The following is a 64,263-nucleotide window of genomic DNA, read 5'->3' on the forward strand; positions in this document are numbered from 1 at the left end:
AACATTCTTGCATGGTGTCATCCAATGGGTTTTGATGTGTGTGAGTGGGAAAGCGAGGTGGTGGGTCTTTGGTGTGTGTCTCTCTGCCTCCCTGTTCATCATTCTTTACTCTCTCTTTTTTTTGGTGTGTGTGTGTGTGGGATAAAGTTGAGCTTATGACCAAAAGGACAGGGGTGGTCATCACACCTATCCTTGATTCCCTGTAGATGAGGAATGGTAATTAATGGCTGCTTCTGTACCCCTTTTTTTTTCCCTTTCTTTTCAGTTTGATCAATTGAATGGCAATCATAACTGCACTGGCTGTACCGGGCTGCTGGTTGGTTAAAATTCACTCTGCTTCCGTAATTATTTTAGTTTATGTTTGTTTCCTTCGAGTTTGCTGTTTGAATTATTTGTTGATGTTAGAAATTTGGAGATGAGATGAAAGCTCGGTTTCTTCACTTGCTAATTTGAGGTCGGATTTGGTAATAAGTAAGACGAGCTTCTCTAAATTTATATAGATTGCACTTCATTAAAGCAACCTGCTCCGAAAATTGGATCAATTTTCTCTTCAAGAACTGACGGTTTAGGCTGACCTCGGTGCTTGTACTGATCTCCCATGTGACGCTCTTACGATCTAAAATACTTGTATTTTATTTGCATCTTCTAAAATCTTTGGTTTAGCATTAGGAGATGTCTATATGGTATTAGACATCTAAGTCCCGTCTAAATGTTGCAAGAGATTATGATCAATCGAAAGAACTAAAATCTAGTTTCTTATTTTCTTAAATATGTCAAAATTATTAATGAGGTTGGGACACTTTATTCAGATTGTTGATTATTGTGGTTGAAGACCATAAGATGATGTTTATTACTTGCAAAATTGGCACTCCACATTAATACCTGGGTGTGTAAGGGCACACTGATGGGCTACCTTGAAAACCAAGTTTATTGAAGCCACACCAGTCAAGCTAGGCAATATTATCATCTTTCGATAGCCTTTTGCATTTTCCTTGATCAAAGCAGTCAATGTTAGCTAATAAGAATTGAGTTGCTTTGATGGCCGAACTACTTTAGTCCAAGATAGGAATCCGCTATTTGAAATAGGAGAATAACTAGTTGGGGCAGATAAAATTAATCAAACAAAATAAATTCACTAGTGGTTTGTCAAACTGTGTCGATGAGCTATATTTACATATTAAATAAATTTAAAAATAAAATTTATGATTTTATAAAGGGTTTGAATTATTTTTTTAATATATGACTAATTCTAATGATGAATTTTTAGTGATGGGTTTTGTTGGAAAAATATTGGACATCACAACTTTGAGCCAAACCAACCTCCTTGACCTCATACATGAATCGAGAAAAACAATCTGGCCCTAGCCGAGCAATCGAGGTAAGCGACTTCAGCCGCAGCTGAAGAGCCAATCAGTCGAGGAGCCTCCAGCCAAGGAAAACAATCAACACGTATCGACAAGGACTAGAAGTTCTAACAACCGATAGCTTAAGCAGCCCACAGTGTGGCAACACTACGGCCTAGGCTCCACCGGTGCTGCACGCCGCCCACGCAGACTGGCTCCCACATCGCGACAGTACTATTCGCCGTTATCTAGTTATTATTGCACGCTATTTCAGGTCAGGTAATGATAAAATGGGCTCTACTATATAAAAGAGGTAGCTCGAGGGACCTAAGGTACATGATTTTAATGCACACCCACACATCATTACCCTCGAAGCCGACATCCTGCGAAAACCTCTTCCTTTCACATTGTTGCCTCTCTATCCTAACTTAGCCATTAGAGGGTCCCCGCCGAGCGGACTTTGTGCAGACCACCTTCAGATGAGATCCCCCTTTGCACCTCGACCAGCCTGCTCAGCTTGTCTTCAGCCGACCTCAGGGTCGTCTGAGCTGTACTCCGACCTCAGCTCAAATTTAGCAACAATAAATTAACGCTAGATGAAGGGTCAAGCCCCTAACAACTTCATTATCCATCGAAGGAAGAGACAACCAAAATGAAGTCATGAAGAGCCCGCGATGCATCGCACGCTTCGCAACACCACGTTCTGACCTCCTGAAGGTTGTTGCAGAGCCCGAACCCTGCTAATCCGCCATGCATGTGGACAATGAGCAGTTCAACCTGCTAATTCAGCAGGTGTAGGCACTGACTGCAGTGATCTAAAGCCTGCAACAAGCAACGACGTGACCAGAGCCGGTCCAGCCGAAATACAGTCACCCTAGCCACCACTCTCAATCGCCAGCACATGGCATGCGACTGGCCAACCACAACTCTAAAACTGGAACTCAGAGCGGTCCCCCCAGAGTTGGCGTATCTAGCAGAGTAATCCTGGTCGGGATGGAAAACAACATGCTTCAAGCCCCCATTTCGGCGAGGATTTCGCTCTAAGCCTTTTGCCTCCTCGCCCTATGGAGTCCCCATCCTGGTGGGATGCCGACCTCGATCAAAGAATCAAGAAAATGGGCTAGTAAATTCAGGCCATCAGAGGACAAGCTCCGAGGACAAACAACGACCTCAATTTTATCTCAGAGCCCTCCTTCACCAGGCGGATCATGGAAGAACTGATTCCACTCAATTCAAGATGCTCTAGATGAGGCCGTATGACGACACCTCGGATCCCCTGGAGCACCTTGAGAGTTTTAAGTCTTCATGATTTGCACAGAGCCACCGACGTCATGCTTTGCAAGGCTCCTAGCAACCCTTCGCAAGGTGGCTCGATTCTGCTTCTTCGGGCTTCAGCCCAATTCCATCCACTCCTTCAAGCAGCTCGCCCGCCTCTTCGTAACTTCGTAACACCCTTCATCTCCAGCCGAAGATGGCGTTGCGGCTCGAATGTGCTGCTTTACATCAAACAGAGGAAGAAAGAGTCCCTCATAAACTATATTGGTTGCTTCAATGCAGCGGCACTAGAGATTCGTGACCAAGTTCAATCGGTCGTAATGTTGGCAATGAAGAGCAGCCTACGGCCGTTGCGCTTCCTTTTTCTTCTTGGAGAAGCATTTTCTAGCGGACTTCGCCAAAATGCTGGCACAAGCGAATAAGTACACCAACGCGAAGGAGGCCATGGCCTCTCACTGCAAGTTTGCTGGCAAAAGACGCCCCCCCTAGAGGAGTCAAGAGGGAGCGCGAAGAGCAAAGGGAGCCGAGAAAGAACTAAGAGTCCTCGAAAGTTCGAGAGGTACACCCTCCACCCCGAGGACCCAAATTCTCATGGAGATCGAGGATCGAGGCTACTTGCACCCTCTGCCTCAAATGAAGTGCCGAGCAACCCAAAGAGACCAGAAGAACTATTGTTGCTTCCACCGGGACCACGACCATAACACCGAAGAGTGCATCCAGCTCAAGGATGAAATCAAGGCACTCGTTCGACACGTGCGGCTAGACTGGTATGTGCGCTATCGGCAGGATCAAGAAGCGCCTGCTTCAGCCTCCAATCCACTGCCTCCAGAGCCGATCGACAACCGTCCGATCACTAGAGTGATCAACACAATTGCTAGCAGCCTCACCTACGTCCTAGGCACCTCGGACAGCTGAGCTCCATAGGAGGCTGAAGCTACCTCGAAGCGACAATGCACGGGCGGCTTTATCACATTCTCTAACGTCGACCTAGGAGGAGTTCAGACTCCTCATAATGATACTATAGTTATTTATCTTACTATCACAACATATGATGTAAAGAGAATACTTATTGATAATGGAAGCTTGGCTGATGCATTATTTTATGATGCTTTCCAAAAAATGAGACTGCCTGCCAAACAGCTTCAAAAGGTTAATGCTCGTCTGGTTGGATTCTTGGGATACTCGGTTCTCATAGGAGTGATCAATCTTTCGGTCACCGCGAGTCAAAAACCCCGAAATAACACTTTGCAGCTAGACTTCCTTATGGTCTTTTAGTCATTTGACATTTAGGACAAACAAATTGTCTTTTATTAACAACCAAAATCTTATTTGCTGAAAGAACTGCAGTAACAATGGGAAATGAGGCATGTCCAAGCCTCTGATGCCAATCAGAATGAGAAAGACGAGTACCAACAAAGGCTAAACCGGAGATTTGTTGAAGTGGTGGCAAGAAGTAGTATAAGCCATCCCGAAGATAGCCTTTATGCTGGATGTTCTCCGAGTAGTCCTTGATCAAGAAAATAAAAATCATGAAACTCCAAGTAAACATGATTGTCACGGGCAAATTTTGCAACAGATATAAAAAAATTTTGATTTCAGAGACAACAAGAATTTGATTGAGGACAAAAGATTTAGAAGGTGTTTGTAGGTTAACTATACTAGTGTGAGAAATATCCAAACCTGATCCATTCCCCACTTGAATTTGATCGGATCCACCATACTCATCACTACGTATGTTGAGATTACTAATGTCGTTTGTCAGGTGGTGGGTAGCTCCTGAGTCGAGATGCCAAGCAGAGTCTGTGTTCTATTGGTTGTAAGCAACCATAGCTTGACCATTCTGGATAGAGGCTGGAGGTAGTTGATGTCGAATCTGTGAAAGCACTTGTGGACTGTGTGTCCTGGTTTCTCATATAACCGACTCCAAAGAGATGATCGATCAGAATTGGAATTGGAATTATAAATTGGAGGGTTACCTCTACTATGGCTTCGGTCTTGATTATTACGGCCTCGGCTGCGATAGTTATTGGTGGGATTGCCACGACCTCTCACGTGATGTGCTGACTGTTGTCGTTGTGCAGTATTGGCACTAGCACTAGGAATAGTGATCGGCTAAGTGTTATGAATAATACAAGCTTCTGCTGTGAGAAGAAGAGCATACAGTTCTTCAAGAGGTACAGAGTCTAAGCGTGCTATAACCATAGCAACAAGAGAATCATACTCTGGGCCAAGCCTAGCAAGAACATAAGCGACAATGTCGTCATTGGAAATGGCTTGCCCTACAATAGCTAACTCATCGGCGAGCTTTTTGATATGCATGAAGAAATCACTAGCAGTCATATTGCCTTTGCGAGCTGTTGCCAATTGAGAGCGAACTTGTGCTGCCTTTGCACAAGACTAAGAGGCGAAGCATGCCTCCAACGCAAACTAGATATCGCAAGAGGTTTCTGATCGATACACCTAGGCTAGAACCTTATATGTCAAAGGGGAGTTGATAATGCTAAGAATCAAGTTATCCTACGTGGACCACTTTGCATATAAAGGATTGAGAGTTTGGGTGCCATCTACAGCAACAAGTTCTTGAGGTGCTTTCACAGATCCATCAATGTACCTGATGACACCTTGATCTTTCAAATATAGAACCATCTGCGCCCTCCATATGGGGTAATTGATTCTTATGAGTTTGGAGATATTGATGCTGGAAGGGTGGAATACTGGGTATTCTGTGATTGAGTTGTTAGAGGAGACGTCAGAAGACATTCTGGTTTTGGGATTAATGTTGGTTTGTAGGTAGCTCTGATACCATGTAGAAGTTTACGATAGGATATGGCTGAAGGTTCTTTTCCCTTGAGAGATTTGTGTTACATGATGGTGTGTTATATAGAGAGAGGACTGACATCAACTTCTAGAGATACTCAGCATAAACAGAGTATGAGTTTTGAATATGTCTTCTGTTCTTCAAATATGCATCTGTTACTAAATAGTTGGAGAGGTCCTAGAATTAGGGGTGGCAATCGGGTCGGGTCGGGTCATGAACGAATCGGGTCACATGCAGGTCGGGTCAGAAAACTATAAATTTAAATCCGACCTGTTTACTAAATAGATTAGAAATTACAACCTGAACCTATCATGTTTAATAAACAGGTTACCCGATCCGATCTGTTTAACCTGTTTAATAAACAGGTAACCTGTTTGCCCAACCCGACTCGACCTGTTTACCCAGTCCGACCCGTTTAACATGTTTAGACTTGTTTAACCTGCCCAACCCAACCTATTTAACCTGCCCAACCCGACCTGTTCAGACCTGTTTAGACCTATTTAACCTGTTTAGACCTGTTTAACCCGCCCAATAATTAAACGAGTTAAACGGTTTAAACAGGTCAGACATCTAAAATCCGTATCCGACCCAATTAATAAACAGGTTAAACGGGTCGATCTGTTTACGACCCGAACCTGTTTAGGCCAAATCCAAACCTGTTTATGGTGGGTCGAACACGGGTCGGGTTGGCGGGTCCGGTCATATTTTTCCACCCCTACCTAGAATCTTGGATCTCCTCTTCTTCTGCTTGTTCTTGGTAGATTCAATAATTGCTGCTGCTGTTTTGGTGCAGTCAAGCATGGTTCCTTCAATAGATTCCACTCAATTCAAGATGCTCCAGGTGGAGCCGTACAACGGCACCTCGGATCCCCTAGAGCACCTTGAGAGTTTTAAGCATCTCATGATTTGCACAGAGCCACCGACGTCATACTTTGCAAGGCTCCTAGCAACCCTTCGTAAGGTGGCTTGGTTCTGCTTCTCCAGGCTTCAGCCCGATTCCATCTACTCCTTCGAGCAGCTCGCCCGCCTCTTCGTAACTTTGTAACACACTTTATCTCCACCCGACCTCATTGAAGGCTTGGCGTGCCACCCGACCTCTTCAAGTTGAAAATGGCCCAAACAGAAGGTCGGTCCCTGCGCCGAAAGCTCGACTTGCCAACGGACCTCCCTAGGTCTAAGTAGAAGACAGAGCCCACTTGGAATTTCTCTTGGACCTCAGTCTAGAGATGCCTCCGAGACCATAGTCCGAAGATGAGCAAGACCGAGCTCACTCGAAATTCCTCGGAAGCCAAACTTTGGTAAGACCGATTGCGGAGCCCAAGACAAGCCAAAGCTCCACAGGAAGAAGAGTCCGGCGCAACGACCCAAACTCAAACAAAGAAATAACACGACAACAAGTAAAAGCTGAAGTTATGTACTTTGAAAAAAAAAAATTTACTTTCATTATCTTTTAGTACATACATTGATCTCAAGAGAAGTCGAGCAAAAAGAGCTACAAAAGAAGGTCAAAGCTTGGAGCGATGATCTGAACATAGACAAAAGGAAACAAACAACAAGAACAAGAGCTGAAGTTAGGTACTTTGAAAAATTTTATACTTTCATTAGTTCTAATTTTTTACACTGACCTCCGCAGAGGCCGAACAAAAAAAAATATACATTAAGCTTGGTTTACCTGAGCGAGAAGAAAGACGAACAAAAAATATATATAGTGAGGTGGGACTTCACTCCTCGCCCTCATCGTCGCTGCCGCCGAGGTACCCAATTCTTCTTCGGTTGAAAAGAAGAGTTCCCAACCCGACCTTGCAAGATGTAGATCTTCGGAAAGACCCTCGATGGTAGAACCATCGCCCTGGGGTTCGAGTTCTCATACACGATCCATGACGTCAAGGTGAAGATCCAGGACAAGGAGGCCATCACCTCGGATCGACCCTTTGGCCCACCTTGGTGCCTTCGCCGTCACCGCCGATCTCACCATCTTTATTGAAGTCGGGGTCGTCTCCTCCGCCCCTGTAGCACCCACCCCCACCTTCGCCGCCCCCATCACCTTTGTCGCCAACTTTGTCTCCTCTGTCGCCACTATCAGCGTCGCTGCCTTCACTACCATCATCATTGTCCGGGCCTGAGAAGTCTATCACTGAAAAGAGTTGCTAAGCTCGAGCTCGGCATTCCCCAACCTCAATAGTAGCCTCGGCAATATGGGCCGAGGACTCCCCCGTCGACTTTTTTCTTTGAGAGGCCTCACCCGCAACGACTGTGACCAATCTCTTCTTCATCTTTCTCCTCTCGCGAATCAGCGTGAGATTGGTATTCATAGCGGCAAGAGTTGCAAACTAAAGATAAAGTCAGCCCACAACATCAAGGTGAAAGGATAGAGAAAATTCAGGAGGAGCTTCCCTTGAGGGTCGGCCGGGCTCAGACCGATGTTGATCAACATCTCCTCAGACAACAACTCCTATAGGGCAAAAATCTTTGAACGAAACTTTAGGAACTTGTCCAAGGCCCCTTGATCGTCACCAAACAACCTCAGAGGCCAATTTAGATCCCTCCAGGGCATTCTCCATATGGTTTCAAACTATCATGGTTGCTCGAAAAAAATAAAGAAAAACCTCTCTTTCCATCCGTGGATGGAGGAGGGAGTGTCTCGGATCAATTGGTGGTCTTTCTAAAGAAAGAAGTACCACCAGTTGCTTTCCGAGGATTCCTCTTCAGAGTGAAGCACCCCGAAAGAGGAAAATCTAGACCCACATATTCTAGAGGAGACAAAGGGACAGAAAGCCGACGAGGACCTGCTAGGAGTTCGGCACCAGTTGGGTCGGAATGAGGTTATTAGTCCTCATCAACTAAACAAAGAAAGGCTGAAGAGGCAGTCTCATCTCGGCCCTCAGAGTTTCTTCACACAGGCCGAGCTGAGAAGGAGAAGGACTAGTCATCCATACGTTGGGGCCAATGAGCTCAAAGGTGAACTCAGAGGAAACAAAATGCTGAGCTAGGATGAGGTCCACTTCCTCTGGAGTAAGAATAAATACCTCATAATATGAGCCTGACCTTAAGTCTGCGATTTTAACACACACCCACGCATCATCACCCTCGGAGCCTACATCCCTCCTGCACTTCAGCCAGCTTGCTTAGCTAGTCTCCAACCGACCTCAGGGCCATTTAAGCTGCGCTCAGACCTCGGCTCGGACTCAGCGACATTAGGTTTGATAGTGTTATATCCTTTTCTCAGGGATTAACTCTAAGTTATTGTATGTTATGGAGAGAGTTGCAATTAATCATGCTATCACACAAAAGGATACATCTCATAATATTCTAATATTAGGAGTTTCGTTGTAATAATACTTTCCTAGGTCCCTTACAACTATAGATATGTAGGTCATGTAAGTTGATTATTCGTACACTTATACCCCTTTGATTTGTATTCCATATCTAGCCTACTAGCACACTCCCACATGCCCTGCACGTGATTTTGCATATTCCAAACCAGTGCATGCAACTAGGAAGGATGCTAGGCTGTGCATATAGGTGCAAATTCATTGGTTTGGTTTCTGAGAGATTGCGGAGGATTTTTTGTAGCATGTTGAGATTTTGAAAAAGTTTCATTGGTCCGATGAGCTATGTAACATGGTCAGAGATATATCTTTCGCATTAAAAAAATATTTACCTTCCTTCGTACGAATCTACCATTAGATTATCTACTAGCTACTTTGAGATGTGCCAACGGATGAATAATGGAGTTCAGGTTGTTTGAGACCTATGCAATGGGTGATCCAATGGTAGATTCATGTGAAGAAAGGTAAATGCTTCTTTTACAGGAAAGGTACAATCCCGATCCATGTAACAGATGTCTTTATGCTTGATATGTTGATACCGAGACACTAGTATGGACCATTTGCTTATGTGTACGTATAGAACCCAATTATAAAGGGTTTTGGGGCTCAATGCTTAGGTCCATCATCAGGCCCCTACCAGGCCAATCACTGAAGAAGCAAGTACCAGGCCTACTCTAGGGGAGCAAGCCACTCTCTTATGTATGAGGGAAAGAGGGGGTTGACTCCCTTTAATGCGTTCGACCCTCTCTCTCTCTTATGTGAGAACGAGAGTGGCTCGACACATAAGGAGCCCCACCAAACTTTAGCCAACCCTTTTTATGACTCCTATAAATACAAGGGTTAAGGGTTAGGGTTTTTCTTTTTTTTTTTTTTTTTTTTTTGCTGAAAAAAAAAGGGGAAGAGGGGAGGAAGGGACAAGCTCACCCCCGCGTAGCAGCCCCGACCACTGGGCCCCCACCCCGCCAGGAGAATGTTCGATGCAGGTAGACCGAGTCGTGTGTTGGGCACCCCAACCTATTTTACTCATACCCTCCCCACCCGTGGGCCGGCTCAGTTATCCGACCCGACCATCTGTGTGAGTACGTCACACCTGGCACCACCCAGGCTACCAGCCGACCAGTAGCGCTTCCAGACCCCGTGTCCAGGCGTGGGGCATCCGGTCCCCGAATTTAATCGACGCCCGTGCATTTCGAACCTGGAACCACTTGGTTGGAAGCAAACGCCCCGTTCCAACTGGGCTACCACCTTAGTGGCTAGGGTTTTTCTTTTTGTCAGGGTTTTTTCTGAAGAAACTCTAACAAGGGCAAATCCAAGTAGGATTGAGCATGCATCGAGATGGGAGGCTACGTGTCATTCTGAATAGGAGCGTGGCTGCTGATTATCTCCTCTACTTTATATGATGGATTTTCATTTGCACAACAGTTATCTTTCAAACCTTCCATTGAGAAAATTTTTGTGCCCATTGATCCTGGAGGCATAGCATAGTCTTTCCAGTGCAATTCTCAATCTACCATGCTGTCAACCATGTCAATCTAGTAGTAGGATTTCCGTTGACCCGGACTCGAATCCACACCTGGCACTAATTTGAACTGGACTCTTATCCTAGTTCAAGGAAGGGGAGAAGGGAAGCTGGACCTTCAGTTATATTGCAGTCGAACCAGTGGTCCACGATAACGATTTCCCAAATTTGGCGTTGAAGCAAACACAGAGCATATCTCTATTTTTGCTTGATATTCAAGAAACTGGATTCAGCCAAACTGAATTTGTTCGCTACTATAAACTTCAACTGAACAGCAGACTTGAAGGAGAACAGAAAAAAAGGGACAGGATTTTCAACCATTCCGGAAAGTTGAATATCAAAATAAATGATACAGCTTTTTTAAAGGTAAATATTCACTTACAAAACTACAACCTTGCCCCACATCCAGTGAAGCCAATTTAAATGCTTATGTCCTCCTCCACACCTGAAAAATATCGGTGTCGAAGAATTTGGACCAAAACCCTAAACCGAGGAGGAAAACTGATACGCAGAATCCTCATCAGTCCTTTGACTCTGTACATTCTCTTTTATGTGCCGCATGGTGCCATTCAATGATTAGAAGTTTCCAAAACTCGACTTTTAATTTTAATCCTTACTTTGGGTGCCGAGCTGCTTTGTGCATTATCGCTCGTCGTTTCTCTACTTTTTGAAACATGACGGTCGACACTTTGGTCTGCCTTCTTAGACTCCCCAATAGCAAGTGCTACTTGTGATTCTACTGGTTTTGCTGCGTTTTGCAAACCACGCAGAGTCCTTTCTTCACCCTTCTGAATCTTTGCCGACTCTTTCTCCATCCTTTTCTTCTCCTTCTTCAGACGCTTCCTCTCCAGATACTCTGGGTCATCTTTTTTGTTTGCTTTATCCTCTCGTTTTCGCTTTTTTTCCTTGTCTTTCTTATCCTTCTTCCTTTTCTCTTTTGCCTCCTGATCATCCATCGGCAATAGAGTTCCATCTCCATCATGCCTGCCAATAGAAAAGGTTTGAAGACTACTAGTTTTATGGGCAACTGCCTCTCCATCACTTACATTGATGACAGGAGATAACTGATCCTTGGAAAGCACATCTAATCTTGAGTCAGCTGTACACTGCAATTCCTTGCCAATCTCATCTTTGGAAACCAATTTTGCACTACCAATGCTTGCAGTCATCCTAGATTCATGATCATGAGAAGAGTTAACCTCTTCATTGTTTCGATTGCGCACATTCAACGGCTCATTTGCTCCTCTTGTTGGTGCATCTACAGATACAGAACTGCATGGGCCCAATTCAGCTTCATTTGGTGCACCTCGAGAGTGGTCCATCTGACGATCAACATCATCTGCTTTACTGGATGATGCAGGTTGCTTAACCCTGATCTTTACAACATTTTTTCTTTCGCTGCAATTCGAAACAGTATCGGTTTCCTTGGCAGTCTCTGCAATAGGCAGCACATTAGAAACAGGTTCAGCATCCTTGGCAGACTCTGTAATGGGCAGAGCATCAGAGAGGTTTGTATCCATGAGAGGTTCCTGAGGTCTTGATATCTTTAGCTTTAGGGATCCAGGCCTAAGCAGCTGTTCAGTACAAGTTTCTGCAGCCACCACTGGATGTACTTTAATTTTTGGAACACCATAGAGTGTTGGACACCTGAGAATGACAAACAGTATTGTCAACATGAACAGTTGAAATTAATACTGCCAGAATCATCTTTCCTCTTACTGCTAATTTTTCAATTCTTTCTCAAATCCATATGAGCAAAAAAAAAAAAAAGGAATAAAGATACAGAATATGCAACCTTTGAAAAAAAAAAAGGAGCACGCCCGAATCTTTTAACATTTTTTTATTTAAGAATTTATTAATATTGAAAGTTTTAATAAGCAAACTCATGCCACTATATCCTAAACTCACGCCAAACCATAGTGCATTACAGAAAATGCAAGAATCTTATCTAAGTGGACCATTAACAGCATTCTCCAGTTACAAAAGTACAGAAACATGAAATTGGACACAATCAAAAACTTAATTTATGCAACAAAGGTTTTCTGGTAACAAATTTGTAGAATAAAATGCTTAATGTATTTATCTTATTGCTTCGTGAGTTTCGCACTTCACAATTTAAGCAACAAATATCAATTATAATTGCTTTAGTTTGAAGGCTAGTTTGCTAAAAGGAAAAAAATTATTAAATGATTCTGCACTATTTCATGTTAGCTTCTGAACCCTTCTGGAGGAGTAATTCAGTTCTCTCTGGATTAGCCATCTACTGGAACAATTAATACATACTACTAGTATACTCGACAAAGAAGGAAAATGGACAAGCAGGAAATGTTCCTTACCTCCCGGCAACAACCTGCAAAATGCAGAACAAATGGTGCCTAAGGAAGACATTGTTGAACGCTTTTCTGCTTGCAAGCAGATGAAGTAAAGCAACAAGAGTTGGACAACCTATATCATTATCGATTTGAGATTCAACATTTACTTGACATAAATGCATAACATGCATAGCCAGCTTCACCTGTCCTGTAAGTAGTGTTATGTTAGCATAATTTATTTAATTTATAACAATGAAAGATCTGAATAATGTCACACCTCGAAAAGATGGCTCTTCCTCTAAGAACTTCATGAACAAGCACAAAGCTGCATCAAGACCTTTACAATAGAACTCCAGATCCAGAAGTATCTTGCTTGCTTCCATTCGAACTTTCCATGATGTTATCATGATGTTCCGAAATGGTTTGATAAGTTCACGAATGCGATCCTGAAGCAACAAAATGGTCATATAATGCAAAAAAATAAAAAAAAAAATGTTAGTAAGACAAAAGACTGCTTACAAGAGGTATAGAGGTTGACATCTTCAATGCAATCTGTGCAAGGGTGCGAATGCAGCTTATGGTCAAGATCCCATTATAACTGGGCATAAGGCTGATAGAAGCAAGATAGGAAACAACTGAGAGGTTTTTAAATGACTTCATAAACAATCAATGTAATCTTGGGTAGTTTAAAGCAGCAAGTTCTCATGCTACATTATTCATTTCTTGACACACAACAAATGAACTTGGACACACCTGTCAAATTGTAGGAGCCGATCTATGTGCTTGAGAAGAGACGACAAAAGGAGAACACCCTGAAAATACACATATAGAAACCGATATATAATAACTGTACACATATAGAAAGGAGAACACCCTCAAAATACACACATAGAAAGGAGAACACCAATTTCATCAAGCAACATTTCTAGCAGTATATATAACTATACATCATTCATGATTTTATAATTGATAAAAGGCTGAAGATAATCTTTCATATTATCTTCGAGAACATTTTTTCTAATATTTTGAGACCTTTTTCATTGGCATTTGGATAGCTTTCCGCACCAAGGATGCAGACTGATAACGCATTTACCCCTACAACCATCAAGGTCCCAACTAATTGAGCTATATCTCTAGAGTCACTACAATATTTCCAAATCCTTTCTCACAGTTCTCATGTGACATCAACTCCTCTTTTAAAAATCCTTTTGACAGACCCCTTCACAGAAGGGCCTTGTTGTTCTACATGCCTATACCATTTCAACTGATCTCAATTCGCTTCATCCTGAACTAATTTTAACTCCTACAACTACTCTCATATCCTTGTTTCTAATTCTATCCTTGTTTATTTTACCATATATACATCATTCTCATTACTGCTGCATTCATCCTTTTTCTTGGGCTATGAAAAGTCCACTATTTCAAACCATAAACAAAGTAAATCTTATTTCCCTTTTATAAAACTTACCTTAAAGTTGACATGGTATGTGTCAGTCACATAACAGTCAGGAAGCACCTCTAGTTCATCCACCGTACTCTAAATCTAGAATATGTCTTCATCTACCACTTTAGTCTTCTGCATAGCACATCCTAAAAATAATTAAGTGAAACACTGAATTTTTTTGTCCATCAATTATGATCAGGGTCTCAACTTCGTTTCTGACACTAAAATTGAATTTTATATACTCTGTTTTTGTTCTTCCGACTTTAAGCCCTTATCCTCTAAGCTTTCTTCCATAAATCCATGGTAGCATTTATCCTTTTTCTCTTTCTGTCAATCATAACAAATATGGCCCTGTTTGGGGGAGCTGTTAGTAGTAGAGCTTTTGGAAGTAGAGCTGTTGGAAGTAGAGCGTTTATAAAAAGCTGTTTGCTGTTTGGTAACTACATTACTAAAGTGCTGTGGCACTTTAACATGTGTTTGTTAAACAGAGAAAGTACTTTTGTGTGACAAAATGACCATAAAGGACATTACCAGTATTATATAATAGAGCATAATAAAATATAATATGTATTAATACATAAATATATGATATAGTATAATATTAATATAATGTAATATAATATTATTATAATATAGTACTATAACATTATGTATTATAGAATAATAATTTAATATAATATTAAATTATTTAACATAACAGTTCGATGTATTATGATATAATATAATATAATATAATATTTATAGTATAATACAATAATAAATATATAAAATATTATAATTATTAGTGTAAATTAATTTTTTATCATTCTAATGACCATTTATCTCTCTAATAAATAAAGAGAAAGGAAGAAGAAGATTGAGAGAGAAAGGGAGAAAGGAAGAGGCGAGATAAGAGTTTTGGGGGGAAAAGTGTGATTTAAATGAGGGTATTTTGGTCCAAAAAAATAGCTTCCCGACAAAGCTGAAAACAGCATTTTCGGAAAGCTCCAAATTGGAGCTTCTCCCCAAAAGCTGTTTTCAGCTTCCCGCAAAAGCTAAAACAGCTTTCCGAAAATTTTACCAAACACCATTTTTTATCTAAAAAAGCTAAAAGCACTTTTTGGCCCTCTAAAAGCTCCCCCAAACAGGGCCTATGTCTGCAAATAACACACACCATGGTACATCCTCTCAAATATCACCAGTAAATTCATTTATAACATCTAAAATAAAAGCATAGAGCTGATTATTGGTGCAAGCTCATAGTTGACTTGAAAGACAGGTCATTCCAATAACACCACGCTTGTTATTGCCCCAAGGAATATGTCCTTAAATAATTTTATTGTATTATTTATGCACATCTATCTTTATCCTAACTTATTGCTTCCTCAAAGTCTATAAAGTTCATAGCAAGATATGCTCACAACAGATTAGCCACAGAATTGTTAGAGGTTCATGGTACCAGGGGTTCTCACTTATGGAAAGGTATAGGAAAGATCAGAGATAGATTCCTTGTAAGCAGCTGTTTTAATCTTGGAAATGGAACACATCAAATTATGAAGTGACAGGTGGGATGTGAATGCACTCTTCAATCCAGCTTCCTAAACTTGTTCCAAGCTGCTTCAGATAGAGATGCAAGATTCACAGATTTTTGGGATGGCAAAAGCTTGGGGTTATCCTTCGACCAAGAACCCACCATGAAATGAGCAGAGGAAGCATGCAAATTGCATACCCTCCTAAAAGAGGTTAGAATTGTGGAACAGCCAACTCCATTATATGGCAACCAGGAAAAATTGTATTTATTCATTCAAAATAACCAATACTCTCATAAATCAGGAAAGGGTTATGTGTAAAACTGATAAATCAATTTGGGCAATCAAGGCACTCTTAAGGGTCAGGATTTTCTCTCTAGGAATAGGCTTCTGACTAAAATCTAGCTCAATGGAACATACAGGAGATCCTATTTTCACTTTATGTCAGATACAGCACAAGATGGAAGGAAAAATATTCTTCAAATGCAGTTTCATCAAAACAACCCACTCCACAGTCGTCTGATGCTAGGGCATCTGGAGAGAGGATTAACATAACAGATATATGGAATGATTGGGGAGAACAGAATGTCAGGAAAACAAATGTATAATATAGGATGTGCTGGTCTCCCTCTGCTCTGAACTCTCTGGAAGGAACAGGATACAAGAGTTTTCTCACCAGGCAAAAACATTGTAGGGGAAACATAGAAGACAGTTTGAGCACAAGGGGCACAGGTAACAAGTTGGCTTTCTGCATTTAGACTAGATTAGAAGGAAAGAGTCTTCCAAGCAATCCACACAACTCCTTTTCAGCCACTCCTGAACCTATGACTTTCTCCCACCTTCCCCTCTGTCTTAATTCTTCATTATGTCCATGCTTCTTCCTGCCCCTGCTTGGCTGTACTTAGTCTGAATTCAATCTCTTAATGAAATGGATGCAGGCCCCATCATTTTCCTTCACAAAAAAAATGAAGTAAATAAAGTTCATAGCAGACTCATTTGTCATTTCCCTGCATCTTTCCATCAATTGCCTTAAGGAAGAAAACAGGCTCCATTATTGACCTCTTAAGCATAAAAGTTGTCATCATTTTCTTTTAATATTCTGTAATATCTCTTTCTGTAACTCCAAAGAGTGATTTATAATTCATTACCATAGCAGTTTAACACTTCTCAAAACCTTATTAAAAGAAATAGCAAGCAGACCTTGCAATAGCTTTTGCTTGCAGAATAGTGCAATGTGAAATATCTATTCCTTTTTTCTATACTCTTTTTAATCTCAGAAGAATTTGGAGTTTGGTTTGGTTACCAACGTTTAAAATGCAGTCTAGGCATCCATGTACTCAGCTTAAAGTTAGAACTAAATGACCTGGCCCGAGATGGGCTGTGCTGGCTCATTTGATGAAAATTGGATGCAGACATTCTGATGCAGGACCATTTTGGGATGGCCTACAATCATATAGATGGGCCTAATGGTTGAGGAAATTAGAGAATAGGTTGGCTTATTATCTTACTGTCTTTTGACAGAAAATAGGGCAAAATGAAATATTTCCAGGAGTGTGAATAACCTAAACAGCTTCTGGACCTGCATACTAATTTAAGAGCCCCCTAACAATGTTAGGAGGCTACTTCTAAAGGTTGTAAAGGGTTCTAGGATGCCCCATAGTTGACCTGTAAGCAAACCTCAGGTCACAGTAAAGATTTTGGGAAACTGAGGTTTAGAATAGTGGAGAAAAGGACATTTCGGCAGAAACCTGAGCAAGGGAGAGAACTTTGCCAAAGGAACTCTTATGTGAAGAATGAGTGTTTAGAGGTCCAATATTAGGTGTAGTTGATTCCAGTATTGCATTTGAAGTAATTTGATGCCTTTATATGTTGGCATTCATGAGAGTTTGAATTTTGCAATTATTGGTACATTTAACAAGTCCTTTGGCTGCAGATTCAGAAATTATGGAAGAGTCTAGGGATAAGATTTAAGCCTATCTACAGAACAAAATGAACTTCACACAATTAGATCTTATGTAATAGTCTTAGGCCCTGTTTGGATGGATAGGGAAAAAATACTGGAGAATTTAAAAAATCAAGAAATGGAGGGATGCAACAAGCGTATACTCCAAATTTACTCCAGTTTACATCCTATTCCAATGTCTAGATGTTTGTAATAAATTTTACAGAAAAAAAAATTCTGCAATCACAATTTAATATAAGTTATAAGATCATGAAACAAACATTAAACAAATTCATCAAAAAATTTCTGTTTCTTTGTAATCTACAATGGTATTTGTTTATTCTGCAGGTCAAGGTGGCAGCATTTAAAGTGATAGAGGTGGCAGTGATGATGATGGTTAAGGAGATGATGGAGATGGTGGTGTTGGTGGAGCTGGTAATGGTGCCGGAGGTGGTAATGATGGTGGCAACTGATGATAGAGGAGACAAATGATTACAGTGGTGGTCCAGTCAACAATGGTGGAGGAAACTAGGTGGATTTAGGGGATTGGGTTGGCACAAATGATGTCAATGGTGCGCTAGACTAAGATTCAGATCAGGTTAGATGGATGCAAGGAAAACACGGGGGCACAGCCGAAGGTTCTAGGCCAATGATGAGCTAGGAGCAGAGCCTTGGTCTAGGCCGTTGATAGGTCATGAGTGAAGCTTGGGGTTGGCTGGAGGTAGAGCACGAGTGAAGCATCAGGGTAATCCAGCATTGCTGGAGCTGCCGCTGTTGCCATCTTCGGCAGCAAAGAGCTGCACTGGGATGAAGTTCAGCTAGATGGCATGGAGAAAGGGAGGGAACTAGCTCATTGAAGAATAAGTGAGAGGATGGAAAGGAGCGAGCACATGCCTCTCAAATAATAATGGAAAGTTTTGCAGAGATCATAGTGCATTATTTTTCTACTCCGGTACAGGGATACAATCATGGTATTTCCTCACTTCAAAAACATCAGATGAACACCAAATTGCAAACTTTTATTCTGGAGTCCTGAAATATTAGAGTAATGTCCCCATACTCTCATATTTCAAAGAATCCAGACAAGACCTTCATGAAATCGCCAGTTTTCTTTTTTCTTGGAGAAGATTATTGTTATGGTAAGATGCAATGATGAAAGTGCAATATTTTTCAAGCTTCAGCAGTAATTTAGCTTTTTACCCCCCCCCCCCCCCCCAAAAAAAAAAAAAAAAACCTTCAGTCCCCGTTTTCCAGGATTGTCCAACATATTTAATTTAGTTGTTTTCCTAAACATAGCATTCTTTTTTCAACTTCAAAATGAAACTCATGTTTTCAGCCAAACTTCGGTATGCCTTAAATTTTTCGAATTCTTTCATAAAAACCACAGAAGTTCCCATTTGACCCCTTATTCCTGCTCTTTGGTGACAAGTCCTATCAACCAACTATTAAGATTTTTAACTTCAAAGTTGGATTTTAAACAAAAATAGATTTTAACAATGCATTCCATCAAGCTGAAAAATCAATACTGAACCTTAAATACCCAAGTAGACCCTCCACCAGAACTTATCATATATCAGTTTCCTACAACCATATTAATATTATAAAGGGTTCTCCATTCTGACATGTCACTAAAGGCATATAATACTACATACATAGTACGCACTATACCAGATGAATAGATACATACATATACATATTCATATGTTTAACAGTATATTTAAATGCCAATGCTCCCAATATCAGGCATTTTGTGGCCAGATGCTCATGACCCAACTTTATTTCAAAGCCATCTATGCGACACTTCTTTTGAATAAACCTTGTGCAATGCATGTCGAAAATACCTGTAATGTGAAAGCATCCAAGTTTAGCCACATCAGGTCAGTAGGTCTTTCGCACAACAATTCTGAGCTAAGGCCCACATATGGCCATCAGCCCTTTCCCACCTCACCAATCCACTTATGTCTCTCCTTTCTTTATAGACTCAACTTTAATCAATACATCCCTTTGGTTAGACTTCTAAAGTTTTGGCCTAGAGAGAGAGAGACCGATAAGAAAGTAGGAATATGTTTATCATGTAAATAATAGAAAATTTCATAATTTCTCGGGCGATCACAGATATCCATGTTTCTCTTAACATGCATTGCAAATTGAGTTATTCCTCTCAGCATGAATTAATGATTTACAGACACATACAACACATATATAATATGTAAAGCTCACTGTAAATTTATAACTTTTTAATTCCTAAAATGTTTATGCATTCCATGTATTATAAATCATTAATTCACCATGCAAAACTTAAACACTAATTTATCATGTGTGCTGTAAATTTATATAACATGCATGTATGGTACACATACTATGCAAATTGAGTAGAAAGGTAACCAAAGGACAAGCTGATCCAATATTTCCTCATTAAAGCCTTCTGTGAATAAAAAACCATTTAATAAATACAGATAAACTAAGCAGAATTTAATAGTTGATAATATTTTTTATGTGGGACAAAATCGATCATGTAACTAAAGAACAGCATGGAAAACTCATAAATATAAGAAAATGACCAGATGTTTAATCTGCACACAACACATCAACCGTAGGAAACAAGCTAAAATATGAAAAAACGGAAATGCTAGATGCAAATATTATGACTGTCTAGACAAACCTGCTGACCAAATTCAAGTTCACCTATGGACTGAACCAATGCAGCAAGCCAGTAGACATCTGAATAGGGGTTCCCGTTGTTATCGTTGTACTGAAAAGGAAGAAAAGGAAAGTATTTAACACGCATACACAGAGAGAGAAAAGGGGGGAGGACTAAACCTATGGCAAGCACTGACAGAATCAACAAGATCAATAAAACAAATTGTTTCAAATGAAAGAAAAAAAAGAGTTCTTTCAAAGGTCAGATAGAAGAACGACAAATCCTGAGTTCAATTATCATAAACTTGATAATATGCATGGATATAACTATAACAGGTATTATTGGCAATTAAAAATTACATAATGGTTGGAACATCCCAGATGACAATGGGGGGGGCTCCAACACATAGGAATCCTTCTCCATGTAAGATTCCACCACAAAGGATTCCCTTGTACGGACACTTCTTCCACAAAAGAGTCCTCCATAGCAGTTCTTCTGTTGTTTATCTTTAGCTTTTCAGTGTTTTTTCTTCAGGTTGCTTTGAGGTGTCCTACAGTCTTGAGGAGTAAGTTTTAGTATGAATGAATGCTTCTTTTCAACATTGAGTGTAGCACCACTCCATTTGGCATCATCTCCTAATTCAAAACCTAATTTGATAGCCATAATTTGCTTAATAGACAGTTGGTAAATAAATGTGCCCACAATCTTGCTTCTGCAGCTGGATTAAGAGTATCTCCACATATTTCTTGGTGTAAAACACATAAAAGGGACTTCAACCATGATAGTAATTGCCTTATAAAATAAAACAATTTGATATCTTAATCGTGGAAAGGTATTGTATAAAGTGTAACAATGGGATATGATTGATAATCTAATCATTCCAGTAATGCATTGTGTACCAGATAGAAAAATTCAGTAAATGAAAGCCGCATTGTGTGCCAGATAGAAAAGTTCATTAAACGAAAGCTGCATTGCATGCCAGATAGAAAAGTTCATTAAATGAAAGTTCAGTGGGAACTTCAAATTTAAGAAACATAACCATATAAACAAACCTAAAACAGAACTTACAACTGCAAATGCTGCAAAAGGCCATTGAGCTTTAAAAATTATTGAATGGTAATATAATTGAAACAGGAGATACTTTTAGTAGATAACTGTTTTGGTGTAAAAGGGATCTTATTCCAAAGAACCACCCTCCCAAAGGGCACAGATGTTAGTTAAAAAAAATGCTTTATTCAGAAGGAAAATTACTAGCGCCAATCTGGACTGAACGGACAAGGGATGCCAAGTTTCAACAAACAGTAGTAGTAGCAGAAGTAGTAGTAGTAATTGAAACAGCCATTTTAAATTTCAAATGAGTTGACCAGCTTGATTGCTCACTGAGCAGCTAATGCGGTTGGGTTGCATCAGAACCTATGATTTCCCAAGCACCTGCTCAACTTGTTGAACCAGGCAGTTCAACCATTTGAACCATCTTGTCCACCCAATTCTGCACACATTAATCGGTTAAAAAAGGGAAAAGAAAAAATAAAGGGGGTCAGATTCCCGCTTGAGATCTCTCCTCTCTATCTTAGGAGAAGCGCTGAGGATGAGGGCTGCCATTGCTAGATCTGCAAAGAGCGCTGGCAACATTTGAAAGAAAAAGTGGCCTTGTTAGCTAGACCCTCTTCCCCTTCTTCCTTTTTTCACCTCTTCTTTTTCAGTTGATTCGGTAGGGAAAAGATGATCCATGAAGGAGCCTTCTCCTTCTCTTCTTCCTCTCTATTCTTAATTCACTTCTACTCATCTTGAAGAAATAAAGGGGCATTTGGGACCTAGAAATCAGGAATTACAGGGACGGGAAAGGGATTTAAAAGAAGAAAGCAAAGTGAGCTCACTCACACCAGTAACCTGTGACTTGGCCACAAAGATGGTTCATGTCAGGTCACATTTTGTATTACTTCATGTCAGAAGGCTTTCAGCATTGTATATGTCAGTTTTGCTTAATGTGATTAGTTTCAGCAGAAACTGAAGAAACTCAAGCAGTTTATATATCAGTTTCAACAAAAACCAATCTGTTTCAACTGAAACACTTCGATTTCGACCAAAATTCCGAACCTTGACCAATGGAAATGAATACCATATTATAAGGTTCTTGTACATATTATTAGGAAATTAATTTTAAAAAGGAAACAAGATCAAACCAAAACTATCATTATCCCATCATTATGGGATTGCTGTCAATAATCGCAGCACGGTTCAAAATTTTCTAAGAAATTTAAATCACTACAAAAATTTAAGTCTAAACAGAAAAGCCATTCTTACTATGTCACAAGCAAAATGACACTTTGCAACATCAACTTCCATCAAGATAAAAAAAAAGGTATTTCATCAAGAAAGTAACAAATAATGAAACAAAAAGTGCGCTGAAGGAGCATGTCTTAGTTGATTGTTGCTTTATTGAGAAACTAGTAAGGGCCCATTGATGAAGATGAATGTAAGGGATCACAACCAATGATTTAAAAATCAAGGTATAGGCCCATACCGAGCACCGGCTGGTACAGGACTGGTTCAAATGAGTGGGGAAAGAAAAAAGAAAAAAGATGTACTGAGCAGTATCGGATCAGTTGGCAATCCAGGTGGCACCCTGCACCAGTCGCCAGTACGGAGCTGGTACACTCAGCACTTCAAGCCTTGATTCTAACCATTGCTCCATCTAGTTAGTTCCAATATTAAAACAAAAGGCCAATGCATTTATCTTGGAGGATGTCTCTATATGTATAAACGTTTCCTAAAAATATTAAGGCAAGCATCTTTTGTGTCCTTGTGATGAGTGCTTATAACCAATTTACGAACCAGTTGATTAAGCTCAATAATAGGCGCCCCTTCAAGAAAGACAGCTCACTTTGGCAAGAAGATATGGCTCATTACATAAAGATTCTCCAAACCTATGAACAACAATAAGGAAATGAAAATTCCTTGAGAGAATAAAGGAATTTGATTGTTTCCCAAATAGGGCACTAGAAACATCAGGTCCAATAGGACAACAGGGTCAGAATTCAGACAATCAAAATGAAAATCCTCCCATTGCAGCTCTTCGATCATCCAAGGAGTTGCTTGAGGAGATAACTTCTAAAGATATGGAATAAAGCAACAATTAAGACTTTCCATTAAAAAATCTTGCTTTGGGAAACCACAACAACATATGACACAGGACAATTTAGGGAATGGCCTGCTTATGTGTTGGTGGACCTAATAATTAGGAAGTTAAAGGTTCTGCTCCCCTTATGCATGCTTCCCATCACAGAAAACAGGGATTTAGTGGATTGAAGGAAAAACAAAAGCTTTCTAGGTCTTTCCCAGGTTTGGGAATAGTGTTGGTGTTAGGAAGAGCTTTCTTAGGATTTTAGGATTAAAGTGGAAGAGCTGGCATTGATCTATAATATAGTTTCAGGATATGGTTCAGATTTCAGCAAACTAAAAGAGATGACTAGATGAAGAAAGAGAAGAGAAGGGGAAAAAGAAAGAAGGGAGAGAGAGGAAAAGAAGGCACTAAAAAGAAGTGGAGAGAAAAGAGTAGAGGAGAGACGTTTTCTCAACAATACAAACTCAATAAATACATAATTCAAGGCTGTCCTTTGACACTCAAATAATCATGCACATATCTAAGCCCCTGCTTTTGTCAACATATTTAGTGGAGCTGACATCCTCAACTGGAACTGATTAGAAAGAAGCTCCACCCATATGCATTAAAAGATATGCCTTGTATGACAGGATTGAACTTTGAGGTCTTACCACTGAAATGAAGCCAGTCTACCTAATTTTGTTATCTCCATTGTCCAATACTGTGATTTCCAAACAGTGCCAATTTCAAAAATTCCAGAGCATCTATATTGTTAAATTAGACATTATGTTATTACCAAATAATCACCATAAAGTTGGTCACCGATTTTAAACATGATACCTTAGACAACAACTAATTAAACAAAATGAGCATATAAGAACAGAGGGATGTTCGAAGTACAAGCTGTTGAAAACAAGGGGAACGCAAAATTTGCTTGTGATCAATGACTCATCTTATAGTAAGACAAAATAACAGCTCGCATAAACGATGTGATAATGCTCAAAATAACTTATATGGAGACCAAAAAACTTGGTTTATAACTCAAAGTTAAAAGGTTGTTGGGCATGATCATGAGACCAACAAATCTCTAATCATAGCATCAAAGCATTCAGGTCAAGCAAGTTAGATTTATATAAATCAGAGTGCTTGATCAGGCATTAGAAACTTTGATTGTCTGTTGACAACTTGACACCAAAGGACGAATCAAGCATTGTTCATTTTGCCTAAACTACTAGTCTTGTGAGAGCTTTTCCCTGGTAACAAATATATGGCTACATGTAGTTTAATTGGAGATATTTCATTATTAGTAAGTCATGTCAACAGCTGTTAGCTCAGCTGATTGGCACTCCTTTCACGAGGGGTTGCACTAGGGGCAGGTCCGGGGAACTCGCGGCACAATACTATCTTATCGTTAAAAAAAAAAAGAAATAAAAATAATATAGTGAATCATTCACATGTAATACTTAGAGATTATAGTAATATTAAATTTATGTTTTGGCCTATTGCCCCTCTAGTGAATTATCGCATTGTTGAATATTACCAATATTGTCTCCTCAAGTTTTGAGTTCCGTAAGAATAATAAATAAATAGCAAAAAAATAGAATCCAATTATCTCGGCATTCTTCCTATGGATAATAGGGCTGGAAGTGGGCTCGGGCCGGCCCGAAGCCCATCGGGTCGGGCCGCCCGCGGGCCGGGCTATGGGCTAGGCCCAATGCATTTCGGGTCGGGCTCGGGCTGAATAATTAAGCCCATTTCTATTTCGGGCCGGGCTCGGGTATCTCATTGGCCCGGCCCGGGCCCGACCCAAGCCCGAGCCCACTTCCAGCCCAAGGAGTAGCAAGCCAGAATGAGATCGAAGAGAAGGGGGATGAAGGGGTCATTGGCGACGAGGGCGATGTCGATCCAGGAGACGTACTGCTTCATGGTGTTGAGGGCGGCAGCGGCGAGGTCGGGGTCGGAGGAGCGGTAGAGGGAGACGACGTCGAACCAGTGGCGGGCGATCTGGGGGACACACTGGAGGCGCATGGAGTCCTTGATGCGGGAGGTGGCAGCGGCCTCGTCGGGGGAGCGGGGGTGGTCCTGGCTGAGGAGGTCGTCATCGAGGGCCGCGAGGAGGCGGGCGAACATGTCGACAGCGAGAGGGTCGGCGGATGGGAGGCAGGGGATGAGGGTGGGAAGGGGCAGTCGGAGGCGAGGGAGAGGAGGGAGGAGCGAAGAAGGAGGAGGTCGGCGGGGGAACATGTCGACAGCGAGAGGGTCGGGGGATGGGATGCAGGGGAGGAGTTGGAGGAAGGGGGAGGGCCAGAGGGTGGGGTACTCGAAGCGGATGAGGGCGGTGATGACCTGAGCGAGCTTGTTGCGGAGGAAGGAAGAGGATGAGGGTGGGAAGGGGCAGTCGGAGGTGAGGGAGAGGAGGGAGGAGCGGAGGAGGAGGTCGGTGGGGGAAAGGCAAGAGTACCGGCCTCGCACACGATGGACCTCCGCGAAGACCTGGGTCTCTCCACCGCCGTCAAGGTATTCGCCCCTTGAAATCCACACAACCAGAGCTCAAATGAGTTAGCTTTGTTTAATCTTTGAAAAGATTAAGTGGATAAAAAAAAGATTGGCGGTGGTTTGGGAATACCCACCTCTGGGGAATGCGACGAGGGAGAGATTCAAAGCGAAGGAAAGAGATTTGACGGCCAGGGAGCGGAACGGAAAGAGATTTGGCGGTGGTTTAGTCCAATCGGGCTGGCCCAATTGGGCTCGGGCCGGGCTCGGGCCGAGTTTCTGTAAAACTGTTCGGGCCTAGGCCCGGCCCGAAGCCCGGAAAATAATTTCGGGCTGGGCTTGGGTAGAGGTGTGGCCCGGCCCGGCCCGGCCCACTTCCAGCCCTAATGGATAATAAGGCAAAGGACCAATAGTGGAACTTGGGACTAGGTTGAGATCATGGAAATTGGAATACTTTGTTGCTTTATACTAAAAAAAATATTAAGAAGCCATAAAAGATGGAATCATTGGATCAAGAGACTTTTCTGTTGTCATCAAAATATTTTCATGAAGGCAATGGGCGATATGATGGCATATCAACAGGACAAAGCTGTTAGTGGCACAGTATAGCGCTTATCATATGAGAGTTTCAGCAAGAAATGACGAACAAAAGAGATTATAACAAAAAAGAGAAAAAAATTGAATGAAGTGCATAATTACATGCTAAAATGGCAAATTGTTATCATGATTAATCTTACAATATTTTCAAATGCCAAAAGAAGATTCATAAAATATAGGAAAAGAAAATATCTATCATCAGTAAGTTCTCTCAATTACCTTCAGCAACTGTAAAACAAATTCAATTGCTTCTCTTGGGCTTTTCTTGTCCGCTGCTCTAACCAAAGATACTGCATGCGGGATGGCCTAACAGGATAATGAAGAATAAGCTAACACAAGCTCTGTCACATTGCTAACACAATTTGTAAGAACTTAATGCATCATCAAATAATTCTATGGATTATTTAGTGCACCAAGCAAATAAGTACAGCAAAAATTTGCAAGAAAATAGTCCATCATTTCATTAACCATCTTCAAACATAATTATGACATTGAAGGCTACAAATTAAAGGTCAAATGTAGAATGATTTGAAATTTCAGCTAAAACTAAAACACATCAACTTTTGGAATGATTCCAGTTCAAACACATCAGAAATTAACCATACTTTTGTAAACATCAACTTGTCTGAGTAGCATTAGCTGAAGTAAGTTTTGGTTCCTCATCCCTTTGTTCTATTTTCTACTTTCTTTTCACTGAAATTACTTCAAAACTAAAAATAGCACTTTCAAATTAGAAATTTAATGTTAATATACAAGAAAATAATAGTTACCATACATATTTGAAACATTCGAGCATGTTTTGTGCTGAAGGCTTTTTATTGCTGCTTTGAATATTTGAAACTTTTATTTCTAGCAGAAAATGTTTTTCGATACAAAATAACAATCTTTATAATAGAGGGTACTGTAACAAATGATGTGGATTTTGTAATAAACTTGTCTTAATTTCTTGTATTAATTTTACTAAACATTTTTTAATAAATAGGAATTTTCAAATTTTAAAAATTAGAAACCTAATGCTTATCAGAGGCTTTATATTGTTCTTAGTTACTCTCATTGCAATTCATACTTCCCTATTCATTCTTACACAACATTTTAATTGTATCAACATCTAATACTAAGGCATCGCTGTTTGTGCTAGATTATCCGCAATCAACATATTATACTCTAATGTGGTAGTTATGTTACTGAATTGAATTATTTTTCAAAAAAAATTTCACATTTACATATCAAAATTAAGACCACAATCAGCAGAACTATAGCAGAAACAACAGAAATAGTAAAACTTCGGGCCACAAACCGAACCTAAGTTTTAAGAACATGATTTAAAAGATTTACATTGCTAAAATCAACTGTAAATGTTCAAGTGAGAATTAAAATATTAGTAGAACGCAATGAGTCATTCTAACATGTATCATCATGAGTACATCAAGCACATAGATATGCATCTAAAACCCGACAATGCATTTTACATTATATGAGAAATTACAAGAAAATTTTGCTTGTTTAATTATAAAAAAAAATTAGCCAATGTGCACCCAAAAGAAAATATGTCCATTTCGGTAGTTCCATCCATGCCTATGGAGTATCAGTTTCAAGTTCTATCCCCAAAAATGAAGTTAATATTACATTATTACACAATATTTTAGACCATTTTGTGTAACCTAGGTCCTTTATTTAAATAGTTTCAACAATTACAAGATTGAAGTTAATATTACATATGAATAAAATTAAGTATACTACTATTTCCTACTGTAGACAAATGTGTGTAATTTGCCTTACTGCAGTTGAAATATCAAAATAAAACTCATTGAATTCGAGCATTATTTTAATATTTAAGCGGCTAAAAAAGCAAAAGCATGCAGTCTTTGATATTACATTTATTTTATTTAAGAGAATGTTATTGTTCTGCAATGCTTGTATCTAGTTTCATATTGGTCTTTATAAAGTACTTCAATAGGGTTTTTTTGGGATGCCTCAGCCAAGGAAAGCTAAACCGAGCCGAACCGGCCGGTTCGGCCCGAACCGAGCGACCGGGTTGGCTCAACCTTAGAAAATGGTTCCGGCCCCGACCGGGTCGGCTAGGCCTTAGAAAATGGCCCCGGCCCCTACGGGGCCGAAACCGGCCAGAACAAGAAGGAACCAGACGGTTCTATCCGGTTCAACTTGGTTTGAACTGGTACTGAACCGTACCGGACACCAACCGATATGGGTATCGATATCGGTTTGGTGAACCTTGGCCAGCTTGTCAAGGGTTAAAATTACTATCTTTCTCTGCCTTTGACTCACGAAGAAAGGACAATCATTAGAAATGATACCATATAGCCCAATATTTATAAATGAACAAGCGACGACACTATAGCTGTAGACACCAAAATAAACTCAATAAAGGATCGTATGGCTAGTTTCAGCTGAAATAGGCCAAGACCACAAATACTGGACTGAAATTGGTTGGTTTTCACTGAATCGACATGATGCTCCTGAAACTGATCAAAACCCAAAACAGGGGACCAGTTTCGGTTTGGTCTTGACCAAAAATGATCCATTCAACCGAAAGAAATTGTTTTAGCTGAAACATAAAACCTTGGATCTGACACTTCTTGGTTCTAACACTTAAACAAGCACACCCTAATAGCACTTTGATCAAAATCCAATGCTAGACCATCTACAAAATCTTAAATGCTCAAAACATGATTTGGCTCGTCCTGAAACCCATGCATGCACTTAAAGATGGACCTAGAGTCCACATATAGGAAAAGTCACCTATTTGGCACAAGGAAGGTTGAAGAGGGTGTGAATTAGGCCAATTGGACCTTTGATGCCACTAGAGCGAAAGATTGTTTAGGGCCCATTAATAGGCTTGTTTGTGAGAAAAAATTATGAGGAAAAGTTTTTGCAGGGAACACTGCCTCTCCTCATAATCAGGAGACAACAGGGCCAGCAACTTCTAGTAGGAGTGCCCACTAGCCCCACCCTCGTAATTATCATGAGAAAGGGAGACAACCACTGACGTAGGTGCCTTACCACCTTCTAATTAGTTTACAGAAGGAACAGCCACATAAGAGTGTGCCCCTGTACTTGCAAATAGATAGGGTAGGGCATCCCCTTAACCATATCATCTCATCTTTCTCACGGTCCATCTTACTCTCCTCACTCTCAATATATTCTCCCTTTCCCCTCTCTTTCTCTAAGTTTTACATGAGAAAAAAAGATAGGGTTTAAAGAAACCCAAGAAGGCTTCTTGTTGAGAATAAAGATTCTAAGCATATTGGATTTTGGTTTTTGGAAAGTCATTGTGTGATGCTGCATCAGCTCGGTTAGCATTTGACCATGATGAGTTACTGCCAAGGTGAAGGCCCCATTTCGAGCCCTCACATACAAATATGACCAAAGGAAAAAAATTGTTTAACTGTGACACACTTACATGATGAAAACATGGAGGGGCCATTCCTCGGCGCAATGGTAAAAGAATTTGGCTGACAAGCCCAATGGCACAGGTTCAAATCTTAGGACAGCCACTTTGTAACAAAAAATGCCATAGATTAAGTCCATCCCCAGTCCGTAGGAACCCACATTGCCAGGACCATAAATGGGTAATGGCCTTCATATGACGATAATATGGAATTAATATGTCATCCTATCATGGGATATGATGCAGTTATCATGCCACAGCATCAGTGTTATAGATCAAACAAAAGATTGCTGAGGGCCAGTAAGAAAGCACAACAAATTCCATAGGAACACAAAATTTTTTTTCGCAAGCTATCAATCCTCAATAGCATTTTATGGATGCGATTCCGGATGTCAAATCAAAAGGTGTTAATGAGAAACCACAGCCATGTACCACAATCAACATACTACTTTTTATGTTATACTAACAATTCCTACCTCAATGCATTACCTCAAGAACAAAGTACTCTGGAACATCATGGAAGTCGTTTGGCCTGTAAATGTAAATGCGATATGTAAACGTTACATGTATCTATCCCATCATGATGCTACCAAACACTTCAAACATGAAATAAGAAACATAAGGAGCCTTACCTAGGTAATCCAATATCTGCATCAAATCTTCGACTTTTATAAAATTTAATCAAATAGAGTAAGCCAGCCAGATCTGTTTCCTGGAGAAATGGAGCACTGAAAAACTTAAAATGAAGGCAATGTTAAAAGTGTTTGTGTGGAGCAATTAATAAATGTCAGACTCTTACGGATAACTGAAAGTAATTAATCAGCTAGGGGTAATTTTGTTACTTCCCATAATATTCTTTTAAATCCTAATCAATATTGCATACGCAATCAGCATTTGCTGAACCGACGCAAACTAGGCAGTCTAGCCCGTACCCAGCCGACAAGAAATTGGGGTGGTTCAGCTGTTCAGGCTAGTGCGGCTTATAAAAACCCCCCACTGGCTGAAGGCTTCGACTGCTCTGTCTCTCTCCCCTCTCTCTCTCCTCCATCTTCGATGCCAACCAACATCATCGCCCTCGAACAATGCCGAAGACAACGTCATCGCCCTTGAACGATATCGAAGACAACGTCGTCACCCTTGAACGATGCCGAAGATGACGTCACCACCCTCGATCAACACCATAGCGACCCTTGCCGACATCTCCAAACTTGATCGACGATTAGGGTTAGGGTTTTCAGCTACCACCGCCGATGAGGTAAGCCCCTCTCTCCATCCCTCCCCCTCTCTCTCTCTTCTCCTCCCTCTCCTCCATCTCCTCCCTCTCTCTCTTCCTCCTCCCTCTCCCCCCACTCCATAAGCCCCTCCCCCACCCTTTCTCTCTTCCTCCCTCTCCCTTCCCCTAGTTCGATACACCTTGCATTGGTACAGTACATACCGGTACCATAGCAAACTGGTCATCGGCCACTATGACCCACGGTAATGGTCTAGCAAACCTTGTATGAAATTGTATGGTAACTTAAATTCTTCCCAAATACATTATGGTAAAGTTTGACGAAGAGAATTTTACCAAGAAAAACAGATGAACTATACTTCATCTATGTATACAATTTTACATAGAATTTAAAGTAATGCAAAAAAAAGAATTTTAATAACCACTTGGGACAACCACACTAGACACAACTCTATAATCATAGACCCCTTGATCACTCTAGCAACTCTGATTGTCCTATGCATAGTAACAATAAGAAAAAAAAAAATATGCTCTTTTTAACATTAACATGTCTTACATACTAACACCTCTGCTCAAAGACCAGAGGAGCTAGATTCGATTACTAGGTGGTGCATCCCCATGTACTTGGACCTGCATAATTATAATGCGAGTAGGTCTCCCTCCCTTCCTCTCCAAAAAAAACCTTATAATATTTGTTTCTAATCAACTAAATAGTACATTTAATTCACATGCTTTTGCATGACACAATCACTTCAACCTACCATGTGATGTGAAAGCCCAGGTCAAGCATATAAATAAGTTTTCTTAGACAAGTCAAGAAACCAAAATTCAAAAGAAACACAAGTTAAACATAGGCCTAGCATGTGATAAGTAAGATCATTCTAAAATATATGAAGCGCTACCTCAGAAGCCGTATACGCCAACGCATATGCTGCTTCAATTCTGACTCTCCAAAATGCCTGGCATAAATAGTATTAACCATGTAAAAGGCAACACAAGTAAATTAATGATTATTAATTTGAATGTTGGGTAAAAACCTTTGAATCATTGAGGAAGCTATTAAGAGCATTAACAACAGAGAAAGAAAGTTGGGGTAGTTTCTGCAACATTGAAATTGCTTGTGACTGAGCAACCACATCCTTGTCTTTCTCTAATTGATTGATCTGGCAAAAGCAACTTAAAATTTAGAACCTATATAAGACATTGGAAGAAGAGTGACAAATTGATATCTTTCATTTTGATCAGAACCAAGGTTTTCAGTACCGGTTTCAATACCTGTACTAATACCCAATTGGTACAATATGGGCACAGTTCAATTCTTGGTACCAACACTCAGCACGAGGGGCCTACCAAGTATTGGCTCCCTACTAGTACAAGTTGGTACACCTAGTACGAACCAGTGTGGTCCGGTACTAAAAAGTGAAAACCATGATCAAAACATGATAGGTCTAACAAAATAAGCAAATAAGTGATAATAATATCTAGTGAAAAAAGAAAGGACGAAAAAAGCAAGGCTAGTTCAAAAGCAAACACAAAGCATCGCTACAAAGTTATTTCCAACATAAAGTCTTATTCTCGTTTATAGCTTGAAAACATACATTTGACAAACTGCTAAATTTAGAAGCTTTTTGGTCAGAAACTGAGAAATACACGAAGCACAAGCTACTAGAAATATACAGAGAGTCTGCCAAAAAACTAATGTGAAAAAAAAAAATATCTAACGAGTCAAACTGTCAAAGACACTACGCAGACAATCCATGACCAAGTAAAAGGCCAGCTGACATAAAATCGTTCGACAAGCTACTAGGAAAAAAGATAAAATTCATTTTTTGAATAACAACAATTAATTGCCGCAAAACAAAATTTATTTTCCAGGAGATGACATGTAAAAGCTGTATAGTTCAACAAATCTTCTAACATGGCAATATTCTCCAGGAGACTACAATAGATAATATTGCAGCATGACATAGTAGCATGGTTTAGTCGTGTAATGGAGTTAATACTATAGTAAATTCTTGCATTGTGATTTTAATGTCATACCAGCTCTTTCAAGAATACCTTCACTAATTAAATGAATTCTGCACTAGAAATGTACTCTAGCTATCAAGAGGATATCAGAAGTTCTGAACAAAATACTGAATGAATCACTTCACTTTTTACTATTGTTTAGGATATCCTACTTATATTACTAAACAAATGTCAAAACATCTCCAAATAGAATGGCTAGCATATTTAATAATATTCTACTGTTTGAGATGCTGCACAAAAAATACAACAGCGTGATAGCACTCTTAGTTGGTAGAGAGAATAAAATCAAAGGGAGAAAAATAAAATCTTGAATTATCCTGGCTAGAAAAGCTTTTGTTCTTACCCACATCTGAACAGGTTGGTGAAAATGAATTTCGGCAAGGTACTCCATTTCAGGATCCACTCTAATCCACAACAAAGGTGAATCCATGCTGCAAATGAAAAGAAAGTTTCATCATAATTTCAAGAATATCTAAAAAATTCTTTGGTTAGACAGAATGAAAGAGCACTTGGTAACTAGGGAACAGACCCAGTGCGCATATCTTGAGTTGACACAGCATCTACATTGTCATCAGAGCCATCAGGTTTAGAACCTTTTTTTTGCTTCTGAAACCGTTTTGCAGCTAGTTTAGAATGGCACTGTATCTCCAGCAGTTGCCAGCTCTCCCCAGCCATTGGCAGAACTGGATGGTCATACATGCCATCAAGTTCATGAACACGGATGCTCATCATTCCTGGCCAACCAGTTTCACCTTCTCGAATTTCACTATCAGGATTGCCACCAGAAACACAACGTGTTTTTTCCGTGCAACCTCGCATAACAGCCAATTCGATCATATTTCTTCGTTTGTTATAGGATAGTCCCATCCTTAAAAGGAGAAAATTGGAAAGGATAAATACGTAATAGGCACTAGTAAAGAAGGGAAAGAAAAGTGCCATGGGGAGGGGGGAGAGGGACACTGAAGACTGTGATACCTCATAACAGGACATCCACAAGATTCAACCCATCGAGGAAAAAATTCTTTTAGGAATGGACGCTCCAGATTGCCAACCTTATTGGCAAGGTGCCTGAACTGCACTCCAGAAAATAATAATAAATAAATAGCACAATACTGCACTCTAGAAAATAATAATAAATAAATAGCACAATTCCTTCAGCAACTTCAACAAAAGAACATTTTGTATGGTAATTATCAGGTAAGAACATCAATACGACGGTGTCATACTGTGAGCTGCAATCTAAAAATAGTATTAAATAAATAAGAAGGAATTATCAAAATAAAAAATAGTACCAAGCTTAATCATGAATATTTTGATGCATGATCTAGCCGTTCTTACTTTCATTCACCAGTAGACATTCAAGCAATTCACATAAGATTAATATCAAAAAAAAAAAAGAGATAAGGGTTCAGCCTCCTACATAGGCTGAGTGGCACAACACCCCACTCTTTTTTCCTTTTTTCTTCTTCGTCCTTCTTGTTCCATCAGTCAACATTGCTATCATTGTTTTGTTACTTGCTGTTCATCTCACCAAGGGCTTATATAATTCCCTCATTGTGTTTATTCTATCAATATCTTCAGGACAACATGTTTACAGATGACCAATTTTCAGTCCATAAGGCTATTTGTTACCCATCGTGAGGTATATCAATACCCATGGCTCCCTTAAAAACTCACAAGAGGATTTAAGTCTCTAACTGTTGCTGTAATTGGACAAAGTTCAGAAGCACTCATATGATCATTCTAAGTTCACCTGCATTGCGAATGGTCTACACTTGATCAGGGACATCATCATCTTTGGGTCTACCTTTACAGATGCTGAACAACTCAGCATAATATGCTCAGGGGCATCAAGCATTTTTCCCAACAACACACTTAGGAGTTCTCACTTATAATACAATGATTTTACTTCAAATGTTTGATGTCAATAGAAGTTGGATAATGAAAAATTCTTATTGCCATGGCCACCCATGGAGATTGTTGCGTTCTCAAGTATGTGCGCATTAAGTGGGATTTATGTAAGATGAATCCATTTTATCTGGCATCCCTACGATGCATTTTTTACAATAAAAAATGAACACAAAACAGTGAAATTTACAGCTAACACTTTTCATGATGTAAATACTTGAAAAAAAGCATTAAGAGAAGAATCTCAGAATAAACACCAGTTTTGGTTTAAAATAAGCAATTGGACATAAGAAAAATTCAGTCAAATCTCCCAATAGGAACAAATCATGAAAGAACTAGCACCCTTCAATGCTCAATCACATTAAATTCTATACTTTCAGTAATGGCTGAGCATTTCAGGTATAGACAGACTAAAATTTTCAAAGTGGCAAGTTTGAGCAAAAACAAAAAAAACTCCCAGCTTAAGCTGGATAATAATAATCTAAAACCAGATTTCAGGTTTCTGCTGGTTTCTGTCAGTTTGGCCCATGGATTTGTCAATTTCAAACTGAGCAATAAAAGATAATTAATAGAAAAAACTAGTCCACTGTAAAGTAAAAATATAGAGCATGATGCATATTCTCATGAATGGTGACTTTGTTCATTACAGAAATTCTGTCACCGGAAAATAATTATAATGCCCAATGTCATGCAACATGACAGGCATACGAATGGGCATATAAATGGCAAATATCAAGACCATCCGACCAGATTATGGAAATGATATTTGATTAAAATCTAATCCCAAAAGTAAGAACTAGATCATGCTAACCTCTTTGGTACTAAGCATTCTCATGTAGCGAGTTGAATCACGAGCCCTACAAACTATGTGCTGCAGAATCTGAAACAACTAAGCAGATGAATCAGGAAGCATTCAGAAAATTAAAAATAACTGACAAGTATTCACTATGTATAATGGAAGCAAAATAAAAATTTTGGAGTCCCAAATAACATAATTTGCAATTCTCTAAATTTAATATAGATGAATTAGATTTTCTCCAAAAAAATATAGATGGATTAGAAGAAGTCATCAATCAATTTTTCACATATCATTTAATAAAACAAGAAACAGAATTATCACAAGTATCAAACAATAATAAAAGTTCACCACTTCAAAAAGCCATAGATATGTAAATGACTCCATTATAAGTTGCTAGATGAGATTGATTACTAGAAGAACAAACCAATGGCTTTCGTTGCATAATTTTCATCTTTAATGCTTAAATTGTAGAATGAATCACAAGTGAAATATTGAAAATTGTTGTTAGGTGGTCAGGTTTTTCCATAAAGATTCAAGATCTGATGAAGGGAAGTGACTATATGTTTGGTCCCTTAAAGGGACAAATATGAGCCTTTCAACAGTAGGGCTAGAAAGATTTATGAAACAACAATTAAGTCGATGAAATATGTAATTTAATAAAATAAACCAAAGACTCAGAAAAGATGGAAGATGGTGAAGAAAGAGAGAGAAGGAGAAAGAAGATAAAGATAGGGTGCATGGACTGAATATAGTCGATGTGTCTCTTTTCACAATAAGATGGGCAGTCACTTGAACTGACGACAAAGAAAGGAACAGTCCACAAGTGGCCTGCTGATAGAAAGGTTATATTTGATGAATGAGGCTCATGTAGAGTCCATCTAATAAATTTTAGAGACATTAGGAATACTTTAAAAAAAAAAGAAAGAAAGAACTATTTCGCCTGTAAAGAAATGACCAGAACAGGCCATGCAGCACAGCCCACAGACTTCCTCCGCCACCTCAGCCTCATTGGGCCAACTCGCCGGTGAAGGATACCCTCACGACTGCACAGTCCAGTCCATACAGGGCAACAGCATCCTTACTAATCTGGCTCTCAATACAAGTCCAAGGCCAAAAGATAAGAGCAAAACTGAAAAACAAAATAAAAATTTGAGTCATGCTAGTTCTGGAGACAGCAAAGAAAGTACCCAACAAGAATGCCACTATTGCAACAAACATTCCACAGTCTGGAATCTGGATGCTGAATCACCCTGAGGCTCACATACAATCCAATCAAGTCATGCCACAAGCATTTCCTCAAGCATAGCTCCATAGAGCCACTTCGCCTTCTACTATGGGGCTTGAAGGGTCTTAAACAGAAATCAACAAGGGATAACCGTATAGATCAACAAATTGTTGGAGTTGAAGAAGGCCGATGATGTAGATAGGAGCACAAGGACAATGGCTAACTACTTAACCTCGCTATGCATGGCCTAGAGGCTACAAAACATGGCACCTCTGAAAGGAGAGTTTAATACAATTGCACCCTGGCCATGGAGGCCAGGGACCAAGTGGAACTGGTTGTCCCTAGAGCTTCTCTCTCTCTACACCTACTTCAAGATAGAGAAAACAAGGGTGCCAAAAGAAAAAGAACTATATCACCTAAGTAGAATGATAACCTTTATAGCAATCCCAATTGATGCCCACCATGATAAAGATGGTCAATCCAAGCTTAGCATCAATACCAATTAAAACAAAGAGGAGAAACCAAATCAGGTTTGACCATGCTTAAACATGACACAACTTTGCTTGATCTCACCCTACTGATGCCCTTGATTCAAACCCAGTGATGAGAACAGGATTGGAACTTGAATCCTGCTAGAATAGTAATGTAAAATGAATATATGTACGTGTGTCTAATCATAAGAAGCAGAGTTTCCATTTGACTGTTTTCAACTTGGTTATCAGCATTTAATAATTTCATAGTTTTACCTAACCAATATTAACATTCCTAATAATGTCTTAAAAACTATCAAACTAACAATTTCAATTTCTTGATTTACAGTTTCAATCTTAAGATATAGTCCATGGCTCCATACGCTGCATACCAAAAATACTCATATATGCAACAATTAGAGACCAAAATTTAAATATTTACAAATTGTACTTTCTGATTAGCACCAGAATTATGGTTAGAATTTTAAATCATTTCAGCATAATCAATAATAAGAAATCTTTACTCTTACAGAAACAGCAAAATAATAAAAACAGCACACCATAAAGATACCTCACCAGGAATAACAGGGTGCAAAGAACATTATATTAATTAATGGAAGATAATGGGAGAGGAAGAAGGACCATGTTTTTCCATTCTTTTGTGTTGCTAGCAGGATGGGGACATGAAAATTCTAAGTACATTACTTCAAAATAGAAGAAGTAGACAAATTCTGTATGCGTAGAGTTTGAGAGAGAGAGACACTAACAGCCTCGCATTGCTTCATCAAGATGAGATCACGGTGGATGTCATAACATAGTTTTGTTGTGGGAGTCCCCTGCAGCCCATGTGGACATAAGTGGGCTCGGGCGAGCCCAAACATAACTGGAATGTTTCCGTGCTCTTAAGGATCCCATCACACGCAGCGATTGGAATGTGCATGGCAGCCAAGAGGAATTCATAACCCTAAAAATAATCCTGAAAGTTCTGGAAGATTAAATCTAATGTTCATGATTGGTTGGTGGAGAGGGATGAGCCCATTGGAGGAAGGGGTCCAAAAAAATTAAGTGTACTGATGTCGAGAATAAGAAATCTCAGTGGATTTTCTACATATGTACGTATGCGTGTACACACATGTACATGCATGCATGCATATGTGTGTACATTAGAGAAAATCTTATGTTCACAAAAGATTAGCAGAGATGGAGGAGTACATTACAGTAAGGGGTCCAATAAAATTAAGTATGCTGATTAGAGAATAGGAAGTCTAGTGGATTTTCTACATATACATATAAATATATATATCAAGCACACATACATCCAAAAAAATAAAAACTAAAAACTGAACCAGATATTAACCTAGTCAGGGGGCAGAGTCACCAGTCCAGCTGTTGGGTCAAGCAGTTGGGCCAAGAGCACATTAAATGATAAAATTAAAATAAAATATATAGATATAGATATGTGGAAAACAACTATACATTTTGTTATGATACCAAATATATGTTGGCAACTGTCTCAGCATTTAAGAGATTTCAGCCGTTTGCAGTAGTTCCAAGATGGGTCATGCGAAAACTGGTGACTTATTCCATAAGGTAACTTTTAAGAAAAAGGCCGATCCCAGGTCGCCAAACCCCACAAAGTTGGTCTAATCGTGCAAAAATTAACCAGGTATGGCAGGTTTCAGTGGGTCAAATACAGATCTAGTTCTTTTAGAGACTTGAACCAAATTTAGGCCCAGTTTGTTGTGTATCTAATCTGCAAAAAAAAGACCAATTATACATATATATCACACCAAAAAGATTGCATGGCATATATTATATCTAGGTAATTTAGCATATAATTATAAGTATGAAGTTTTACAAGATCAAGTTATGTGCATCAATTGCATTAATAAACGATTCCTAAACTCGTGCAAAGAATCGCTAACCCCAAAAAGGCTCAAATCACTAAAACAAACAAAGTCTATAGCGACACAATTTTATAAGTGCTAACTAGTAATGGTTTTAAGCAGCGTATGCCGAACCGGCCCGTACCGGCCGGTACAAACCGGTCCGGCCAGCTACCGGTACGCCGGAGCCGTGGAAACCGGTACAGGCCGGTTTCTTGCCGGAGACGAAGAAGACAAGGAGAAAAAGAGAGAGCGCGGGGAAGAGAGGGAGGGAGCCCACCTTCGGCCGCCATCGGAGAGCCACGGAGGAGCGTCAGAGGCCGGTGGGGGGCGGCGGAGCCCGCGGGGGACGGAGGAATGCGCGGGGGCGCTGCGGAGGCTGCGGCCGCGGCCGCGTCCACTGTTTCGATTTGCCGACTTCACTTAAAATCCCCAAATTAAAAAACGCAGCCGCATCCCCTGTTTCTTTCGAAACAGTGCACGCGGCCGTGGCCTCCGCTGGTTCCCCCGTCCCCCGCCGGGCTCCGCCGCCCCCCACCGGCCTCCGACGCCCCTCCGCGGCTCTCCGATGGCAGCCGAAGGTGGGCTCCCTCCCTCTCTTCCTTCTGGTTCTCTTCTTCTTCCCCGGTTCCGGCGGGGAAGAGCTTCCCGGTTCGTACCGCCCGGAGCACGGTACAAACCGGCCCGTACCGGTCCAGTAGGCAACCGGTACGCCTACCGGACCCGGTACGGCGGACCTTGGTTTTAAGAAATGTTGATGAAAGAGTGTTACTCAAAGTTATTAAATAGCAATGGCACTTTATAACCACTACAAGAAATTATATTCTATAGTAACAGTTTTAAAAATTATCGCAAAAGGTCTATAACATTGTAAAGGTTATTTATGGATGTTGCTAAGGGCGGTACCTTGTAAGGACAATAATTTCTGAATAAATAGAACTTATTTGGCAATATTTATAGTTTTGTTGCATAATACTGACTATTTGTTGATGAAATAAATTTTGCCACCTATACATCATTGTATAACTAATAGTTTTCATTGCTAATTATTTATAGTTTATTTTTGTGACAAGTTAGTATCGTTGCAAATTGATTGTATTTTTTGTGACAATAATATTACATCACTAACTATGCATTTGAATTTTTTTAGAAATAGATATTACATATACCTAATAAATGTTAGGAGTAATAAGATTGCAACTACATATATAGACTATTATATGTTCTATTTGTACTTAACATTTTTGAATGGGTTAAATATGCTATTGTCAACTTCATTTGGCTCTAGACAGGTTACATGACCAGTCAAGTTAGGTAAATACTTGCAGTAGTGCCAATCGGGTTTGGCTTGGGAATTTTAATATATGTTGTAATAGTTTTATACACGTTAGTGATTATTAATTAATTAAAGGTGTATTACAAATAATTTATTGATAAAGAGGGGGCATAAATTTAATGAAATTGATTATGTATTATGTTTTTACCTGGAATTTTTTGATAGGTTAAATATGTTATTTTCAACTTGATTTGACCCAATCTATAATGAACAAGTTACATGACTCAAGTCATTTTGACAATTAGAAAAAAATAATTTTCAGTATGGAAGCCACTATCAATATTGCAAGCGATGCACCGTAACTAAGTAATAGCCTAAAATGAGATTATTAAAAAAATTTACATGGAGATCGATTTAACCAAAGATTTGGTTCACTAATCCAACCTGATTTGTATTAAAAATATATAAAAAATTAAAACTACTTAAATGAAATACATAATATAAACTTATAAAGTATTAAAGTATGCCAGATTTCAATTATAGCACGACAAAAAAGAATCATGAATTATCTACTTTTAAAGGACTTTAGGAAAAAATATGATTATAGAAATATAGTGAAACTATTAACATTTTAAATATTTTAAATGAAGAGATTTTCAAAATATTATAAAGAATAAAATGAAGTTATTCTTTTTTTTGTCAAAAAGAAGAGGATTGATTTTTTAATGAAAATAATTAATTATTAAAATATGAAAAGCAGTAATATATTTGAAATGAGTATATTTTATGCTGTGAACAAGTTTTGAATAAGTATACAAGGCTCGATACCTTCTATAGGTGTATATATAAGAATTTTTCCCAAAAATATTTCATCTCCATTACCTAATTATATCAATGGTACAAACCATCGCTATAGAATGACTTAAGACCGTTGTCAACAAAGTTGCTCATACCAATAGTTACCTAAACTGCGACAATAACTTCTAGCAACGCCACCTATTGCCACAGTTTACCAACTATTGGTATAGGTTTTACCAATGATTTGCTATATTTTTTGCCAGGTTTTGACCGCTACTACGGACCTTTTCTGTTATAGTGAGTTTACTGGGAGCTGAGCAGAAACAAGCAAAAGATATAGTACCTACCTGAAACTAAGTAGGAAAACTGTTTCTATGCAACATTAGCAAAGAAAACAAAGATTAGTGAGCCTCGACATAGTGCACCATGTCATGAAATTGGAATATCATTGAACAATAGAAGCAAAATACGACAAGATTGGATCATAGAACCCCACCTTACGAAAAGAGTCTGGACCCATTTGCTTCTCTAACATTTGAAGAACCGCCGTCTGCAATAAGAAACCGCAAATAGGGGCATGACTAAACTTCAAATATAGTACATTGAACAGCCTAATGTACTGCAACTTACAGCTTTCCAAGTACGGATCTTTCCGTACAAACCAATGGTTTGAGTTCCATAGAGATCACTTGAAGCAGCAGGAGAGCTTAAAGCAGTTGCGCTAGTAACATCAACTTTGCAAACAGCACAATTGGCCTATGTCAAAAGAAGTTATCAATAAAATTAATAACGGATAACTGATGCAAATTTTATATTGAGCATTTGAATAGTTGATGGTAATACCTAAAAAAAGAACAAGAAAAGAAAAGAAAAGAAAAGAGCATGTGCAAGATTCATTTGATGCATGTATATGTTACAATCTGAAATTTGGAAAAATAAAATAAAATAAAATAAATTCTACAATGTTACTTGCAAATTACACTGAAACATATGGCTAAGAGGTTAATTGTATACGCGTGTTTATGAATACATTACATACTCCCATATACATGCACACATTTATATATTACATGTATGTATGCATTATTGATATATGTATACATGTATGTGTATGAAAAGAAACAAGAAAGAGCATAGTATTTTGTTCCATAACTGGTAATCAGGAAAAGTAACCAATTTATATACTGACAAATTCTAAACCTCAAAACAATTTTAACATTGATTGATCATCTTACAATGTACACACGTACATCAAAATTACACATAACATACTTAAAAGGCATGTTCATAAAATATTTCTCTCTGGATAGGGTAAAGTTTACACTCTACAGCCTGTTAATAAAACTTAAGAAAGTAAAAGTGAATTCTCTTCAACTTTAATTATTTGAGTAATCAGTGCTCTTAATCATGCTACCATAGTAGGAGCTATTGCACTTGCACAAAACCCAACTATGTGCTGAAGTGAGACGAAGTATCTTGCCTTCCACACACAACCCCCCCCCCCCCTCTCTCCCACAAGAGAGAGAGAGAGAGAGAGATCCAAAGCAAAGGTAGAAATTATTGGTAAATGACAAAAGATCATCAGAGGGCAAAAATGATTCTTTTTGTCACGAGCAAGATAGACCAATCTTCTTAGTAAGTAGTAACACAGTCTTATGTGGAGCCAAAAGCAACCGAACAAGTTAATTATTTAATTGATAATACATAGCAATTAACAATATATGTACTTGTCCATCATTTAAATTTTAGGCCAGTCAAATAGTTCGTCCAAGACTAGAGATGATCATGGGCCGGACCTCGGGCCTAAACTCTATTCATTTTTAATCGGACTTCAGGCCAGGCCTATCTAAAATTTGATATTTTCTGTACCCAAGCCTGGCCCATGATCAGCTATGTCCAAGAACATTTCTAGTTTTTGTTGAACTGATCCATCATTTGGATTAATTCAAATTTTCATAGGTCACATCAAAAGTTGCCATATTTAGTATACATTATATACTTGGTAAATTGGTGCCATCTTTTGGTCATCTCCACATCTTTCAAATTAATATATATATATATATAAAGACTAAACACAGATTTTACAGGTTTTCAATAAGTGAAACCATTTGGGTTACAAGAAGATAGAGGATTTTTTTTCAAATTTTCAGTTAATATGGGGTTTTAAGAGATCATTCAGAATTAAATCTTGCAATTTTTCATGTAAAATATTTCTAAAGCCTTTTATTTGTCTTCTATAAACATGATTTATAGCTCATATCTCACAGGCTCATACTTCTATAGACATCTACATTCTCATGTTTTATATTGTTATCAAATAACAGACTGATAAATTACTACAATGACAGGAAACATGATTTTCTAAACCAGAATTACCAAAAAAATACTCTGTAATGATGTCTGATATAGATTTTATTGACCTAATCATTTGGTTTTGTTTTCTATAATTTCATAACACTAGCAAAATTGCTGAAGCAGCCGAATCCAAGAATCATCCAGCATAGCCAAGCCAAGTCTTCTTACCTTGGACTTCTTATGTTCACAAAAAAAAAAAAAAAATTGAATAGAATTATATTGACTGAGATTAAGTGATTGACTGAAATTACTTCATTATTCAAGAGATAATAGATTATGTCAATAAGCTTAGTTTGAGATTAAAACAAAAAAAACATCATTTATTTCCTAAGAGAAAAACTGTTATGTAATTTTCCAATCATTGCAGTTACAACTTTCAATAACTAAAGATGCATACTTACGTAATGCTGATATAGAAAAATAATTACAAAATCCATCTAGATACATTCAACTCCAATTTCTCTTTGCATATTATTGATTCTTGCCAGTAAACTTGTACACTTTAAACGATTCATGTTAGATCCGAAGGCAAAGTTCACCATCTTGGTACCGGACACCATACCCGTAACATGTTGGTATACAGTCGATACTCGATACGCTCAGTACGGGTGTCAACTCAACGTACCAAGACGTCCACCCCCTATATCGAGTCTCAGTTTGGTACCAGTATAGTACAATACACCTAGTACAAGCGGTACACACCCGTACGACGAACCTTATTTGGAAGTTTGTGTAATAAAATGTAGATAAAACTTTACATTTATGTTAAATCATATTGATTCTCCAACTAAATATCCTACTAGATTTCATCAGCATCAAAATTGTTGTAGAATTAGTCATAGCACATTCTGATTAAATTGATGAATCATAATACTCAGGTAAAACATCCATAAAATGAATCATACAGTTTATATAAAAAAAAGTGGGAAAAAAATTATGGAAGAACAATGCAATTACCTTGTAACGCTGGTAGCGTGCCTCATTGTTTCCAAGAAACCGCTTAATAAAGGTATCAGTAAGAAAACCAGCTAAGCCATCTAATAACCATTCTGCAAACAACGCATAACTGCATTTTCTCAATTTTTTATACTTCAAACTGCAGAAATGTAAATTCAAACCCTCCTGTAAAACTTACCATCATTCGGCTCCTCTGCAGTAATGTATACTCCAAACCATTGTCTTGCAAGGGCATAAGCAAGTTTGATTCTAGTGTCAATCGTCTGGTTGGTATATTTGAGAAATGCAGTTGCATGAGAACACGTCACAAGAGGCATTAAAAACTTATATAAACATAAAATTAAGAGTATGAAATCGATGGTTTGACAATGTATACTGAAGTTGTCACACCATCAGTACATATAAGCAAAGAATTAAGTTTTTTGCACCATGCTAGTCTCAATTAGATCCAAAATGACCAACTGAATTGCATGCACCATGTAGAATGATAAACAAAATTGACAGTATATATGCTAAAAAATATGCAAAGATAATCAAAGGAAATAATTTTCATGTAATTAATATATCTTGCATATATGAAGATATCACTTGGTGTCCAAAATCACCATGACAATGAATTTGCACCAATGCTTAGAGGACTGATATCATTGGAGGTATAGGATTGTGTATAGGTAGATATGTTCCAGTTTGTAAGCAAACGTCTATTTACGCAAGCTACAGTTTACAATACATATTGATTAGGCATTAACCCATCATATTTTGGTTTATAATATATTTTGATACATGTAGAAAGAAAGAGAGGTAGAGGTAAACCAAAAATTATGTGGAGTGAAGTAGTAAGGAAGGACTTGGTACTACAATATCTTTAGGAAAGTACGGCACTAACAAAGCGGAATGGAGAAAAAGGATTCATGTAGCCAACTGCAACTAGTTAGGGATTAAGGATTAGTTGAGTTGAGTTGAGTTATATTATTTTATTTTGAGGATGTTAAATGATATGTGGATCAATTATGATGGTCATGCCTTGAGGTTAGCATGTCCAAATTTCGGGTCATGCCACACCAACTCCAATTCAAGAGAGTTATCAGCAATGCAAGGAAGCTTTATCTGCAACACAAAAACTAAATATACTTATGAAAAGAAATTCCCATATCTTCAATATTCTACTTGTACTGCACTGATAGAATATAAGATTTCTTGGATTTTTTTTAAATCTATACATTCTTTTCCTTGCTAGCCTCGACAAGTGGATTGGCTGCCGAAATGAGGACAAAGTTATTTCACATAATCTAGGATGCATGTTCACCCACAAGGCATCTAAGAAAAATGGTATTGGTTTGCAAGACTATTGGAGTTTGTGCTTTAAGAAAAATATACGTGATTGAAAAAACATGAAATATATGATAGGAAGAGGTGCATAATCATCAAGAAGTGGGTTGCAGAATATAGTTTGATGGAGGTTAACAGGGAAAAGGAGTCTGCTATCCAAAATCTGTATTTCAGCATATCTGATTGGCAAACTATACTAGAAAAAGAACATTGTTAAAATAATCAGTAAAGTATGAAGCTCCATTGCAGGGCATATAGAGCAGTTTGATGCTAACTTGATTTCAAAATGCAGAAAGTCTTATCAGATCTTTAATAATCAATTTTAAAAACAAATTGGTCAATAAAACAGATGACAAGGTGGATCTAGAACTAGGTTTCAAAGTAGAGTTAGAATGGGCAAATAAATGGGACCAAACTCAAAGGGTTTAGAAGGTATCAAAATGAATGAGGTACATTATCAAAAATCTGGCATCAAAGCATTCAAATCACAGAGAGAGAGAGAGAGAGAGACAGAGAGAGGGGGAGAGGGAGGCGAGTTGTGGAACACTCACAGAGCAATAGTACAAAAGAAAGGCATGATTACTATTAATTTACAACAGTAATAATGGAAAAAAGACTCCCAAATTATTCAAAGATCGAATACAAGTAATATAACACAGTGCATATGAAAAAACTAATCGGATTCACATGATGTGAAAACAAGGGAAAAGCATACCTGATCTATAACCTTATCATCAAACAATAGATGAGAGCTGAAGATACACATGGAGGCTCCCAAACTCATCGAAGTTATTGTCATCTCCGGAGGAATGAAGATCTGTTTGTAAGAACCAAATGGAAACGATGTGGAAAGGTAATCTTCATAATAGCTGTAGAACAAACAGATAAATTAGGCATAGATATATCAAGAAACAAAACAATAGGCTAAGAATAAAAGACCAAATAAAGTACAAAATTTGCAAAAATAACAATTGATAACATATTGACAATTTGAAAGGCATACCTAAATGCACTATGGAAAAAACCAACTGTATTCTGAAGCTTCAAAAAATTTGGAGACAAACACATGTGCGAGATAATGCCATTATGAATGTCTGGAAGAATTTCAAATGGAGCAACAGCCAAGGATATCCACCCAGCACTCACTGGAGTGCTTAGCTTATATACATATGTCTTGCGGGGTGGATCATCATTGGTTAAAACCTGCAAGAGGTTGTTAACAGTTGAAGAAGAAAGAGAATTTTTAACAAAAATCTTCAAAGATCCAAAGAAAAATAAATAGAAGTACAGCATGCATATGAATAAAAAAGCACATTCTGTCCAATCTTCACTATTAACCAGTTGGACTCTCCAGACAGCAGTATCGAAAATTTTCAAGAACACATAAATGCATTGGTTCTTCATATAGGATACAGGTTTAGGTGATAACAACTGCTCAGGGCATCCAAGGTATTAAGATACACTAGTTTAATTAACTAGCTAGAACAACAAGATAATTTCAGTCATCAAAATCAGACGACCAACTACAGCAATGGCTACAGTTTGAAAAGCAATGAAAAGTTTGCAATCTGTGATAAAGTTAATACCATGAGTCCTTTTCTTTTTGGTGAACAATACCCTAGGCCCTTTAAAACCATCATAAATGAATAAAAGTACTATTCAAATGAAGAAACATTTGAAGTTGGTAAGATTTCAAAATCTTTCTCCGGAGGAACCCTACTGAAAGTCTGAAACCCATGTTCATGGTCCAGTGATATTCCCGATCAGTGTTTGAGCTTCAAGATAGGAATATGCACCTATAGCATTCCATATAAATTATCCTTATTGTTAACTGCGCTGAAATTTACAAATTGTTATTTTTGTCATCAGCAATAAAAATAAGAAAATGAATGTTGAAATATATCTACCATGTACTGATAGCAGCTAACTAATGGAATTCTGACTAACGAATCTTCAAAATTAATGCCAATACGGGAATAGTTTTCATGCATGGTTTGCTGTACCAGCCCAAATCGAGCGGTAAGGGGCATATTGTACCGTACAAATTTGGTATTGGTATCTAGTACAGATGGCGTAACAATACTTGGTACACCGAAAGATCCCATACCGTATCGTATCAATACATTGCTAGTGTGGCACCGAATCCGGTACTGAGACGGCAAACCTTGTTCATGTTTCATTTTGAATTTATCTAAAAAGATAAATAAAGCCAAAAGAAGGTTGTTTCAGCATTGGTACTAAGACAACATTCTAAAAACATCTAAAGTAAATGGTTAAAGTTAAGTGCAGTTGTATTAGTAAAGAAAGTAAAACAGATAACTCCCACAGAAAGCCTACTGAAACTTTTGAACTTTCTGAGCAAAGTGAGCTTTTGGTGGACTCATTAACAGATAGGGGTTTAAGAAATTGAATTGATGATTTTTATTTTATTGAAGAAAGTTGATCTTATCATGAGTTCCCAAGCCTGTGGTGATAAAAGAATAATAAAAGGAAAGCCAGACATTGTGCGATTTATATTTTGCAAGTCAATTAATTTTCAACTATATATATATATATGTGTGTGTGTGTGTGTGTGTGTGTGTGTGTGTGTGTGTGTGTGTGTCTATGTGTATATGTATATATGTATATATGTATATATATATGTATATATGTATGTATATGTATATATATACAGTAGAAATAGATCTGTAGAAATTTATGTAAATAACTTTACAAGTGATATCTCCTCATCCAATTCTTTCAAAATATTCTTTCAAAGATAATTAAAATCAACCTGGATGTAACTAACAATTAGACTTAAAACTTATTCTAGAAAAAGCTACGAGCCATGAGTCAAACACCTTACAGTCCAAAAGTATATATCATATTCTGTTTTATACTTTCAACAAACTGCGAGACAGTGATATGCTCAACTTTAAAAGATCAATAGACCCGGAAAATCTAATTTTACCACCCCATATTCTTTGAATGTTCATGTTCATGCCTTCCCATACAGAACCATCATACCATTAGATTACTGACTAAAAGATGAGATTTGAAAGGGAAGTTTGGATTTCTAGCATCCTTATCTATATGATATCCTATACATGGTAGGGGTACATAACTTGAAGGCAACAAAAGAGCCAGCTGCCGTCCCAAGAATCCTGGGTACCATCAATCACCTTTTCAATGGATTTTTGTCAATAAAATATGGAAAAAAATTGGAGTCTCCAAAACCCTCCCAGAACATACAATTGCAACAAAAAAAATCTATGCTCTGTATGCTAGAACTCATGGATATAATAACAAAGCATTAGAAACCTCCAATATGGTATACAGAATCCTTGCTAGCAAAGAAGTACAAAATTATTGGCTGCAATTTCAATAATGGCAAAAAAAACAACGCTGTCTGCTGCATTGTATCCATACACTCAAAGTTCAAATGAAAAAAAAAAAAAGTATACCTGATATAGCAGGTTCCCATTGCTGACAGCCACGAAATTAGAGTTAACTGTGAACTCCAGATCAAAACTGGCAAAAAAATGAATTATTAAAATGAATATCAGAACTCTAGGATATCAAAAAACACTGCAAATGGATTAGGAGGGAACACAAAATAATTACTGACAGAGAAAATTTAACTTACGAGCAGCGTTGTAGAATACTGTCCTTACATGGGAACCAGCAGTGTGCACGCCTGATCTGATTATTAGTATGCAGCAAATTATCCATGAAATGGATGCCAGTTTCTGCCCTCTTTACCCAATAGTCAATGCGAACCAATTTCACATTCTGTAGCCAAAATAAACCAACATCGGAATACTATAATATGAACCTTTTGACATAACTAACACATATAAAAATCAAGGACTTCATATGAATCTTAATGAGAGAAATGTCTGGTATCTAGTTGTCTCACCTTGTCCACTGGATGACCATTGTAACCATTAGCAACTTGCTCTCCACTTGATTTTTGCACTAGATTCCTCCCATTCTCTTGATCCTGTTGTTCATTTATCGATTTTGCTGATCTATGGCATGTAATGAGTAAATTGGGAACCATTTCTCTATCCAGAGAAGAGGAGTATATTGAGCAAGCAATGTCAGCAGCTGACTTGGGGCATGATACTGAACAGAATCTCTTCTCATCCTCGACAATTTGATAATGTGGGGAATATTCAAACTCAGCTAGTTCCCCATCTACAGTTACACTCTTAATGTTCATATTATCAGCATACAAAGCCACATAACCACTCTCTGGGACCACTAATTTCAGCTCAGTGTACCTTAAAATGAACGAAGAGGGAAAAAATAAAATGTTAGGTTTTAAACAACTAATCCAGAAGTTTATACCAACATGATCGTGTGCAAACAACTAGTGTGAGCTTGACAGTAAAATCCAAAAGGCACACAACCATCAAAAAAGAACAAAGAAAAGTTCGTTCAGATACAAAGAGCAAATTGCCAGTTATCTGTTGCAAAGTTTCTTGAAAAGCTTGTCTTTCTAACAACCTAAACAAGAAGTGACGTTATGCGTGACATATGCCCCTAAATAGCCATGGCCAAAGTAATCTAGCCTTGTCCCAACAATTTGGGTTCAGATTTCCAGACTCTGTTTCACCAACAATTGTGATTAAGGACATCCAAAAGACAGAAACTCATAAATCTGAGTATACAATTCTTTGCTATTAAAATCAAGAAAAGAGATACAAAAGTTAGAAGTAGCTGTACATAAATGTGGCAAGTTTACATGAGCTTAGAAACCTTTGCTATAACAAAGCAATGACAAAAAAAAGTTAAATATGTAGACATGTTCGTATTGTGGTTCTAAGTTAAGGCTGAAACCAACGTTCTTCATCTCGGTACCGGACCCTGTACCGGTGCCACATTAGCACAGTATTGGTATGGCATGGTACGGAGTTTTTTTGGCGTACTGAATATTGATATGCCATCCGTACCAGATACCAGTACCGAACCGATACGGTACGGTACGCCTCGTACCAGCCTGAACCTGGCGAACCATGGCTGAAACCAATCCATTTCAGCCAAAAAGGACCAGTTTTCACCAAGACCGAACCTAAACTGAAACCTTTTCTGTCATTTTCAGCAATTCTGTCCAGTTTTGCTGGTTTTCGTTAATCTTGGACGAGCCTAACCAAAACTAGCCATAGATGCTTTTTAAAAGCTTTGTTGTATTGTTTGCTACCATATTGTAGTCAATTTCTTTACTTATTTAAATGAATAGGCTATATATTACCATTTGTCAATGGTTTTCATTTCTTTTTCTTTAATTAGTAAGAGGTATACGTAATAAACGAAATGCTTGACACGCTGAGGCCTATGAAATGTCGCCTGTTACAATACTTTATAAAGGCTGCTGTAAACAACTCGATACAATATATTCCACAAAAACAGCATCATTTTACAAGATATCCATAACTAAATGCATTTGATTAAATAGCTCCTAACCTCAAATATATAAAAAAGCAAAGCCTGAATTCAATATATCTGTGAATCCTAAAAATGAGGAAAAAATTCGAATGTACTAGGCCCTAAAAAGCATCTTAGTTGCTAAATATAATGAATTTTCAAACAGCCGATATTAAATAATAAGTACATGTACATATATATGTTTACAATACAAAGCATCGTTATACTTTATGAATTTCACATGTATGCTACAATAACTTCAACATTAAATTGTTGGAAGTACACAAATGAAGAACCTATATAACATCATATACTCTAAAATGCCACATGATGGCATTTCTTTGCTTTTATTTCCTTTCTTTATATTTGGACCAAAATTCCAAAACTAGGACCCTAACCTCCAAAACCACCAAAATTTCCGAAATTGAAAATCGACATACCTGACAGAAACTGAACTTTCATACCATCGTTTGTATGTTGTAGGATAATCCCTTAAGGGTGTGTTTAAGGATAAAACATGCATATGTGACTTCTCTACTAAACTCTTGCATTAGATTTTTACACCACGTACATGCATGCGTGCATGCGTGCATATATAGTCAAGGTCATAATATAGAAGGGGTGCATCAGATAGGTTTGGACACTGCAACAAAATTACGAATATGCAATTTTTTTACTCCATTTCGCATTAACATAAAAAGGGTAATTCCAAAAATCTAATGCACCAAGATATTACAATTTATCCCTCCATACCTTATGCTGCATTTGGAGGTAGAATAAGGAGAAATAAACGTAAACTTATCCCATCTCTTTTCATCCAAACAGTCATTTGAGCACATTAGAAGGGAAGAATAAATATTTCAGAAAAAAAAGGGGTGTGCCATAAATGCTTTAGTTTTTCTCCTCCTAACCCATTTATCCCACTTGACCCAGGAATGACTTACTCCAGTGAAAAGGTGGAATAATTTAACCCTCCCTTTTCCCCTTCCACTTAATCCATTTATCCCAATTATTTTGAAATTTTTATTCTGTTTCCAAAGGCGGCCTTAGAGTGAATGAAAGTCACAAAAAAAGGAGTACTTAGGTAACTTCGATACTATGTGCAAGCTTCTTGACTACACTTTCATGTGTATTACAGCGCTATATCCATATACCCACACATATCCATTTAGATTTTTACACAGTATAGTGCAAATGTGCCGATTAGACAGGATGTTTTAGCAAGGCCATGCACTACATTAACAGATGCACGAATTTGAAGATTCTATAGATACATTCAGATTGATGCCACCCTCTTGATTATGTCACTCGAACAAATTAAAGGCATTCAAGAACCACTCCAGAAACCTAATTCCCACTCGAACGCCCGCACCCCAGCTGGAGCCTCAAAGGAACTAAATAAACAGAAAGTACCGGGAAAATAGACCAGCAAAAGCACACACTAACAGCGACAGGCACCGAATTGAGAAGTACCCACGGAACCCTCGACATCAATTTTTCGCACAGCCTAACCTAGCAACCAGAGTAAGCAGCACCAAAAACCCTAAGGAACGAAAGGTCGAAAGGGATGAAGATTTCCATCCTCCAGAACTGCCGCGATCGCTATGAGGGCGAGAAGGGACGAAAAGGAAAGAGAGGAGAGGGTGGAGTGGTAGCCCTACCCGCAGATCCTTCGCTCCTCCATGTCGATCGAGAGGCAGAGCTTCTGGTGGAGGACGACCCCTCCCGAGCTCTCGGGCTTCTGCTCCTCGTTCTTCTGTTTCCGAGGCTTCGCCATTTTTTTCCTGGAGCCAACGGAGGAACAGGAGGTATACGCCGGAGAGCGCGAGGTTTTCACCCACAGCGGCAGCAGGGCCCTCGGGTGGGTTTCTTTCTTCATCCGTGGGAACGAGTCGGGGGGTTTATATAGACGACCCCGGAGCCGCATCGGGAGAGGGCCTCCCGATGGATACAGGGGGCGATCGGGCTTGTTCCGTTCGTGAGCTGAGGCTTGGATCCCCGCTTTTGGGTCAGACCGGTTGAGTTTTGGGCGTCATTGGTTTTCTTTTTCGTTTTTCTCCGGGATGCGTGTCCCGGTTTACGGGTTCCCTCATGTTCAACATCACATATCAAATCGCTCCAGTGCTGTAAATGAGTTAGGTCGGACCGGAGCATTCCTTAGTCCTGGTCCAATCTAATTTCGTGGCCGAGTCCGACCTAAGCCCTTAGCTACCCGAGTTCGGAAGGTCAGCGTCCATGAGAAATATTTTAGATCCAATACAAAATATTCGGGTTTGAACTGGTACAGAGCCAAGTCGGATATATTTTTCTAGTCAAATATTTAGCTATACTTTTATAACTAAATAAAATTTAAATATGAAATTTTATTCATAAAAAAAATTAATTTGATCGAAGATACTGATCATTCTTAAAGATTAAAGCCGGTATATTGGGATCATTATTTATCCACCAAAATAAAGATTGAATACTTTAATATAATTAAATGAGAGTAAGTGGGAGAGGATGGGGTTATTGGGATTAATATAAAGGAATTGATATAGATGCGGGTTCACTCGACAAATTGGAAAAGATATATGAGGAGAAGGAGAAAGGGTATTATATGATTTAGATTTTTTGGTTGGGTTAAAACGGATTTGAGTCAGGACTGGCAAATTTTTCTTGATCCAAATTAAACCCCAATGACATATGGGCATGGCAAGGTTGAGTCAAGAATTACAAAATCTAGATTAAACTGACTTTCAATTTTGAGTCCAATTTTTCATTTAGACCCGACCCATGTGACGTCAAAGTTGAACGAGGTCCATCTAATTGGTTTGGGGCCATGTAGTTTCCTAAGTCGGCCCAACCCATTTGTAACCCTGAGCTATAATTTACTAATCCGGCGATATCATTTATATTGGCAATGAATTATTGTTCCAATGTTGTATATCGTCAATTATCTTAACTCTTTTAGCTCATAATCAGCTAAAGGTTGTGCAGTGATACATATCTACCAGAGATGCATTTCTTTGAATATCTCTCTATATTTATAGGTTTATTACTAATGGGGGGGCAAAATGGATTGTCCAGCTCACATCAAAAAGAGGCACCCCCCAATTTCGGCCTAATAGACACCAACGCTGACCGGACGTGTCCTCAATCTGGCCCAGAATCAATTCGGCCTCATACTCCGTCGAAGGCCACTTCAACCTCGAATATTCGCCGACGCGCCCGACCAAGCTCGGACGCCCTCCTTATTCGCCGATGCGCCCTTATCGAAAACACTAGTGAGGCTTTGCGCAGATACACCATCAGTCGCAGGAGGTGGCTCTTCCTGTTTTCTTCTGCACTCTAGCAGCTCCTCCGACTCTTCCAGCGTGGTCACCCTCGAGCCAGATTTGAACCACAACATTTCTGGTGCTAAAGGAAGGGCCTGAGTCGTGACCATGAGGTTAAGGAGTCACGGAGCTTTGAACACGTCGAGTGACCAGGCGTCGGTGCCTGGCCACTCCCTTCAAAATTCACCTCCTCCAGCACCTCCGCCAATGGACCAGATCCTTCAGGTCCAACCAAAGCAGTTTTACCTGGTCGCTCAACAAGTCCAAGCTCGTACCGCGGTTGTTCAAAGCCTTTAGCCGGTAGGAGCCTCATCTTTTGCCAAGTTCGACAGAAAGATCGAGGAAGTGGGACGACAAGTCCAGATGCTCTGGAGCCAAGTTGTGGAGCGCCACGAGGGCGCCGTCGATCGAGGAGCAGATCCCCCCGGAGGTCTGGAAAGTACGCCTCCCTCAGCTTTGTGGAGTATACTCCCCACATGTCCTTTTGGATAGAGATCCTCATGGAGATCGAGGGTCACGGCTACCTCCGACCTCCACCTAAAATGCGATCGTCAGCATAGCGAAAGCGTCGGGATAGGTACTGCCCCTTCCACAAAGACCACGATCATGACACGGAGGACCGTTACCAGCTTTGTGATAAGACTGAAGCGATTGTCCGCTAATACCTACTAAGTCGGTTTGTCCGTGACCAAGCCGACAAAATGGAGCTCGACGGATAAAAGTCGCCAGCATCGCCTCTTTGAGCCAGGCTCAAGCTAGCCTGTAATGTTAAACAAAGAGCCATGAACTCGATTCACTGGAGGATTATTCTCAAGACGAAGGCAAATGCTGAGCATAAGGACTTCAGCAAATGCCCAAAGCAGCTCCTGCTATGAGAGATAGACTCAAACCTGAGCTGCGCAGTTCGGATTTTTGACAACCAGACACAAAACAGGACGAGCTCGAATGCCTAGCCAAGATTATAAAGGCGAAGCAAAAGAAGCTCAAACATTCAACAAAAGGTACAAAATACTAAAAGAAACTGTATATTTCATTAATGTCAAAAAGGGGTCGAGGGCAAAATACAAGGGAACCCGACCCGGAGGTCGAGCTGAATACAAAAAGCCTAAGGCGGCCGACTTTACAAAAATAAGAACAGAAAGCTAGTTAATCTGAAGGACCTCCACATTGGTGTTAGGAGTGGATTCCATTTCGTTAGCGACCTCAAGAACGTCCTCCGATTCTGTTCCAGTAGCGACTTCAGGGATGACCTCTAGGCTAACTTCGGCCACGGCTTCTGCGGCACCCTCGGCCACTTTGGCAGCCTCGTCCAGATTTGGCTGAAGGTTACTGTTACGGGGGAACTTAGCCACCATGCCCCACCATGCCCCACTGGGGGGAGAAGGGGGAGGGTAAGCAAGAACTTCCAGAGCATACTCCTACTTGCTACTATTATCTTTCCTTCTCCTCCAATCTCCTCTGACTTGATCGTCGGAGGGCCCCCACTACCCCAGTGGTGGTGCGAGGCTTGCTTGCAGGTTTTCCGGTGGAAAGTGGAGCGCAATCAACACCAACCAAGGCAACCCAAACGGAACCCCGTTCACACCGCTGTGCCAATCGTTCTCGGTTTGGACCACCAGCAACAGTTGGCGCTAGAGGAAGGGCCCGAATCTCAGAGCGATCGTAATGGCACGGCGAGGTGGTCGTGGAGCTTCCAATGCCTCCGGTCGCGGGGCCTCTCGCGCCTCCGGCCGGGAGGCCGCTGCGTCTCCAACACATTCTCAGCAATACTCCACCGTTCCACCCCCCATTCAGACGGTCGAAGCCGCTCAGTTCGACCAGTTAGCCCAGCAGGTTCGCACCCTCGCGGAGGCAGTGCAGAACCTGCAGGGTGTGATGTCTCGGGCGCCGCAGCGGGCCCAGGAGCCGCTGCTCCCTGAGCGCTCACCTGTCCTCCTCAACCCGCGCTCCTTCCTCTCCCATGGGGAGGAGCGCCGGCGCGAGGAAGATTCTCGAGCACGGTCCATTCTGCCGGAACCTTCCCATCGGAGCTGCGCGGGGTACGAGAGGCGGGCCCGGGCGCGTTCCCAGACCCCCCAGTCCTCAAGGAACCTGCGCTCCAGTCGGTCCCCCTCTCGGTGCACCTTGTCTCCCACCCATCGGTCGCGCTCCCTGGACCGGCGGGTGGACGATCTCCACCGACAACTCCAGGTCCTGAAGGGCCACTCCAAAGATCCCTTCGCCGACTTGGAGATCTTCTCCCAGCCGGCGCTTGCCTCGAGGATCCTGCGGACCCCGAATCCGCCGGGGTTTAAAATGCCGACGATCGAGCCCTATGACGGGGCGGCGGACCCGCGGGATCACGTCGAGAGTTTCAGGACCCTTATGCTCCTCCACGGAGCATCAGATCCCCTCCTCTGCAAGGCCTTCCCGGCGACCCTCCGTGGCCCGGCAAGGGCGTGGTTCGCCGGCTTGGAGGCTAACTCAATCCAGTCCTTCGACCAGTTTACTCGCCTCTTCATCACCCATTTCGCCGTCAGTAGCCGGCGGCGACTGGTCTCCGACTCCCTCTTTGATGTCCGGCAAAACGAGGGAGAAAGCTTGCGGGATTATCTTACCCGCTTCAACAAGGCTACGCTGGAAGTCCGGAACCTGAGCCAGGAAGTGGCTCTTTCAGCCCTGAAGCGTGGCTTCCGAAAGGGCAGACTCACCTTCTCCCTGGACAAACGCCTGCCGCGGAGCTTTCCGGAGCTGTTGTCCCGGGCGAACCAATATGCGGACGCCGAGGAGGCGGCCGCCCACCGGAGCAAGGAGGCCGCCGAGATCCCTCCAAAGCTCGGAAAGAAAAGGCGAAAAGAGGCACGCCAGAGGAGGAGCCCGACGCCTCAACGTCGGCGCAGAAGCCTGTCGCCGGCGAGAAACCACGGCGCCCTACGCCCTCGTTCTCCGCCCCGACGTTTCAACCGGTACACTCCTCTCCTGACTCCCCGGGCCCAGATCCTCATGGAAATCAAGGGGCGGAAGGACCTCCCGGTTCCGAGACAGATGAAGAAGATTCCTGGGAGGAGGCCCTCTCGGGCGTACTGTGAGTACCACCGGGACCACGGCCACGACACCGAAGACTGCTTCCAGCTTCGGGACGAGATCGAGGCTCTCATCCGCCGAGGGCGTCTCGGTCGATATGTGAACGACCGACGTCCCCCCGCAGACCCGCGTCCGGCCGATCCGGCCCCTCAGGAGCCTCGGGAGCAGAATCGACCCGTCGCGGGCGTGATCCACACTATCACTGGGGGCTGCCCCCGGCCCGAGAGGAACGCAGGGGGCTCGACGAAGCGTCAGGGGCAGCCGTCGCAAAGAGGCAGAGGGTCGGTAATGTAATCACTTTTTGTGATGAAGATGTAAAGGGGGTTCAGACTCCCCACGATGACGCCATGGTGATCTCCCTCACTATGGCAAACTATGATGTAAGGCGTGTTCTTGTTGATAGTGGAAGCTCAGCTGATATTTTGTTTTACGAGGCCCTAGTCACGGGACTCAAACTCACCAAGGAGCTCGGCATCCGGCGCCTGAAGGTCTTCACCGACTCCCAGCTGGTGGTCGGGCAGGTCCGTGGGGAGTTCGAAGCCCGGAACCCGACCATGCAGAATTACGTCCGGAAGGTGCAAGCACTCATTCCCGACCTCGGCAGTGTCGACATCCAGCAGGTCCCAAGAAGTGAAAATGCCAGGGCCGACAGGTTGTCCCGCTTAGTGAGCGCAGACGCGCACAACTTGTCGAGGGCGATCTACCTGGAGACCCTGGATGCCCCGAGCATCGGCGAGGCTGGAGCGGTGATGGCGATTGATCCGGAGCCGTCTTGGATGGACCCGCTTGTCGCCTACCTCGCCGAAGGGATCCTCCCTGAAGACGAAGATCAAGCTCGGCGACTTGTTATGAAGTCCGCCCACTACGTACTCTATGAAGGGAGGCTGTATCGGACCTCGTTCACCGCCCCCCTCTTAAAGTGCCTCCGCCCCTCGGAAGCGGCCTACGTCCTCGGCGAAGTCCACAAAGGCGTTTGCGGATCACACTTGGGGGCTAGGTCCTTGGCGCACAAGATCATGAGGCAAGGCTATTATTGGCCTACCTTGTTGGAGGACTCAAAGGATCATGTACGGAAATGCGACGCCTGCCAGCGCCACGCCAACGTCCAGAGAGTCCCTTCTGTCCCCTTGGCACCAATCACTGCACCCTGGCCCTTCGCCCAGTGGGGAATGGATATCCTCGGACCATTCCCCGTCGCTTCGGCTCAGCGGAAATTTTTGATTGTTGCAATCGACTACTTCACCAAGTGGGTGGAGGCAGAGCCGCTGGCCACTATCACGGAGGCGCAAGTCCGGAAGTTCGTGAAGAAGAACATCATTGTCCGATTTGGGGTACCTCGGGTCCTCATCTCGGATAATGGCCGACAGTTCGACAACAAGCATTTCCGTGACTTCTGCGAGGAGTTCGGGATCGAGCATCGGTTCACATCTGTGTCGCATCCCCAAACCAACGGCGAGGCCGAGGTCACAAATCGGATAATCCTCCAAGGAATCAAAGCGCGAATCGGTCGGACGGGGCAAGCTTGGGTCGAAGAACTCGAGAATGTCCTTTGGGCGTATCGGACCACGCATCGGACCCCTACCGGGGAGACGCCTTTCAGCCTAACCTATGGCACGGAAGCCGTTGTCCCCGTGGAGCTCGGACTCCCCTCACCTCGGGTGGCCGCGCACCGACCCGAGGCCAATTCGGAGCAACTCCGAGGGAACCTGGATCTCTTGGAAGAAGTAAGGAAAATGGCGCAGGTTCGGATGGCGATGTATCAGCGGAGGGTGGCCCGATATTACAACTCCAAGGTCCGACCGAAGCTTTTCAGAATCGGAGATCTGGTGCTAAGGCGAGCTAAAGCATCTCAACCTGCGGAAGGTGGGAAGCTAGCGCCAAATTGGGAAGGCCCGTATAGGGTTCGCTGGGTAAACCGACCTGGCTCCTACCAGTTGGAGGCCCTAGATGGTCGAGAAATTCCAAGGAGCTGGGATTCCGCTAACCTGCGGATGTATTACCAGTAGAACGACAATGCCAGAAAGACAGTTCAAAAATGTATAACACTTTTCATTTCAATAATTTCTGGTTACAATGGCGTGCTCGTGTGATTACAAGGAATTCCCAGAGGGGAATTAGGGTGTAAAGAAAGTAAAGAAGAGGTGGAGACTCCGAGGAGCTGAAGATCTGGGATCCCGAAACCTCCATCCGAAGCGGCTGCAATCCCGCCGGAAGTGGGTGCTTCCAACCGGAGGCGCCATCGGCGTCTCACGAAGAAGACGAAGAGCCGGCGCGGATGAAGAAGAAGTGGACGAAGGAGAAGTCCACACTGCTCCTACCCAGAGGCGCCATCCACGCCTCACGAAAAAGACGAGGAGCCGCCGCAGACGAAGCTCCCGCTGCCTCCAGGGGAACGCCACCTCCAAGGGATATTCCGGTCCTCCCCAGTGTTAGGGGAGAGAAGGAATACAAGGGAGAAGAGCATATGGAGGCGCGGTCCCGGATCAAGCGCCTGGTGCGGAGCTCAATCGGGAGGCCGAACTTCAAGGAGGGGAGACGTGATCCCGGATGAAATGCCTAGAGCGGAGTTCCGCCGGGAAGAACCTCCTTGTTGATCCCAGATGAAACGGCTAGTTGGCGGAAGTCGCGAAGGGCGCGCCTCCCGTTCCTTCGGTAGGGGTCTCTCAACCATGCGCCGGAGAGGAGGCCCACGATCCATGGCAACCTGAACAGCTCCGGCTTGGCAGGCTCCATCGCACCTGCACCAATATTTATAGCCAAACTGCGGCCCCCCGGTCGTTCCGCTGCGGGTGGCTCCAATAAATGCGGGCGCATTGAATCCGGAGCCGATCCGGCTCTCGAGGCGTATCTCCCCGCGATTTCCTAAGCGTTATTCTCCTTAATCGCATTCTTTGTGCAGGACACTCCGGGTGGCCTGTACCCCTAGGTCCACATATCTCCGCTCGCGCCCAGGCCGCATCCGCCTCGAAGAACGCGCGTATCGCGGCCGCTTAACTGACACTCCTCGCAAGCAGCAACTGGCGATCCGATTTCCCAGGTAACCCCTCAATTAGCATTTAATGCCCATCTGGTGTTCCCCAGGCGACGCTTGGAGAGGAGGAGAAACACGATCGCAGCTGGCCACGGAGAAATCCCGTCGGGCGGCAAGTGACAGGCGCACGACCAGCGAGCGGAATTTTCCGAGGCTCGGCCCTCGGATGCCAGGCTAACCCGATGATCATCCCGGGAGCAGACTAGCCTGAAGCCCCGACCGGTCGCCTCGGCTTGCGCCAGCCTTGGCCGACCAACGAGCGGAATTTCCCGAGGCTCGGCCCTCGGATGCCAGGCTAACCCGATGATCATCCCGGGAGCAGACTAGCCTGAAGCCCCGACCGGTCGCCTCGGCTTGCGCCAGCCTTGGCCGACCAACGAGCGGAATTTCCCGAGGCTCGGCCCTCGGATGCCAGGCTAACCCGATGATCATCCCGGGAGCAGACTAGCCTGAAGCCCCGACCGGTCGCCTCGGCTTGCGCCAGCCTTGGCCGACCAACGAGCGAAATTTCCTGAGGCCTGACAACCCTCAGATGCCAGGCTAACCCGATGATCATCCCGGGAGCAGACTAGCCTGAAGCTCCGACCGGTCGCCTCGGCTTGCGCCAGCCTTGGCCGACCAACGAGCGGAATTTCCCGAGGCTCGGCCCTCGAATGCCAGGCTAACCCGATGGTCATCCCGGAAGCAGACTAGCCTGAAGCCCCGACCGGTCGCCTCGGCTTGCGCCAACCTTGGCCGACCAACGAGCGGAATCTCCCGAGGCTCGGCCCTCGGATGCCAGGCTAACCCGATGATCATCCCGGGAGCAGACTAGCCTGAAGCCCCGACCGGTCGCCTCGGCTTGCGCCAGCCTTGGCCGACCAACGAGCGGAATTTTCCGAGGCTCGGCCCTCGGATGCCAGGCTAACCCGATGGTCATCCCGGGAGCAGACTAGCCTGAAGCCCCGACCGGTCGCCTCGGCTTGCGCCAGCCTTGGCCGACCAACGAGCGGAATCTCCCGAGGCTCGGCCCTCGGATGCCAGGCTAATCCGATGATCATCCCGGGAGCAGACTAGCCTGAAGCCCCGACCGGTCGCCTCGGCTTGTGCCAGCCTTGGCCGACCAACGAGCGGAATTTTCCGAGGCTCGGCCCTCGGATGCCAGGCTAGCCCGATGGTCATCCCGGGAGCAGACTAGCCTGAAGCCCCGACCGGTCGCCTCGGCTTGCGCCAGCCTTGGCCGACCAACGAGCGAAATCTCCCGAGGCTCGGCCCTCGGATGCCAGGCTAACCCGATGATCATCCCGGAAGCAGATTAGCCTGAAGCCCCGATCGGTCGCCTCGGCTTGCGCCAGCCTTGGCCGACCAACGAGCAGAATTTCCTGAGGCCTAACCCTCGGATGCCTGGCTTAGCGCCGAAAGAAGTTCCTGAGGCCTAACCCTCGGATGCCTGGCTTAGTGCCGGAAGAAGTTCCTGAGGCCTAACCCTCGGATGCCTGGCTTAGCGCCGGAAGAAGTTCCTGAGGCCTAACCCTCGGATGCCTGGCTTAGCGCCGGAAGAAGTTCCTGAGGCCAAACCCTCGGATGCCTGGCTTAGCGCCGGAAGAAGTTCCTGAGGCCTAACCCTCGGATGCCTGGCTTAGCGCCGGAAGAATTCCCTGAGGCCTAACCCTCAGATACCTGGCCTAGCGCCAGAAGAATTTCAAGAGTCGGGAGTCAGCGAGACGCTACCAAGAGTTAAAAAGAAGAAGGACGAAAGTGAAATGAAGAAACTCTATTTGCATTAACTTTCATTGTTTCAGGGCCGAGACCCATACAACTTGGCAAAACGCCAACACACAAAGAAAAGAACGAAAATACAGAAGGTCAGCTTGGAGGAACCCCCGGGTCGGGAACGCCGGCCACGTCCGCAGGGGGTAGGGAGACGGTTGGAGAAGCAGCAGGCAATGGCGCCGGAGGGGAGTCGAGAAGGGAGATCCCACTCAGGTCAATTTCGGGGTACTTAGCCGACACCCTTGCCAGGCCTTCCTCGAAGCCTAAGACAAAGGAGTCGGACCCCGCGTCCGACATGTCACGGACGAACTCGTCAGATTAACGATAGGCCTGTACCGCCTCCGACATATCACGGGTGAACTCGGCGGACTGACGATAAGCCTGTACCGCCTGACGCCCGATCTCCGCACTCTTCTCGGCCAGCGCCGCCTCTGCCCGCTCCATAATCTGAGCCTTCGCCTCCAAGACCTTCGCCACAATCCGGTCATCCGCCTCGGAGGAGACCCTCAGCAGATCAGCCTGAGCCTCCTTGTGCTTTGCCTCGGCAGCAATGCGAGCAGCCTCAGCCTCCTCCAGGCGCGAATGAAGCTCCTGGTCGCTCGCGCGGGACTTCTCCAAGGCCGACTCCAATTCGCCCAGCTTGGCTTCAAGAGACCGGGTTCGGTTGCGGGCGTTGTCGACTGACCGCTGGGCCTTCTCCCACCTCTCCCGGTAGTCGGCAGCCTTCCGGGACTGCTTCTCGGCCCGCTCCTCCGCCTTCTTGATCTCGCCCTCGAGACCCGAGGCAACCTTGAGTTGCTCCTGAGCCTCCAACAGTTGCTTCTCGAGGGTGACGAAGCCGAGTGCCCGCTCTTCGGCCACCCGGAGCCTCATCTCGAGATCCCTGGTCGTCCTCCCCGCCGCAGCCTGACCTCCCTCCTCCACTGCCTTCAGTTGGCTCTCGGCCCTCGCCAGAAGCCTCGCCTGTTCCTCGTAGCACTCCTCCAGGCGGATCATGTACTGGGCGAGCTAAGAGATAGGAAAAACGAGGGCGTCAGGCGGGGATCAACAGAGCCTATAAATGATGAAAGCGACCAAAAGAACACTCACCGACATGAGACAGACGCAGCTGGCAGCCCCAACGTCAGGGACCCTCATCTCCCGGACCTGCCTGCGGTCCTTCTCCAGCAGTACCGTCTCGATGAGGTTTCGGGCGCCGGCGAAAGTGAAGGCCGACCCCGACTTCTCCCCGGAGTCGGACGGTGGTTCTGCAGCCTTACCCTTACCCATCGCTTGGGGAAGAGTCATGCTGACCATGCTCGGGGCGGGGACCGCCCCTGGAATTGACAGGGTCCCGCTCGGCCGGGGCCTCGGCGCGTCCCTCCTCGTATCATCCGGAGCTGACCGAGTCGAAGGCTGGGCTGGGGACCGATCACGTCCGACCCGTCCATCTCGGGCGCGCCCGAGTGATGCCTCCGGAGAAACGGTAGTCTCGGCATCGGAGGGCTGATACAGCGTCAACTTCCGGTCCGCGCCCGCGGCGTCCCCCTGATCGGTGGGTCCGGACCCGTTTGTCGGCGTCGGAGTCGCCTGCCGGCGGGACTTCTTTGCCGGTGGGGCCCCGCTCGGAGGAGCTCGTTTCTTCCTCCGGACTGCTTCCAGTAGGGACGTCCTACCAACAGCCGTTGCCTTGTCCGACCGCATGACGTCGTCGATC

The 64,263-nt window shown here is 41.8% G+C and overlaps 2 protein-coding genes and 1 pseudogene across 4 annotated transcripts in view; 1 reads left to right on the top strand and 2 right to left on the bottom strand.

Annotated features, from left to right (window-relative positions):
* Window positions 1-331, top strand: part of LOC103715021 (aspartic proteinase NANA, chloroplast-like) — a 2,166-nt gene extending 1,835 nt beyond the window's left edge. Inside the window, exon 1 of the mRNA XM_039120550.3 lies at window positions 1-331. This exon is cut by the window's left edge and continues 1,835 nt beyond it. The gene's annotated coding sequence lies outside the window, so the exon portion shown is untranslated.
* A 10,233-nt stretch (window positions 332-10,564) lies between these two features.
* Window positions 10,565-53,285, bottom strand: TAF2 (TBP-associated factor 2). 2 transcript variants are annotated; one of them, XR_005509172.3, is made up of 25 exons: window positions 53,066-53,285; window positions 49,894-50,260; window positions 49,621-49,766; window positions 49,439-49,505; window positions 46,999-47,198; window positions 46,711-46,864; window positions 44,845-44,929; window positions 44,667-44,758; window positions 41,985-42,110; window positions 41,851-41,904; window positions 35,712-35,780; window positions 33,968-34,065; window positions 33,522-33,860; window positions 33,336-33,423; window positions 32,002-32,127; window positions 31,867-31,923; window positions 30,366-30,445; window positions 30,223-30,265; window positions 26,544-26,630; window positions 20,153-20,242; window positions 13,350-13,408; window positions 13,116-13,206; window positions 12,874-13,042; window positions 12,621-12,799; window positions 10,565-11,931 (listed from the first exon to the last, which is right to left on the bottom strand). XR_005509172.3 is itself a non-coding variant. In XM_039120549.3 (25 exons), exons 1-25 carry the CDS (start codon window positions 53,281-53,283, stop codon window positions 10,854-10,856), a joined length of 4,167 nt encoding a protein of 1,388 aa, XP_038976477.3. In that variant the 5' UTR covers window positions 53,284-53,285; the 3' UTR covers window positions 10,565-10,853. The 2 variants fall into 2 exon arrangements, 1 of the variants encoding a protein (XP_038976477.3); XM_039120549.3 differs by having other exon boundaries at window positions 12,621-12,804.
* Window positions 24,894-25,938, bottom strand: LOC149750944 (exportin-T pseudogene; annotated as a pseudogene). Its single transcript, XR_016399016.1, has 2 exons — window positions 25,865-25,938; window positions 24,894-25,761 (listed from the first exon to the last, which is right to left on the bottom strand). The product of XR_016399016.1 is annotated as an exportin-T pseudogene (transcript).
* Window positions 53,286-64,263: the final 10,978 nt, after the last annotated feature.

The sequence above is a fragment of the Phoenix dactylifera genome, chromosome 18, assembly GCF_051530095.1.
Source record: "Phoenix dactylifera cultivar Ajwa chromosome 18, Ajwa_hap1_PhDact_Kaust_v1.1, whole genome shotgun sequence".
Classification (NCBI taxonomy): domain Eukaryota; kingdom Viridiplantae; phylum Streptophyta; class Magnoliopsida; order Arecales; family Arecaceae; genus Phoenix; species Phoenix dactylifera.

Coding starts and splice junctions, on each gene's coding strand:
- TAF2 (XM_039120549.3), bottom strand. CDS start 53,283: ATGAAGAAAGAAACCCACCCGAGGGCCCTGCTGCCGCTGTGGGTGAAA. Junction 44,759..44,844: donor TGCAGAGGAGCCGAATGATG/GTAAGTTTTACA, acceptor CGTTGTTTGCAG/AATGGTTATTAGATGGCTTA. Junction 30,266..30,365: donor GCAGATATTGGATTACCTAG/GTAAGGCTCCTT, acceptor TTACATTTACAG/GCCAAACGACTTCCATGATG.